This window comes from Triticum urartu, chromosome 2A (assembly GCF_056163025.1).
Source record: "Triticum urartu cultivar PI428250 chromosome 2A, HENAU_Tu73, whole genome shotgun sequence".
NCBI lineage: Eukaryota > Viridiplantae > Streptophyta > Magnoliopsida > Poales > Poaceae > Triticum > Triticum urartu.
The window spans coordinates 204,349,658-204,421,746 of record NC_141874.1 but is presented as its reverse complement, the minus strand read 5'-3'; the positions used below and the strand labels follow the sequence as shown (position 1 = coordinate 204,421,746).

The window sequence follows — 72,089 nt, the reverse complement described above, 5'->3', positions numbered from 1 at the left end:
TTGGGGACATGTCTATATCCAATGTGGTACTTAGTACTCACTCTACACGTCATCCCAGTCTTGGTACTCTTGTGGTTTCTTTTGTTTGCTCTGGCCAGTAGGTGTATCTGTGTTATCTGACCTTGTTTACGCAGGTTCATCCCATCCTAAGCCAACTCAAGACCACAAGGTAAGTATATGCATCATAGTCATGTGTATGAGAAATTCTTGCTGATGTACATACTGTTTGCAAGAAGGACTCATGAGCATGAAGGTACATTTCTCATATTCACATCATTTGCTCTGATGCATATAGCCAAGATACATGTAACACATTGCTTACTCTGTCATGTTTATGCATTCACATGCTTCTATATTCCATATTCACATGATTGCATACATGTAGGGGGAGCCTATGCATGTTACATGTCTTTCCAAAGCTTTACTTACTATTCTCTATATCTTTATCTAAAGCTTTGATGTATGTTGTCATCAATTACCAAAAAGGGGGAGATTCAAAGCACAAGTGCTCCCTGGGTGGTTTTGGCAATTAATGTCAACATATCTCTTGTTGGACTAACACTTTTATCTAGTATGTTTCACATAAGTTCAACAATGAAGTGGCATGGACTAGAGGATGTGGAACCCCTTCAAGATGCTAAGGACAAAGGATTGGCTCAAGCTCCAAGCTCAAGACTCTACATTTTCTATTTTAGTGATCCAAGATCACATTGAGTCTATAGGAAAAGCCAATACTATCAAGGAGGGATGAGGTGTTGCTTAATGAGGCTCTTGCTCAAAGTGCTTAGTAATATGCTCCATGTAAGTGCATCTAGTGCCCCTTAGTGATTTTGGTGTATTGAAGACTTATAGGTTAAGGGACTAATGCATTTGTGAGTATACACAGGTCCATAAGTCTATGAGGAGCTTGATATTTATAGAGAAAGTCGACCCCTAAAAATGAAGTTCTTCGACTGAAGACTTTGGTTTTCTGAAGACTTTCTGAAGACTTTGAAAGTGAAGAAATTGGTGTGACCTTGAAGACTTGGTATTCATTCGAGGAAGATGAAGCGTCAAGACTTTTGTTTTCGTAGTTTCATTTTCTCTTTCTTGAGTCATAGGAAACACCGTACTGTTAAAGGGGGTCGAGGAAATACTAAGGAAAAAATTACATGTGATGCTTAACTCAAATCCTACACCTACCAATCCCTTCGAGTGAAGCCATTGGAAATCTCATACAGTTCAGTCATATTCTTCGGTGACAGAGACGAAGTTCTTCTGGTCTCTGAGGAATTTGTTCTGACTGAGGAGTTAGGAATTCGCCAGTGCGGATTGCCTACACAGTGTGGAACATGATAGCCCTGAGGATTTCGCCACTCAAAATTCCGACCGTTGCTGTGCTATGCGCCAGCTGTCGCAAAATATCTATCCACCTAACGGTCTTATCATTGAAGGGCATTTATGTCTTATCATGTCGGGCTGCTCCCTAGGCTATAAATAGCCGCCCCCTACAACCACTAGCTGGTTGGCTGCTCTGAGAGAAACTGACACTTGTCATTTGAGAGCATCCCATCCTCCGAGGACTTTAAGCGAAAATCATCAAGTGAGGAAAACCCAAACCCAAACACCTACAAACCCCAAGTGATTGAGCATCACTGAAGAGATTGATCCTATGTGGATCCAACGCTTGTTACCTTTGAAGACTGTGCTTCTTCCAGACGATTAGGCGTCATGGTCTAGAGCATCCAAGAGGAATTGTGGATCGCCGGGTGACCAAATTTGTGAAGGTTCGGAAGTCACCTAAAGACTTACTACGAGTGATTGGGCGAGGTCTGTGTGACCTTAGCTCAAGGGGAATACGGTGAGGACTGAGTGTCCTAAGCTGCGTGTTCAGGACTGGGTGTCCTCAGGTTTAAATACCTAGCCGCCCTAACCAGACGTACAACTGAGATAGCAGTTGGAACTGATCTACCAAATCATTGTCTTCACCAAGCTTACTGGTTCTATTTCCTCAACTCTTTCATTTCCTCATAACTGTGTTGTGTGGTTGTTCATATCTATGCTTGAAGACTTTAACTGAAGATTTTCTCAATTTCCTCAGTTCAATTTCTTCAGTCTGTTTGTCTTCATCCTGTGTTATCTTGTGCTTACACTTTCTGTACTCTGTGCCTGTCTTCATTTCATCATGATGACTATGCTTGTGTTCTGTTATGTTATGTTTACTTTTGAGTACTTATTCCGCTGCTAGTAGTTCTTCACTAAGGAATTTCCTCACCTGCAAATTCCTTAGTGAAGAATTCATAAAAAACGCCTATTCACCCCCCTCTAGTCAATATAACGCACTTTCAATTGGTATCAGAGCAAGGTACTCCCTTGTTCTGTGTGATTTTGGTTTAACCGCCTGGAGTTTAATTATGTCGACCGCAGGTATGAAGAAAGTGACATGCCCCATCTTTGACGATCACGAGTATTCCAAGTGGAAGGCCATGATGAAGAAGCGCCTCATGGCGATGAACAGCGAGCTGTGGACCGTCACTGAGATTGGTCTGACCGATCTGTGCAAGATGGCGGAAGCAGATGACATTCGCAAGTACACTCTTCTCAACCTCACGGCGAAGGACGTCATCTGCTCCTGTCTGTCTCAAAATCAGTTTAGGAATATCATGCATCTCGATCATGCGAAGCTTATCTGGGCCCGTCTCTCTGAGGTCTATGAAGGTCATCGAACCTGTCATGATCCTTGGTTTGAGGACTTCAAGGAATCTCTCAAAGCGATGACATTCGAACCAGAATCATCATCTTCTGCATCATGCCTTATGGCAAAAGATGCCGAGGTAACTGAATGCTACCTATCCGAGTCTAGTGATGATGAATCTGGTGATGAATTTGGACCCAGCTATGTCAAACTTGCTTCCCTTGCCACTAAACAACAAAGAGCTTTGGAAAAAGTTCAATACATGCTAAATAAGAGCGATGATATGTTGGGTGAAGAAATGGATCAGTCAAAAGCTTTGGCTGAAAGTCTTTAGAGACTTCATACTAAGTATGACACCCTTCAAGATCATCATAACACTCTCTTATCTAATCATGAGAAGCTTTCTTATGAATTTCTTCAAAGAAAGCAAGACCTTGAGAAGCTAAGAGTGAGTTATGAAGATCTTCAAAAGGAGCGCAATTCATTACTTGCTCAACAAATCAGCGCTTCTCAGGAAGAATTTGTTCCTCCTTGTTTGAAATGCATTGAACGTGATCTGCTAATTCTTCACCTGAATGTTCAAATGCTTCTAATGCTACAAATTCTTCACCTGCCTCTGCTATCACTAATTCCTCATCTGAGGACACTGCTAGTATCACTGACGATGCAGAGCTGAAGGAATTGTACATGACAGGCATGTACAAAAGCCTCAAAGGGCATCAGACTCTTTGTGATGTGCTTAAAAAGCAAATCCTCAACAGGAACTCTAGGAAAGAGGGTATTTCCTTTGAGAGGAAACTCAATGCTGATGGTACGTATTGGAAGCCTGAGCAGTACCCCAAAACTACATGGGTTGCTGCAAAGGGACCTCCAGTTGATCCATCTAACTTATCTGGATTTGCATGTGAATCTCCTCGTTCTGATGATGAGTCATTTGACTCCAACTATAAACTGTTCAAAAATCAGAATGGTGAAGTGTTTGCTAGATATGTTGGCACTAACTACAGGAATGGTTCCCCTATGAAAAAAATCTGGGTTCCCAAAAGGTGCCTTGAAAGTCTTCAGGTGAATGTCCTCAGGACACCACCTGTGAAGAATATGAACCCCAGAGCAAATTCTTCATATGGACCAAATTCTTCATATGGATCCAAGTCCTCATATGAATATCATCGTGCTAACAACTCTGTTTTGCAGGGAAGAGCTAAGGGCTATGAATATGAGCATTATTCTTCTAATCATCATGTTCATAAGTCCTCGAAGAATTTCTCTGCTTATTCATATGCTTATCCTAACTCCTCTTATGTGAAACGAAATGGACTGGCTTCTATGCCACCTTTCTCGTATGGAGCTCGCAGAGTGATGAACTCTTTGCCACCCCTTCAGATGTGGGTGGTGAAGAAAAAGAACTAATCTCTTCTGCAGGGTCAGATCTCCAGACGTACGTAATCGTCTGAAGAATCTGCTGGAGACCTGAGTATGCCTGAAAGGACGCAGGCTAATCATGAAGAAATGAACTTTCATTTCTCATGTCCTCATACTGCTTTATCTGTTCTTTTGCTTGATGAAATTGATCTGATAAATTGATGTCATATTCTTCACTGATGAAGTATATGAGTTCGTAAGTTGCACTAATTCATCTGCAGGATGATCAACCCAAAGCCACTGAGTGGGTCCTTGATAGTGGATGTACAAATCACATGACTGGTGACAAGAATCTATTGATGGATGCTCCATTATCTACATCGCATCTGAAGCATATCATCTTTGCCAAGAAAGGCAAAAGTCAGGTATTGGGTCTAGGTAAGGTTGCGATCACAAAGGATCGACACATGGACAAAGTCATGCTTGTCGAGTCCTTAGGATACAACCTCATGTCTGTCTCAATGCTTTGCGATCTCGATATGGTTATTATCTTTGGCAAGTACCATTGTGTTGTGGTTATGGAAGCTGACAATTCCAAAGTCTTCGAAGGCTTTAGGAGAGGAGACTTGTATATTGTTGATTTCTCTACAGGACCACAACCAGCAATGTGCCTACTTACAAAAGCTTCAGAAGGCTGGCTATGGCATCGACAACTTGGTCATGCAGGCATGAGGAATCTGCACACGCTTGCGAAGAAGAAGCATGTCATCAGCATCGAGAATGTCAAATTCCTCAAGGATCACCTATGTGGAGCCTGTGAAGCTGGGAAGATGACAAAGGCTGAGCATCCAGCAAAGACTATCATGACCACCACTCGTCCATTTGAATTACTTCACATGGATCTCTTCTGTCCTAACCATTATTCTGCAGTTTCAAATGATGCATCTCAATATGGCTTTGTTATTGTTGATGATTACTCTCGATACACATGGGTACACATTGTTAATTACAAACATGAAGTGCAGGAAGTCTTCAAACGATTTTCCTTGAGGGCTTCAGCCAACTTTGGTGTGAAGATCAAGCACATCAAAAGTGACAATGGAACCGAGTTCAAGAATTCTGGTCTAGATGACTATCTTGATGAACTTGGTATTACTCATGAGTTATCTGCTCCTTATACTCCTTAGCAGAACGACATCGTGGAGCGCAAGAACAGGACTCTTGCTGAGATGGCTCGCACTATACTTGATGAATACAAAACGCCTCGTCATTTCTGGATTGAGGCAATTGATACTGCGTGCCACATCATCAACAGAGTATATCTTCACAAATTCTTCAAGAAGACTGCCTATGAACTCCTCACCGACAAGAAACCCAATGTAAGTTATTTCAAAGTCTTCGGTGCTAAATGTTGGATTAGAGATCCTCATCACAACTCAAAATTTGCACCGAAAGCACATGAAGGTTTTATGCTTGGTTACGGAAAGGACTCGCACACCTACAGAGTCTTCAACAACGTTCTTCACAAGGTTGTTGAAACTGTAGATGTGCGGTTCGATGAAACTAATGGATCACAAAGAGAGCACCTACCTACTGTGATAGATGAACCAGCACCTGAGGAAACTATCAAGTTCAAGGCTACTGAGGATGTTATTCCTACTGAAGAATCTGCTGAAGAATTCATTCCAGAACATGAAGAACGTCGAGCTAATGCACTTGAAGAAAATACTGAAGAAAATGGTGTTGATCAAATTCCTCAACGACAACCAGCTCATCCTCGCATTGCAAATGAAGTGCAAGTTGAAAAGATCATCAATGGCATCAAAGCGCCAGGTCCTCTCACACGCTCAAAAGCTTCACAATTATCTAATTTTTGTGGGCACTATGCTTTTGTCTCTATCACAGAGCCCACTAAGGTAGATGAAGCATTTCTGGAGCCTGAGTGGATTCAGGCCATGCAAGAAGAATTACATCAGTTCAAGCTCAACAATGTCTGGGAACTGGTCAAACGTCCAGATCCTCGCAAGCACAATATCATTGGCACAAAGTGGATCTACCGCAACAAGCAAGATGAAAATGGCCTTGTGGTGAGGAATAAGGCACGGCTCATAGCTCAAGGCTACACACAGGTTGAAGGAATTGATTTCGATGAAACTTTTGCACCTGTTGCTAGACTTGAGGCTATTCGCATATTACTTGCTTATGCTAACCATCATGATATCACTTTATATCAAATGGATGTGAAAACTGCATTCCTCAATGGTAAGCTTGAGGAAGAAGTATATGTTGCTCAACCCCCAGGTTTTGAAGATCCAAAGAATCCTGACAAAGTCTTCAGACTCAACAAGGCCCTCTATGGCCTCAAGCAGGCCCCACAGGCGTGGTATGATACCTTGAAGGAATTCTTCATGAAGAAAGGCTTCAAACCCGGTTCACTCGACCCTACTCTTTTCACTAAATCTGATGATGGTGAATTGTTTGTGTGCCAAGTATATGTTGATGATATTATCTTTGACTGTACTGACCAACGTTATAGTGATGAATTTGCCTACATGATGAGTGAAGAATATCAAATGTCTATGATGGGAGAATTAAAATTCTTCTTAGGTCTTCAAATTCGTCAACAACGCAATGGCATATTCATATCTCAGGAGAAATACCTCAAGGATGTAGTGAGGAAATTCGGCATGCAAGATTGCAAAGGCGTCAAAATTCCTATGCCCACAAATGGCCATTTATGCACTGATGAAAATGGTATTAACTTCGATCATAAGGTATACCGCTCCATGATTGGTTCTTTATTGTACTTATGTGCATCTAGGCCAGATATAATGTTTAGTGTTTGCATGTGTGCCCGATTTCAAGCTACACCGAAGGAATCACACCATAAGGCTGTGAAGCATATTCTTCGATATCTAGCTCACACATCAACACTTGGATTATGGTACCCCAAGGGCTCAGCTTTTGATCTCATTGGATATTCTGACTCTGACTATGCTGGTGATTGTGTGGACCGCAAGTCAACATCTGGTACATGTCATTTCCTCGGACGATCTTTGGTCTATTGGTCCTCGAAGAAACAGAACCACGTATCACTATCTACTGCTGAAGCTGAGTATATTGCCGCTAGTTCTTGCTGTGCTCAATTGCTATGGATGAAGCAAACTCACAAGGACTACGGCGTCAACATGAAGAATGTGCCTCTCTTCTGTGACAATGAGAGTGACATCAAGATTGCTCACAGCCCAGTTCAGCACTCAAAGACTAAGCACATTCAGATTCGTCATCATTTCATTTTCTTCGTGATCATGTGTTGAAGGGAAACATTTCTATTGAGCATGTGAAGACTGAAGAACAGCTAGACGATATCTTCACAAAGCCCTTGGATGAGAAGAGATTTAGCAAGTTGCGGTGTGAGCTAAATATCCTAGAATCTTCGAATGTTCTTTGAAAAGGACACTCATCCTAACACTTATGCAAAATTGATGACTTAGATGTGCAACACATGAAGAAACGTTTTTCTTCAATCAATGAAGAATAACACTCTAAGTGTGAAGAAATTAACGAAGAATTTGATTCTCAGAACCCTACGATAATTGTACGCGGTGTCTGAAATCATCATTCTTATACGGTGGGTCACGCCACCACCAAAAGTTGAAATTCCTCAGTTGTTCAAATTCTTCAACTTTGCATTGTTTTCACTGTTTTCGTTGTTTCTCTTCATTGGCTATATATATATATAGCCAATGAAGAAATATATATATATATATGAGTTTATGTCCTCTACAACATTTACTTATGGCTACTTCTTCAAGTTAGTTTTTCTGCTAAGTGAAAGTGATCGGACCCTTCCCCCTCTATGCTATACTCAACCCAATCTGTTCACAAATTCTTCATGTGCGTTCTATTTGAAACTCGTTCAAAATCTTCACTGTGTCCTTGTCAGCTGAAGAAATTATGAACGGAACTTTTAACTTATCTTATCCAATTTTTGGGCGTTGCCGCTCAAACTGTTCCGCATCCCACAACATACTTATCCACTCACCCACGATCTAACACGATCTCCACTTCTCAGTACGTGGGTGACACATGTCATGCGAATGAGAAGGGCCAGGGGCACGTTCGTCCAAATTCTTCGGGCGAACGGTTTTCACCATGGCTATAAATACCCCTCTCCCCTTCCTCACTTCTTTTACTCCGCTCGACCTCTCTCCAGCTCGAGCTTCTCAAACCCTAGTGCCGCCGCTACTTCATCGTCGCCAGTGAGGAAGAGCTTCACTGCCTCGACCTCATCGCCGCCGTACTCGCGCCGGCCGCGGAAATCTTCACTCCACCGCCGCCATAGTTGTCTTCCCCTGCCAAGTTAGGGCATGGAAGATCCGCACTGACGAACTTCACATCTCCTCACTCCAGTTCGTCGTGTTCTTCGTTCAAGGTAATCAGAAGTTACTTTTACTGCCCTCATTGATTCGAATGATTATCTACAAAATCTTCAAAGGTGTTTTTCTTCATATCTTCACACACTAAAACACCTCTCATATCATTTGTTCTTGATTCATTTCTCTAAGCTGCGAATTTCTCTTCAAGATTCCTCAATTGTGTGGATTTCTGATGTGTACAACTCTGGAACCTAGGACTAAGAAAGCTTAGTGAAATTCTTCAAGACTTATCTAGTCAAATTCCTCAAACTTGTTCTTTATAAAACCTTCTGAGAACGCATATGACCTCTTCAAATTCCGCGCAACTATACTCTGTTCACATGTACTCATGTCAGCTGCTGAATCACTAGGCTCTCATCAACTTAACTCATTTGCAGCGTTCCTCGAAGAAAAGTTGCATACTTCTTCAGAGAATTCAATTGTTCAAATTCCTCAACTGAAGAAAATGGCTGACGGTAAGAAGCCACAGAAAGGAGGAAAGAGGGCTGAGGTCAACACAGCGTTTGAGATCCCTGATGATATATATGCTGGGTACTGCACACCTCCTGAGGAAGACAAAAATCAGCGCAAGGTGCGCATTCAGAAGATAGAGAGGACATGGGCTAGAGAGTGGAGGGAGTACAGATATGTCACTCCAAAATACATGAAGAAATTCGCACTCAATTCTCTATGCCCAAGACCTCCATTGGCACCTGGCCAAATAGCTGATCCCACCAGCCTCAAGCGTGGTGAGGATTATCCTGATGAATGGGCCAAGCGCCAAGCCAAGTTGGCTAAACAAGCCAAAGAAGCCGTGAGGAAATTCAACGAAGACTCTGCTGCTGCTGCTGCTGAGGCCTCTGTCAAGCCTAAGAAGGCCATGTCAAAGAAGTCTGCGCACAAGCCAAGTGCTTCACCTTCAGTGGTTTCAAGGCCAAGTTCCTCAGCAATGCCCTCACAGCCAGAATCGTCAAAGCCCTCAAGGCCAACTTCTCATGTTGCTCCTGTTCCTCCCAAATCCTCAGCTCCTCACAAGTCCTCAACTGCTCCGACAAAGTCCTCTGCACCTGTGCATCTCACCACGTGTCAAAGGACCACAGGCGTCTCAATTGCCTTAGGAGCTTCAGCTAGTTCCTTAGCTGCACCAAATTCTTCAATGGGACCCTCTCTACTGAAGACAAAGGCCACTGCCGGACGAGGTCCTCGCCCTAGTCCTCAGAAGAAGCAGGTCGCCTTCCAAGTGCCGTTTGAAGAAGACGAAGCTGATGATGATGAACTTGCTGAAATCATCAGAGATAGGCAAGTCAGGGCCGCTAGAGCCAAGGGAACAGATGTGCCACTACTTTTGGATCCAAAGTTGATCCTCGAATACATTGATGTTTGGCACAAGGACCCCAACACTCCCATGCCTGACTTCAAGCTGACTCCTGGCCAAAGTCACATGCTGACCCACTTCATACAAGAAGAAAAATGGAAATATGAGAAGGCCAGGCAGATCAAGAAAGCGCAGTACAAAAAGAAGCGCTATTTGAAGAAAAACGTTGTCTCTATGACAACTGAAGAACTTGTCGTTGTTCAAACTGAGATCAAGAAACTCAGTGATGAATTCGACGCATACCGCGCTGACTGGCTTGGAGCCAAGGTGCGCTTTGTGAAACTTGCGGATAACTTCACCTCAAATGTTGCAGCCCCAACGCAACAGGAAGTTCCTCAGGCTGAAGCATCTGCTCAGCCGACTAAAGAACATGCCAGCACCGCTGCTGAAAATCAGGCTGCTGAAGAAAATGTGAGTTCCAGGGCTGATGACTGTATACCAGCCGTTGAAGAAATTGCGAGGGCATCCACTAGTGGTGCGCCTGAAGAAAATGAAGAAGTCAGGGCAACTGTATCAGTTGTGCCTGAAGAAAATCAACCAAATTCCTCTGCTCCTCCTGCGCCAACACCAACTCCGACCCTTCCATCTGCATCAAATGTGAAGAAAACCAAGGCTGCAGAGCGTGCAGCAGTGAAGATAAGGAAAGCATCAGCTACTTCAGATTCTTCAGCTCCAAAGAAGATAAAGCCTTTGACTAGCTCATTTGAAAATCCCATTGATGTTGTTCCTCTCTCTACCATGCCATCAAAGGACCTTGTTCCTTTTTCGATGAAGAATATGTGATCCCCAGCGGATCTGATGAAGAAACTACTTCTGCTGTTTCGTCAGAGCAGTTGGATGAAGAAATTGAAGTGGATGAGATCCCTTCAACACCTGTCATTTCCTCGCCTCTGCCTCAGTTCACTGCTGAAGAGGCTGGCGTTGAAGAAATGGAAGATGAATATGTGGACGTTGGCTGCTCCACACCAATGATGAGTGATAAATTCTGGGAAAGTCAGCATCCAAACTCTCCAATGTTCACACCATTGCAGCAAATACCTCAGCCCCTGCACAAACTGTTCAAATGGGCTCTGAAGAAACTCACCCCACTTCATCTGTACGTGAAGAAATTCCAGCCACTAGTGCTGAAGAAACTGCTGCTGCTGAACATCTGAAGACGCAGACTGCCACTGAAGAGGAACCAGAAATTGCTCAGCCTAAAGAACCTGTGATTGAGATTTCTGAGGTCGTGATGCAACTCATTGACACTCCTCTACCCAAGCCAAATGATCCATTCTCCAGGAAGCAAAAATTCAAGGCTGATGATTTCTTCGGCGAGCACGTATTCTTCACAGACTACAACCCTTATGACTCTGCTCGCATTAGGAAGAGGCGTTTTTGGACAGCCAGCCAAGCCAATTTCTATTCCTCGGTGTTGTTCAACAAAAACAAAATCTTCTACCATGAGCACATTCCTCACGTGGATATGGAATCTCTACCGTGCTTCATGCCAGTCCTCAGTGTTCTTCACGACGCTGGACTGTTAAATTTCTGCTCTGACATCTGTGATTGAAATGAAGAACTGATTCTTCAATTTTATTCGACGCTGCACATCATAGGAGATTCTGAAGATGTCAATTCATGGGTGTTGGACTGGATGTCTGAGAACACTCACTACACAGCACCAGCTACTGAATTGCTTCATGCCTTACCACTCAGTCCTCCCCTTGAAGAAGCTCGTTGCATTTACGGTGAACCTGAGCTTACAAATCACTACATGCAAGTTCCGATGAAACCTTTGAAGCCAGGTCATGCCCCATGAACCAAATTCCTCGTGAAGGAATTACTATTGTGCCCAGAACTGTCTATCACATTCTAACGAGGACAATGAGTCCCATCAAAGGCCACGACTCATCTGATGAGGAAATTGTTGGCATCATGAAGAATCTGGTATTCAATATCGTTCATGGCATTCCTATCAATTATCACAATTTCTCCATGAGGACTCTGGCAAATGTTGCACTTTCTCCGTTTGAGCTGAAGCCTTATGCACCTTGGATTATGAGATTCCTCAGGACAAGGTCTTCACTCAACTACAAAGCTGATTTTCAGAATCACCTCAGCTACTTGCCCCCGATTGAAATCCTCAAGCGGACCTATTCCTCAATTGATGAAAAGGGCAAGGCACCAGCTGTTATAGATGAAGGCATTCGTCCATTGGATGGATAGTTTCGCAAAGCTGCATCTTATTCCACCAATGATGACTCTGCCACACATGACTCTGCCAATGCACCCAAGTCTACTCCTCAAGCCACTGCTCCTCGTGTGATGACTGATCATGAGCTTCTGCTTAGTCTTCACCAGAAGGTGGATCGAAATCATAAATGGGTTAAGCGTCAGTTTGGTTCATTTCTTCACAACATGACTGCTACGCACAATGCAGTAAAGAAAAACCATTACTACCTCCATGAAGTTTTCGGTCGCACCTGGGCCATTCTATCACATCTGTATGGTGAAGAAGATCTCAAGAAAATGGGTCTCAAGGAAGATTTTGACTGGTCTGCACCTCCACCGAAGAAATTCAAGAAGGTCAAGGTTCCTTCTTTGGTGTCCAGCTCATATTCTTCATCACGCGATACCGACGAGTACGAAGACTTGGACGACACTGCGGCAGGCCCTTCCACGACAAACGACCCCAACAACGCTAGCGCTCCTTCATCAACTTGATATTCTTCAGGGGCGTTAGTCCTCATATTCGATCCTTTTGGTCATTTGATGACAAAGGGGGAGACTTTTGAGTTAGTCTTCAAGCAGGTCTTTCTATATGGGTGTTTTTTTGTTAAGTTACAACTCTCGTTCTTCTGAGACTTTATTGGATCAAGTTGTAAACTTAAACCTGATGGTGCTCTGATACTTTTGATATGTTTTTCTGCATGCTTATTCCTCATATATGCTAATGCACACATGCTGAATTACATCAGTCACCATATTTCATCATGCATTTCAAATTCTTCATTATGATATGTCAAATGCGTGTATGAATTACAAGATATAGGGGGAGATCTCCATGATTCTACTCTTCAAGTGTGCAATGCTTCAAAAAGCAAATACCTCACCATGCACATATTCAAGGGGGGTTCTTCTATATCTTGCAATCAAATTCCTCAATATCAGCCTTTTACACTTCACATGTTTATCCCCGTTGAAAACTTAACCTATATTGTCATCAATCACCAAAAAGGGGGAGATTGTAAGTGCATCTAGTGCCCCTTAGTGATTTTGGTGTATTGAAGACTTATAGGTTAAGGGACTAATGCATTTGTGAGTATACACAGGTCTATAAGTCTATGGGGAGTTTGATATTTACAGAGAAAGTCGACCCCTAAAAATGAAGTTCTTCGATTGAAGACTTTGAAAGTGAAGAAATTGGTGTGACATTGAAGACTTGGTATTCATTCGAGGAACATGAAGCGTGAATACTTTTGTTTCCGTAGTTTCATTTTCTCTTTCTTGAGTCATAGGAAACACCGTACTGTTAAAGGGGGTCGAGGAAATACTAAGGAAAAATTTCCATGTGATGCTCAACTCAAATCCTACACCTACCAATCCCTTCGAGTGAAGCCATTGGAAATCTCATACAGTTCAATCATATTCTTCGATGACAGGGACGAAGTTCTTCTGGTCTCTGAGGAATTTGTTCTGACTGAGGAGTTAGGAATTCGCCAGTGCGGATTGCCTACACAGTGTGGAACATGATAGCCCTAAGGATTTCGCCACTCAAAATTTCGACCGTTGCTGTGCTATGCGCCAGCTGTCCCAAAATATATATCCACCTAACAGTCTTATCATTGAAGGGCATTTATGTCTTATCATGTCGGGCTGCTCCCTAGGCTATAAATAGCCGCCCCCTACAACCACTAGCTGGTTGGCTGCTCTGAGAGAAACTGACACTTGTCATTTGAGAGCATCCCATCCTCCGAGGACTTTAAGCGAAAATCATCAAGTGAGGAAAACCCAAACCCAAACACCTACAAACCCCAAGTGATTGAGCATCACTGAAGAGATTGATCCTACGTGGATCCAACGCTTGTTACCTTTGAAGACTGTGCTTCTTCCAGACGATTAGGCGTCATGGTCTAGAGCATCCAAGAGGAATTGTGGATCGCCGGGTGACCAAATTTGTGAAGGTTCGGAAGTCACCTAAAGACTTACCACGAGTGATTGGGCGAGGTCTGTGTGACCTTAGCTCAAGGGGAATATGGTGAGGACTGAGTGTCCTAAGCTGCGTGTTCAGGACTGGGTGTCCTCAGGTTTAAATACCTAGCCGCCCTAACCAGACGTACAACTGAGATAGCAGTTGGAACTGATCTACCAAATCATTGTCTTCACCAAGCTTACTGGTTCTATTTCCTCAACTCTTTCATTTCCTTATAACTTTATTGTGTGATTGTTCATATCTGTGCTTGAAGACTTTGACTGAAGATTTTCTCAATTTCCTCAGTTCATTTTCTTCAGTCTGTTTGTCTTCATCCTGTGTTATCCTGTGCTTACACTTTCTGTACTCTGTGCCTGTCTTCATTTCATCATGATGACTATGCTTGTGTTCTGTTATGTTTACTTTTGAGTACTTATTCCGCTGCTAGTAGTTCTTCGCTAAGGAATTTCCTCACCTGCAAATTCCTCAGTGAAGAATTCATAAAAATCGCCTATTCACCCCCCCTCTAGTCGATATAACGCACTTTCACTCCAAAGCCCTCAACTACTTTCTCACATCCACATATGACCTAAACCAAAAGTCAAACTCGGCCCCACCGATTCTTTCTATCCGGCGCCACCGAGTTCAGATGTCATAGCCACTGCCACAAACCCTAGGCAAATCGGTCTCACCGATAGGGATCTCGGTCTCACCGAGATGGGATTGCAATCTCTCTGTATGGATCTATTACCAAAATCGCTCTCATCGAGTTTGCATAGTCGGTCCTACCGACATTGCAATGTAAACTCTCTGTTTCCTTTTCGTAACATTTCGGTCCCACCGAAATTAGCGAATCGATCCCATCGAGTTTACCTGACCAACTCTCTGGTTAGCTTATTACCAAAATCGGTCTCACCGAGTTTGTGTAATCGGTCTCACCGAGATTACGTTATGCCCTAACCCTAACCATATCGGTCCTACGGAGTTGCATGTCGGTCCCACCAAAAATCCTAACGGTCACTAGATTTGCTGAATCGGTCCGACCGAGTTTATCAATTCGGTCCCACCGAGATTGGCAAGTTGTGTGTAACAGTTAGATTTTGTGTGGAGGCTATATATACCCCTCCACCTCCTCTTCATTCATGGAGAGAGCCATCAGAACGAACCTACACTTCCAACTTACTTTTTCTGAGAGAGAACCACCTACACTTGTGTTGAGGCCAAGATATTCCATTCTTACCATATGAATCTTGATCTCTAGCCTCCCCCAAGCTACTTTCCACTCAAATCTTCTTTCCACCAAATCCATATCCTGTGAGAGAGAGTTGAGTGTTGGGGAGACTATCATTTGAAGCACAAGAGCAATGAGTTCATCATCAACACACCATTTGTTACTTCTTGGAGAGTGGTGTCTCCTAGATTGGCTAGGTGTCACTTGGGAGCCTCCAACAAAATTGTGGAGTTGAACCAAGGAGTTTGTAAGGGCAAGGAGGTCGCCTACTTCGTGAAGATCTACCGCTAGTGAGGCAAGTCCTTCGTGGGCGACGACCATGGTGGGATAGACAAGGTTGCTTCTTCGTGGACCCTTCGTGGGTGGAGCCCTCCGTGGACTCGTGCAGCCGTTACCCTTCGTGGGTTGAAGTATCCATCAACGTGGATGTACGATAGCACCACCTATCGGAACCACGACAAAAACATCCGAGTCTCCTATTGCGTTTGAATCCTCCAAACCCTTCCATTTACATTCTTGCAAGTTGCATGCTTTACTTTCCGCTGCTCATATACTCTTTGCATGCTTGCTTGATATGTATTGTGTTTGTTAAACTTGTGCCAAAACTCCACTTAAACTTAAAAAATTAAAAACTGCAACTTTTTGTACTTAGTGTCTAATCACCCCCCTCTAGACACCTCTTCTCGATCCTTTCAATTTGCATTCAAAGGCAAAATAATTATATGCATATATTCAGGGGAAGCCTCTTTCAACTTATGAAGCCAATGACTGCGTTCTTTAACTTACACATATTTTTATCCTTGTTGAAAACTTCAACCAGTTTGTCATCAATCACCAAAAAGGGGGAGATTGTAAGTCCATCTAGTGCCACCCCTAGTTGGTTTTGGAGTATTGATGACAAATGTGGTTGCGGGACTAATGTATTTGTAAGGATTACATGATAACACGTGTAGAAGTCCCTCATTGATTCGGTTTACCTACCAGAGATGACCCCTAAAATGTATGAAGACAATGGTGGTTCGTGAAGACATTCACATTGAAGACAATGACGTGTGAAGACATTCACTCGAAGACTATGGAGTGCGAAGACATAGTTTCTTTCGTAGTTTCATTTTCTTCTTTCTTGAATCATAGGAACCACCATACTATTAAGTAGGGTCAAAGTGAACAAAGTCAGAAGACTGACGTGATGCTCAACCCAAAATCATATGTCTTCGAGTGAAGACGATGAGAGCAAATCTTATCCAGAGTTGGATGAGTTAGCTTTGCTTGTAGCCCAAGCCAAGTTGTTGCGTGTGTTTGAAATCCGACCATTGGGTACGTGTCAGTTCCTTAGTGACCCAGGGTCATTTCGGACATATCAGGTCGGGTTGCCTCCTGGCTATAAATAGCCCACCCCCTACACCATAAATTGGTGTCTGCTCAGAGCTAGTGCACGGCTTTTGTCGTTTAAGAGAAACCCACCTCCGAAGCCTTTGAGAGAGAGAGAGATCCTTGCGAGGACAAAGCCCAAAACACCCAGAGACAAAGCGTGTTAGGAATCACTGAAGTCTTTCTATCCGCGTGACTTGAAGACTTGTTACACTTGAGGACTATGTATCCTCTAGCCGGTTAGGCGTCACGTTCTGAGGATCCAAGAGTCACTGTGGATCGCCGGTGAATGGAGTCTGAAGGTTTGGAAGTCTACCTTGAAGACTTACCAGAGTGATTGGGCGAGGACTGGGTGTCCTTAGCTCAAGGGGAATAAGGTGAAGATGTGGTCTTTTGAGTTCAATCTCAGCTTGCCTAACCAGACATACAGTTGTCAGAGAAACTGGATCTGGTCTACCAAATCCTTGTCTTCACCAAGCTACTGGTTCTATCCCCCACCTCCTTTACATCTTCGTGAAGTCATTGCTTGTTTGCCTGATCAGTTTGACTTCATTGTGCGAAGACTATTACCTGTTTGGCTTCATACTGTCTTCCATTCTGATCTGTACTACCTAGCTACTATTAGTCTTCGTACTTTCATTTTATTGCTTACTTGCCTATGGCATGTCTAGTGTAGTTTATCTTCCGCTGCATATCATTTATGTTCCATTTGATTATTTGTCTTCAAAGACCTCATGTTTTGAAGACTTCCATAAAAATCGCCTATTCACCCCCTCTAGTCGATAACTAGCACTTCCAACACCAAATACAATGGTAATTGTATAGGTGTACTAATTCGACGAAAAGATAGTGATACAAGTGTAGTAATGATAGTAGATATTGATTTTTGTAATAGTAACAATAAAAAAACATCAAGGTAGCAAGTAACAAAAGCGAGTACAAATGATATTGCAATTCTTGAAAACAAGGCCTAGGGTCCGTACTTCCGCTAGTGCATTCTCTCAACATTGCTAATATAATTGGATCATATAACCATCCCTCAACGTGCGATGAAGAATCACTCCAAAGTTCTTATTTAGCGGAGAACATAAGAAGAAATTGTTTGTAGGGTACGAAACCACCTCAAAGCTATTCTTTCTGATCAATCTATCCTAGAGTTCGTACTAAAATAGCACACAGCTATTCTTTCCGATCGATCTATCCAAGAGTTCGTACTAAAATAACACCATATGATACACATCAACCAACTCTAATGTCACCTAGATACTCCAATGTCACTGCGAATATCCATGAGTTGATTATACGATATGCATCAAACAATTTTAGATTCATAATACTCAATCCAACACAAAGAACCTCAAAGAGTGCCTCAAGATTTCTACCGGAGAAACAAAGACGAGAACGTGCATCAACCCCTATGCATAGATTACCCCAATGTCACCTCGGGAATCCGCGAGTTGAGTGCCAAAACACATATCAAGTGAACCAATATGATACCCCATTGTCACCAAGGGTATTCATAGCAAGACATACATCAAGTGCTCTCAAATCCATAAAAGTACTCAATCCAATAAAACAAAATCTCAAAAGGAAAACTCAATTCACAACAAGATAGGGAGGGGAAAACACCATATGATCCAACTATATTAACAAAGCCCGCGATACATCAAAATTGTGACATCTCAAGAGCACGAGAGAGAGAGGCAGATTAAACACATAGCTACTGGTACAAACCCTCAGCCCCGAGGGTGGACTACTCCCTCCTCATCATGGTGGCCGCCGGGATGATAAAGATGGCCACCAGTGATGATTTCCCCCTTCGGCAGGGTGCCGGAACATGGTCTAGATTGGTTTTTCGTGGCTATAGAGGCTTGCGGCGGTGGAACTTTTGATCTAGGATTATTTCTGATGGTTTCTCTATTTATAGGATTTTTTGGCGTCGGTTTCACGTGAAGATGGGTCTCGAGGTGAGCACAACCCACCGGGGCAAGCCAGGCCCCTCTGGTGCGCCGTGGTGGGTTGTGCCCTCCTAGTGGCTCTTCTAGCCCTCCCACGAAGCTTCGGGGGTCTCTTTTGTTTCAAAAAAAATCGTAAAAAAGTTTCAGCTCATTTGGAGAACTTTCATTTCCGCACAAAAAACAACACCATGGTAGTTGTGCTGAAAACAATGTCAGTCTGTGTTAGTTCCATGCAAATCATACCAAAACCATATAAAATTGTTGTAAACATGACATGAATACTTCATAAATTATAGATACGTTGGAGACGTATCACACCACTACCGTCACATGTTTTATTATAGCGTCAAAATGTGCATGGTTGATTTGGTAGGCCAATTTGAATTTGAGTTAGAGAAAATTTGAAATTTAAATTGCCATCACAACTTTTATTATATTAACAATGAGACTTCACATTCTCACAGTAGTGATCCATATATTAAAATGAGCATCGAAATGACATGTTATCAAGCATTAGAAATAATACATTAGAGAAGGCATCATGACGAACAGTAGTGCACCATCAGTGATTCATGGGTTGTGACACAGTCTCCTGTGAAGACAGCGATGACTTTCTTAAGAGATGACTAAGAATTCTCTCAATTTCTTGTTGCTTCTTTTCAAAGCCCTTGGGTTTTCTCTCCTGGCCCATCTTGATAACTTCTATTTCTAGTTGTTGTTTTATTTTGAGCTCTTCGATTTCCAACATCTGTGCAATAAGTAGGACATTCAGATTTCTGCAAATGTGGCAATTGCTTGTTTTGTGTCTGTCGCTTGTGCTTTAATCTTTGCTTCTAGCTCACAGATGCATTGTTTAGAGGATGAATCATGTGATGAGATGCCAAAAGCTTAAAAGTAACGTGACGATCGATGTATGCCACAGAATCGTTTTATTAATACTGCGTTGGAACTTAAGACTTCTTGGCTCAGATACCATATTGAATTCATGTTGCATCCAACTCATTCAAAAGTCCGAACTGTTAGAGGAAGGTGGGCAATATCTTTCAACACAAGAGAGTTGCTCTTACCTAGTCGTTTTACAAAACAACCCTCAGTTATCTTTCTGCCTGGATACATACGATGCGAGTTACCCAAAGTATGGAGCGCCAAAGTGCAAAATTCCCAACCCAGCCTATCAAACACTTCCCTCCCACAGGAAGCGCTACACAAACTTGGACCTGGAAAGCTTGAGGCGCCAGGCCCCGATCGATCAAGCGCACCTCCCTTCGGAGAGAGGCAGCAGCCGTCCATCTCCGGCGCCGGCTGGCTCGACCTCGGCCGCAGTCATGTCGAAGAAGAAGGCGGTGACGACGATGACGCTCAAGGACTTCCACGGCGGCTCCATCCCCTCCGAGCTCCCTCTCCCCTCCGCCCCTGGCGTGTAAGTTCCCCAAACCCTAACCCCACCGACGATCCCTCACCGTGCTGTAGCTGACGGACTGCTCCCGTTTTCGCAGCTCTGCACGACCGCCCGACCGCCCCACGGCCCCTCCGTCCGCCTCTTCGACTGCATCCGCGCGCCCGCGCACTCCCGCTGCTTCCTCCGCAGCGGCGGCGGCTGCCGCTGTCCCTTCCTTCCTCACCAACCCCTCCCGCATCGGCCGCCACTTCGATGAGGACGAGCGCACGCCCTTCGAGCTGGCCGCGCCTCGCCGACCTGCGCCGTCGCCCCCGTCGTTCCCCTCCGTGCCGGCGGTGGCCCCCGCTAGATCTGGACCGGGTAATGCCTGGGGTGCGAAGAGGGAGGTCGCTCCAGCCGCGCCGCCGGTTGTTCCTGCCGCCAGCAGCGGTCAGATCTGGTCGGCGACGCGCATCGCGCAGGCGAGCGCTGTGGAGAAGGTAATCTCCGGTAGGTGGCATTTGTCCAAGCCCTCCTCCCCGCCCGCCTCTGTGTCGGCACCAGTGCTGGAGACTCAGGTGGTCCCGCCTGAGATGGAGAGGTCAGGGTTGGTTGGAACGAGAGGGTTTGACACTGCCATCGAGAGGCCAAGGGCGTTGGCTGTGAGAGAGCTGGACGGTGCCATGGAGAGGCCAAGGTCAGTTGGATTAAGAGGGCTGGACGTTGCCATGGACAAGGGGGTGGAACCAGTGAGGCCTGCATCACATGAAGGCAGGGTTGGGGAAGGGAAAATCGGAGAGGTGCCAGAAAGGCCCAAGCTGAAGCTGCTTCCTCGTTCCAAGCCAATCGAATCCCCTGCACCATCACCTACCTATATGGAAGAGAAGCAGGTGACTATATCTGTTCTTTTTCTGAGTTTTATGCTGATCTTATTTCTCTACAAGATGGCCCTTTAACCTTGCTTGGTGACACCTTTCTTCCTAGCTGATCTGATTGCAAATTGAAATTGCATGCGTTGCATCAAGTAACATTATAGCAATATTAATAATTGATCAACATTGATTATTCAAGCGGAGTTTGCAAAAGCATATAGGAGATATCTTCATGCGAAGCTACAGATGATTGCATTATGTAGTTTTTCTTCTTATTAGCTATTTTGATATCATTGGATTCACTATGGTGGAAATTTAATCTTTTTCCGTGGTGGTTTAACAATTGTGTAGGTCCTTCCGGTCCCTGTGATAGCGAGTGTCATGCAGGTTGAGGTTGTTCATGAAGCGCGCCAGAATGTGATGGTAGCCAAAACGGGAGTGGCAGGGGCAGATGCTGAAAGCAGGGCAACAGTGGAGCGACCACGGCTGAATCTGAAACCTCGCTCTAATGGAGTGGGTCAGTCTGGTGAAAGTGCTGCAAAGGAGAGGTACACAGTGTTTAGCTTCTCATTTTGCTCTTGTGACTTCTCTATTTGCTTTGCAAGATATTCTTACATTTTTAACTTGATTGTTTGTTGCTTGCTGTAAATTGGCTCATATCTATTACATGTTATGTCATTGTTATATCATAAATACCATACACTTTATAACCTGCTCAAGTTTGTATTATATTCCATCTTGTACCAACACCATATTTACTATTCCTGTTAATTGATCTACAATTAAGTTCCAATATGCGCAACTTTGATGCAGAATTCGTCTGCTCTGTTTGTTTGCACTATGTGTATTCTAACTACAAATGGCTGGTAGGCAGATCAAAATAACACCCAATATACTGTAGGCCATGTCTCTCTTTTTACAGTTGGCATGTAGTTCATGCTTACCCAAAGAGCACAAGGCAGACACACCTGTCTTGCATTTCACAGAGAGTTAATATCATCAGCTAGTGCCGATCACCTTGGTGTCACTGTTTTTCTGTTTGACAACTACTACCTCTAGTTCCTTATTTCATCTGGAATGAGTGATCTTTAAACATTTTAATACCATGCAGAGGAGTTTATGTACAAAATCTTCAATTTATTGTAATGGTACATAGGAGTATCATAGTTCTGATTTGGATAGTAGGAACCACAAGGCCACCTGCTATGGAGAAGTATTTAATTTTTATGTTTGATGTATGGGTGTCTGTAATAGTAGAATGGTACCTTGGTGCTGTTTTCTGTTATTTGTTTACAACATCCCCATCCCTCATTTCTGAGAATGTTTAGAATAATTGTTTTGGCCCTATATACTGGTGCTGAATTTCTCAGCAACTCAATAAGTGAGCAATATGCATTTAACTGGTTTGATAAGAATCGTCTTCAATGCCTAGTTCATTTACCGGTAGAGAAGTATTTTGTCACTACCTTGCCGTAGTTTTGCAATCACTGTTACTGTTACTATCCTTGTTGTTTTTGTTGTATATAACTTATCTTGTTGTCCAATCTATTAGGCCATCCCTCTTTGGTGGTGCTCGCCCCCGGGAACAAGTATGTGCATCTGCTTTCTTACATCCACTCATGTGGTTTTAGTGGTGTGTTATTTTATGTTTATTTTTTCATTCTAACTGATTGTTCTTGTATGAAACCAGGTTCTCAGAGATCGTGGTGTGGATGCTTTGGCAAGTGACCTCGAGATCACCTCTCCAGTTGGCAGGTAGTTACATGTAGACACGGACCAATTTATATCTGTAGTATATTGGGTTGACATTATTACTAGCATTTTGCAGTCAAGGCATGTTTATTATTGTTGTTCATCTTGAATGTGTTATCTAGATTCTTCCTACTACCTTGCTATGATATATATTGTGTAATTTTGATTTGTTTTCTGGAAGCTGCCAATTTAGCTGTTGCCTGTACCTAGTTAACCTTGTGCTGCCACATCCAGACAATCATACTTGTCGGATTCCAGTGTATTATGCCAGTAAAACTTGTATAGTTGTGTTAAATTTAGGTTGGAAATTACATGTGGACTGTAGTATATGTTCCCACCATAGGGACAGTGCAGAAGTGCTGGAACAGCTATCTGCAATAGAGCGAAGAGGCATGGTTGTCTTGGTAGCCTACAGTTACAGAAATTCGTGAGGACTGCTAGACGGGCCTTCGCTCTTAAGATGGTAAAAGTTACAAATCGTATGCTGTTGACAACACTTCTCTTGACGCTGTTTCTATCAGGCCTGGATGTGCAACTTGCTTAGGCCTGGAAAGCTAGATTCGTTTTCTTTGAATGCATTTGAAGCTAGAAATCAGATTCTGTCGTATTCTTATACTGCTGTAATAAGTCATAAGGTTTATTTTGGAGTGTCAAGGAAAGATATTGATTATGTTTTTTTTTAGTTTTTACCCGGCTTATATGTTAATTTTCACTTTTCAGTAGCAACTTTACTTGTTATGCTTCTTTTTCCTAAGTAGTGGGGAATGTTCTTTTCTGTGGAGTTTAATTTTCTGCAAATATTAATATAGATATATGTCAAGTTGAAGATGTCACATTTACTAATAACCGGTGTGTCATCTAGGTCCAAAAATGAATTTGCAAAGGTCGAGCAGAAGGTTGAAGCTATGACCATTAACCCTTCAGGCGAAAAGGCTGAGAGTTTTGCAGTTGGTCACAGAGGCCCAAGGAATGCTGATAGGAAAGATTACAGGCGGGATACAGACAGGGCTGATGCATACAGGCCTACACGACGCGATGAGAGCAGGAAGGTTGCTAGAGATGTGGAAAAGCAGCCTGAACAACAACGCCCAGAGCCTGAAACCTGGCGTAAACCAGTGGAGCCACCAAAGCCTGAGGTTACTGCACCTCGGTTTGGGAAAGCAGCGACTGCCTTGGAGCTCGCCCAAGCCTTCTCCAAGTCCATGTCTGATACTGTGCCGCAGTCTCGCTTGACCAGTGTTCCTAGTCCAAGAGTTCCTCCGAGCCCAGGGGCTAGGGATCAGGTTGGCTTTTCAAGGCTCACTGACAACGGGGCATTGCACTCTGGATCTTCACAGCGAAAGATTAACGGTTACTGATCCTGTGGCGAACATACACTATGATCCCTAGATGACACGGTTCAAATGTCATGGCCATCCTGAAGCACACTCACTGCTTTACATTACAGCCTTGTTCAGTTGTTCCAGCATGGGGAAGTCGAATTGTGCGGTGCAGGAGGGGCGCTAGTCTCATTTTTTAGCAAACAAATGTTCCTCTTGTAAGTTGGTGGCCCATTTCGTCTCTTGATAACAGGAGATGAGAATTTATAAACTTTCTATTTGTCAGCCTGCTACCCGCCTGTGATATAAGCTGGGGAATAATTGCTACCCTTGTATTGGCATAGTTGGGCTTGCCGTGTATTGATTCTGGCGTGCTTGTTTTATGGTGTTGCCAGATTAGGGTGTTTACACCCTCTTACCAAAATGATTTCATTGCGATTTCATCAGCAAAGTTAATTATGAGTGAAGATTGTACGATTCTTTCATGATTTGCTTCTTTTATTTGCCCACTGTATCTTGCTGATCACAGGGATGAATGACCTGAATGTTGCAGAGTAGAGTTGGATTTCTCCGTCGTTTTCCGAAACTGGCTCGAAGTATTGCTTTTGTCGAACCCGGCCGACCAAATCATGCGGGATGACAAGAATTGTGAAGAAACGATCTAAACAGAGGCGCAACGCAAGTTGGATGGAAGCCGAAACAATAGACATAGATATTCACATGAGAAGCCAGCACTAGAAGGAATCACAGAAGCATCAGCTTTGGGAGCTCATATTGGGCACACAAACAGAGAGAGGGTTCATGGTCAGACCACCACGTTGCCACTTGCCGCTCCCATCACGGCACACCACCACAGCGAGGTCGCCTGAGCTCGCTCAGAAGAGGAACGCCGTGGGCGCGAACGCCGGCAGCACCGTGGGCGCCCCGAAGCGCCTGCAGGTAGAGAGACAATCATCTGGGTCAGTTTTAGTGACACAAGGATACCGAAATGCAGCACAGTCGTAACTTTACATGAAGCATTCAATTTCCGTGATTTTTGTACCGCTAAACTAGACCCCTCCCCTTGTGGAGGGCAAGTAGTGCTAGCAGCACGCATCAGGGTCACATGCTCACTTGACTGGCCAGTGCAGCTCGTGCTTTGACTAACGATAAAGCAAGACCACGTCTCCGTCCCACACATGCACCAACAATAGGGGTGGTGACTGCTGAGCTTGTCTACAGATCGATGGAGATTCCACTGGCACGGCAGGACACACGGTGGTCCATGCAGTTCCAGGTGTTCACAATTTTTTTTTCTGGTTGGATATAGCACTGCTCTTCTGCTGATGTATACCAGATAACAGTTTCAATCGAATCCTGACATAATTCCCGCTAGTATAACTTCTGATTCTTGACTTTGTTAGTGCAATTTTCTTCGAACAGATAAGATTTCGGACTGACAATATGTTTCGAACTAGATGCCGTGACGTGGAAGTGTGTGTGCCCGTACCGTACGTTCTGCACAGCCAGAAGAATAGCATGGCTTAATTCTGCACTCTCAAATCAACTGCTTGTGTAGGCTAGTTGACGATCGAAAAGCTGGACACAAGCTGCGGCGCCTGTGAACCCATTAACCATCCATCCCGAGTCAACTTTGTGCGAGTTGCAACAGAAATTAGGTGCCAAACAGCTGACCCACCAACTAACCCTTATCTCTACGTCCTGCTTCCAAGCAAGTAGATCATCAAGATCACGCTTTACAGCAAACCAAGCTCTTGACAAAACTGCTTACGATATGGACTATCGCCACACACGCTTATATATATAATTAGCAAAACTGATATAGTTATTACCTGTTAGAAGCAGCCATGGCCGACATAGGTTTCTGGTTGTTCATAAAATTTCACCAAAAATTTAGGATTTTTTTTTTATCATTTCAGTAAGTACTAGGATATTTACATTTTGGTCAAAATATCTCAGCAATGCATGGGTTCGATTGAGCCAAAGCCAAAATATAATTCATTCTTTATCAATTTTGTTCAAATGATTGGTTAAGAAGGATTGTAGTCGTTGCTAGGTGGTCTACGGATATGAATGTAGTAATATCTATTATTTTTTGTGTTCTTTGTACCGACACACTGTTTTGGTGAGTAGATTGGACGATTTTCTCAAAACAAGAAAATTTCTCAACGTTTGAAGTAAATTTAAAGCAAAAATTATACCATCTTGGTTAAACTGAAATCAGGAGCCTCGAAAAAAGAGCCCAAAGAACTGAAATGTTGGAAACTTACTCACGGCTAAAACAACTTTGAAATGTTTTGGAACCACGCCTTCAGGGCTTACCGACGGGTCCACCTGCAGCCGACCATGCAACGTCTGGTCTATCCAACGGCGTTCCAGCCTCGCTGGAGGAGCCTGGCCGCGCACGCAGAGGCTAACCCAAGGTCAACGCACCGCATCCGTCAGATGGTCACCCCCCTGCCTACCCAGCCGGATCCAACGGCTGTCGCCTACTACCGGCACGCGCGCAAACCCGACGCCTCACACACGTACGCACGCGGACACGGCACGGAACTGAACTCACCGGAAGTCGTCGTAGTCAGGCCGGAGCGCGCGAGGCGACGCCCTCGCCTTGGCCTTGGCCGCCGCCGGCTTCCCTTTCGCCTTGCCCTTGGCCTTTCCGGCGTCGGCCTTGGCGGCGGCCACCGCAGCGTCCTCGGAGATGGCGACCAGCGTCGGCTTCCACGACGACGATCCCGACGAGGGCCTCCGCCGCCGCTTCTCCGCAGCGGACACAGGCGCCGTCGCGTTCTCCAGCGCCACCGGAACCGGCTCCGGTGTCATCGCCGCTGACGATGTTCGGCGAGCGCGCCTCACGAACGCGAACAGCTTCATCGATCGATCTCTCCTATGCTGGCGCTATGAACGTGAGCTATTTCTTGCACCAGCTGCCACCACGGAGGCTTTCTCATGAGGCTCCGGCCGATGAGGCTTATTATATCCGTGTTGCAGGCTTGCACCACTTGTACTAGTTGCTAGTAACAGAAAAGACCAAACTAACCTTGTTCCTCGCGCGATTTATTCATATATTGTCTACTTTCGCCCGAGGAAAAAAGTTATATAAAAATAACAAACTACACTAGTTTTCCTTCTTAAAATAGCTAACCCCTTATGCCAAACTACACTAGTTGCAAACAAATTATAAGGGCAAGGGCACTTTGGTATTTTCTCTTAGCAACAAATACCAAAAAAGAAAAAACGCTAGTAGGTCGTTGTGCCGAATTTATCTAACTCAAGTGCGTTCCACATGCGCATCATACCAGCAGTTTGAATATTTTTATAATTAGTTCGAGACTATGGGTGGTACTGTGTGTTATATCTGATAAAGCCAACATAATGTAAAAGTGACAATATCTATCTATTAATTTGCTATTTCTTCACCCGGCATTTTTTAATAATTTACCATTTCCTTCTGAATTTTTCAAATGCGGTAAGTAAATATAGTTAGCTTGCGCTACTGGTCTATTCCAAATCGAGAAACAGCTAATTAAGTTCCCAACGAGGCCTTTAGTTCACCCGAAAAAAAAGAGAGGCCTTTAGTTCATAACGTGGTAACTTTGCACAAATTCATAACAAAATTAGATAGCTAGGAAAGAAATTCGGAGAAGTTATGATTATTATTTTCACTTTAGAAAGATTGACCTTGTGTGCTAACAATTCTGGTATGGAGCAGAAAATCCATAATTATATGAAAAATTAAGAGTTTTCACTTCAGATCGCAGCAATATATAAGCATCGTCTGGGCAAACAAATCAACATGTATGCATACCAGAAAGAAAGAAAAGGCCTCTACCTTTGTGTTTCACAGTTTCTCCACGGTCCTACTAAAGGTTAAAACTGATGGCTCACACTGATCACCAGACAGTGAGACACTAACCACCATGTCACCGCCTTGACTACTGGTTAGTGCCACAGCCGTTGGATCATGATCGATCTCGATCCGATTGCTGGCCATTCCAAGACTGTTTCTTCCCTGGCTAACGCTTTAATTAATAATGATTTCGCCGCGAGTTGGAAATGGGTGGTGTCATGACGTGCATCTCTTCAGCAAATTTTTCTTAATTATTGGAGTAGGTGATTTGGTGGCCCTGTTAGTCTTCCATTAGTCCGGTTCGTGTTGATAAGGGCATGAAAATGATCAGACCTGCACGTCACCTTGTGTATCGATCGACCTATCCATGCATGGTACTAGTAATTTCCATGGTTATCCTTTAATCTAGGTGCTACTACTATGTATACCATGATGTGACGCAAATTAAATGGATTCTTACGACGAGGTTTTGTACTTTCACATGGGCGGCTAAAAGCTCAGCCTGCTAATGTCGTTAAGTTGGAGTGGTGCCGGTGCGGCAGGGTCGTGTTCACATGATCCGAGCAAATCTTAGGCGTCTCTAATTGAACTTCTAACTTTTAATAGTTCCTCAATCACCTTCTCAAATCTGGGCTCCTTAAATTTGAAGAGTTGAGAAAACATGAATCTAACCAAACTCCTATACCTAAGGGGATGCAGGTGTGGATGCCTCCTATTGCGGAGACGCATACCCAGATGCTAGGCTAGGAGTAGATGAAGTGCCGTCATTCTTCCTGCCGTCGAAGGGGCATTGGGAGGCGACGCATGTGGGCCTATTGTAGCTAGCTTATTGTCACCCTATGTTACCTCTACTACATGATATTGTAGCTAGCTTATTTAAATTATGTGAATTAGAGGACAAATATTTTTTTAAATGTTTAGAAGAGTAGACACGTTTGTCGTTTGAGATGTATCATATATACAAATGATGATTGTAAGATACAAGTACTTCATTTAAAATAAGTACTTGTGGATGGGGTGGGGTGGGGTGGGGGAGGGGGGTTGCGGAGACAGCTCTTTTATTGGATTCATTTGTAGTGAACCTATACTATCATCCTTATATATGTCATTATTTTAAAATTGCTAGTGACTGGTTAATTTTTTTTGCTAGCCGTACCTACTGCATGCTAATTCTAGTTGACTCCACATAAACTCCTACGAGGACAATTCTAAATTTGTTCCTAACTCTACCACCATCGGACTGAAGCCTTGGAGTCGTGCCTCCTCCCGAGGAAGTAAGTCAAGTCCCCGAGATCGGTCATGGAGAACTCACGGTGAAGCTGGTCGGTGATGTGTTGGAGAAGCCCGGCGCTTGACGCGGTGAGGATGTCATCGACGTAGAGGAGCAAGTAGGCCATCTCAGAACCGCGCCGAAGCACGAACAGAGAAACATCACTCTGGGAAGCCATGAATCCTAGCCAATGAGCGTGATGAGCGAACCGCTGGTACCACGCGCAGGGCGCCTGCTTAAGTCCATAGAGGGACTTGTGGAGCAGGCAGACGTGGTGAGGACGCGTAGGGTCGATGAAGCCGGGTGGCTGCTCACAATGGACCACCTCGTCAAGATCGCCATGGAGGAAGACGTTCTTGATGTCCAGCTGATGAACCGGCCAAGCATGGGAGACGGCGATGCTGAGCACAACGCGGATCGTGGCCGGCTTGACGACGGGACTAAAAGTCCCATTGTAGTCAATACCAGGCTGCTACGAGAATCCATGGACCACCCACCTGGCCTTGTACCGAGCAGGAGCACCATCAACACCAAACTTGTGCTAGAAGATTGTAACGCCCTCGATGCGGCTATATCTCCTACGTGTCGAAGCACGACTTAGAGGCATAACCGCATTGAAAGCAATGTCGCAAGTAAGGTAATCTTCACAACAACCCATGTAAATAGATAATAGGGGAAAATGTACATAGTTGGCTTACACTCGCCACGTCACACAAATACATGAATAACATTACAATCATCCAATACACTCATGGTCCGACTACGGTACCAAAATAAAGATCAACCCCCACATGCGACAAAGTCCCCGATTGCCCCAACTGGGCACCACTACTGATCATATGGGAAAGACACATAGTAACGATGAGAGTCTTCATCGAACTCCCACTTGAGCTCAAGCGCATCGTCTGGAGCGGTATCATCGGTCCCTGCATCTGGTTTTGGAAGTAATCTGTGAGTCACGGGGACTCAGCAATCTCGCACCCTCGCGATCAAGACTATTTAAGCTTATAGGTAAAGGCAAGGTAATATGTGGAGCTGCAGCAAGCGACTAGCATATATGGTGGCTAACCTGTTCGCAAAAGAGAGCGAGAAGAGAAGGCAAAGCACGAACAAAGAACTATGATCAAGAAGTGATCCTAGAACAACCTACGTCAAGCATTACTCCAACACCGTGTTCACTTCCCAGACTCCACCGAGAAGAGACCATCATGGTAATACACGCGGTTGATTCATTTTAATTAAGTTAAGTTTCATGTTATCTACAACCGGACATTAACAAATTCCCATCTGCCCATAACCGCGAGCACGACTTTCGAAAGTTCAAATCCCTGTAGGGGAGTCCCAACTTAGCCAATCACAAGCTCTCACGGTCAACGAAGGATATTCCTTCTAGCGGGAAGACCCGATCAGGCTCGGAATCCCGGTTACAAGACATCCTCGACAATGGTAAAACTAAACCAGCAACACCGCCCGAATGTGCCGACAAATCCCGATAGGAGCTGCACATATCTCGTTCTCAGGGCACACCGGATTGTCCAAGGTTCCGGTAGGCCAGCCCAGAGTTGCCCCTGGTGGCCACCGACAGCTGACAGGTTGGACCAACACTCAGAGGAGCACTGGCCCGGGGGTTTAAATAAAGATGACCCTTGAGTCCGCAGAACCCAAGGGAAAAAGAGGCTAGGTGGAGAATGGTAAAACCAAAGTTGGGCATTGCTGGAAGAGTTTTATTCAAGGCGAACTGTCAAGGGGTTCCCATTATAACCCAACCGCGTAAGGAACGCAAAATCCGGGAACATAACACCGATATGACGGAAACTAGGGCGGCAAGAGTGTAACAAAACACTAGGCAAAAGGCCGAGCCTTCCACCCTTTACCAAGTATATAGGTGCATTAATATAACAAGATAATATAGTGATATCCCAACCATAAACAATGTTCCAACAAGGAACGATCTCCAATCTTCACCTGCAACTAGCAACGCTATAAGAGGGGCTGAGCAAAGCGGTAACATAGCCAATCAACGGTTTGCTAGGACATGGTGGGTTAGAGGTTTGACATGGCAATTTGGGAGGCATGATAAGAAAGTGGTAGGCATCGTATTATAGGCATAGCAAAAGAGCGAGCATCTAGCAAGCAAAGATAGAAGTGATTTCGAGGGTATGATCATCTTGCCTGCAAAGTTGTCAGAGTTGACTTGATCCTCGTAAGCAAACTCAACGGGCTCCTCGTTCACGAAATCATCTCCTGGCTCTACCCAAACAAGAACAACAAGCAAACGGAACACAATCAACCACATGCAATGCTCAAACAACATGATGCAAGTATGGTATGATATGCGGGATGCGGTATGTGATGCATATGCAAGATTTGACAAGGAATGATTGAACCTGGCCTCAACATGAAAATCCAAGAGTTCCACTGGAAAGGTGAGGTGATTTCGGTTGAAATCAATATAAAGATCACCGGAATCGGATGCACGGTTTGAAAATGGCAAGCAAAACAAATATGGCACCGGTCTGCGATAATCAGCAAGTAGCCATCTAAATGCATCAAGATAAATATGCTACAACACTCAAATATGACAACAAAATACATGGCAGGGATCCACTCATGATGCTTGACAAAATATGAACACTGAGCTACGGCTAATTCATCCATTAACAGGTTCAAACAAGCATGGCAAAAGTGCAAACGATAACAGGTTTCAAACTTAGTGAAAATTAACACAAGTCTGGAATTTAACATGAGGAAGCACACTTTAGAGCATGAAAAGTACATGCTACAGGAACTTAACATGGTAAAGCAAGGCATGGCATGAAGCTACTCAAAGCACTTAACAAAAGTCCCTTAGTGACCTTGAGCCAAAAGGGATCAGAAAATACAATTACAAGCATGTAAACATGGCAAAAACATAAACAGATTTCAGACTTAGTGAAAAACTGGAGCATGCAAATCAGGTTACGAGTAGGCATGTTTACAAGCTCGATGCACTCACTACAGAGCATGGCATGACAAACTAAGCATACACCCATCAAGAATACATGGCATAGAATCTAAGCATGGCAAGAACAACAACATAGCATGCACGGATCAATAGCAACATCCTCGGCAAAATTGCTAACAAGTCAACAATCTGCCAGGATTCACGATATAGCAAAAATAGAGCTCGATTGACTCAAGCTAGGGTGCTCCATAAATGCAAACAAAGACATGGATGGATAGAGCACCACAAGGTTAACAAACCATCCTTACTGATCATCCTCAAAAGAGGTACGGATCACTAGGAAACAACATGAACATATGGCATAACGACAAAATCAGGACAAGAACTTGGTGAAATTCTAAGTCCCTGAAATCAGCATTACCGATTACACTACTTTGCAAGCTTGTGCTAGTCACTACACATATCACAAAAATACATGGTAAGCACCTCTGCAAAAATGGCATGGCATATAACAAAACACATGTAGAGCTCAGGATCATATCATGCACACATTAATCATGGCAAAAATGACAAATAGCTATTTGATGAAACAGATCTACCAAATTTATCACATAGCCCTCTTCCAACAGCATTTCGGGCATCAAGATGTGCTCGAATGAAAATGATGCAATGAGATGAAATGATGTACTCGTTGAGATGAACATTTTGATATGATACACGCACAAATCGGAGCTACGGATGCAGAGATACAACATGATGAATATTGCAAAAAAATAAGGGGAGAGGGGGAAAGTCAACCCTAGTGGAATAGATCTCAGATCCGGCCTGATCTACTGTAGCAGCACTGTAGCTTGCGACCTCACCGGAGACAATGGACGCGGCGGCCGGAGGAGGAGGACGCCGGGGTGCGCCGGGGACGGAGAGGAGGACGGCGGCGTCGGGCGCCGGTGGCCGGGGCGGCGACCCGGGCGGCGGAGCGGCGGACGAGGCGCGGCGACTCCGGGCGACGATGGCGAGGCAGCGGAGCCAGCCGGCGAAGGGCGCCGGAGCTCGGCCGGACGAGGCGGCGGTGGTGGTCGTCACGGTGGCGGCGGCAGTCGGCTGCGAGCCGCGAGGAGGCGGGGAGGCGAGGTAGGTGGCGGCGGAGGCGCGGGCCTCGGGGGCTCTCCCCGGGCCGGAGTGGGCGCGGGTGGCGGCGCGCCACGTGGAGGGCGGCGATTGGCGGCGGCGGTATGTCCGACGGCCTGCAGACGTGTCCGCCCGCGCGGAGAGGAGCGGGGCTAGGGTTAGGGGGGTTTTGGATCCGGAATTTTCGGGGAAGACCTAGTTTTATAGGTAGGAGGAGCTAGGAGGCTCCAAATTGAGCACGGTTTGCGGCCACACGATCGTGATCGAACGCTCTAGATGATAGAAAGGTTTTTGGCCAAAATGGAAGGGTGTTGGGCTGCAACACGAACGAGGCCTTCTCGGTCCCTCGGTTAACCGTTGGAGTATCAAGCGAAGTCCAAATGGCACGAAACTTGACAGGCGGTCTACCAGTCGTAAACCAAGGCCGCCTGGCAAGTCTCATTCCAATCCGGAAATGTTTAATCCCCACACACGAATAGAGGTAGAAAGGACCACCGGAGGAGACAAGAGCGCCGGAATGCAAAACGGACAACGGGGAAAATGCTCGGATGCATGAAATGAACACATATGCAAATGCAATGCACATGATGACATGATATGAGATGCATGACAAAGACAAAAATGCACACGAGACAGAAACCCGAACCCGAGGAAAATAAAATAACTTAGGCTAGAAACGGCAAGAGTTGGGATACATATAAGGTAAATTACATCTAGGGTGTTACAAAGATCCACTTCCCTGAAACAATATTAGCATAAACCGGACGAGGAACAAGAGTCCAAGTGCGGTTCTGAATGATAGCATCGTACTCCTCGGACATGGTGGCACGCCAAAGAGGATCCCGGAGAGCAGATCAATAGGTTTTGGGAATAGGGGATATGGAAGAGTGTTCAGCCAAGAGGTTGAGTTTGTCAATCGGCTGAAAGATGCCCCGCTTGGCGCGAATGAGCATGGTGTGGGTGTTGGTGGTAGAAGCGGTGCTGCCGCGAGAGTGATGAGGAGGGGGAGGGGTGGCGGTGGTGGTGGAGAAGGTGACCGCCCGGGAGACGTAGACCGGGATGACATAGGTGAGGCGGGCGCAGTGGTGATCGACGTCGGGGCTGCAGGATCCGAGCCGTGCAAAGTGGGCTGGGCCGAGGAGGCCGACGCCATGCTGGGCTGGCCCGCCAGGGGTGCGACGACCGTGGGAGCCGGCTGCATGGCGGCCAGGTCTAGGAGAAAATCTAGATCGTCCAGAGACTGAGCGGTGCGAGTGGTGGCAAAGGGAAAGGTGTGTTCGTCAAAAATGACATGGAGGGAGATGATGATGCGGCGCAAAGATAAGTCTAGATACCTATATCCGCGATGCGAGGCAGGATAGCCAAGGAAAACGCATGTTGTGGAGCGAGGGGCGAGTTTATCAGGTGCTGTGGCGGACTGGTTTGGATAGCATAGACACCCGAAGACACGAAGGTCAGAGAAGGAGGGTGGCTATTGGTATAGGAGTGTATATGGGATCCGGAAATCTAAGGCTTGGCTGGGACGGCGGTTAAGCAAGAAGGTCGCAACGGCGAGAGCCTCGACCCAGTACGCGGGAGGCATGTAGGCCTGGAGCAGGAGGGTGCGGGTGATGTCATTTAGAGTGCGAAGAGCACGTTCGGCCTTGCCGTTTTGGGAGGAGGTGTACGACAGGACATGCAGAGGTGTATACCGTGGTGGGCAAGAAACTCGACGAAGGTGGAGTGAACAAACTCAGTACCATTGTCGGTTTGGAAGGACATGACAGGGAGGTTGAATTGTGTGCGTGCGTAATCTACAAAGTTGACGAGAGTATCGCATGTGTCGGATTTCCGGTGAAGTGGAAACCTCCACATAAAATGATAAAAATCATCAACAATGGCAAGATAATATTTGAAACCAGAATTACTAGCAACTGGTGATGTCCATAAATCACAATGAAGTAGTTGGAATGGAGTGACACAAACTGTGGATGATCTAGAAAATGGTAGACGCATGTGCTTGCCAAGTTGGCATTCATGACACACTTGAGTACTTTTATTACATGGAATAAGAAATTCTGAAGATAAATGTGACATAGAGTCACGACCTGGATGTCCTAAGCGACGATGCCATTGCTCCGATGCGGTGGTGGTGGTGATGAGTCCAAACGACAAGGTGGTGGTGTTGGTGTTGGTGAAGAACTCGTAGAGTGGTCCGGGGCTACTGCAGCGTATGATCTTGCGCCGAGTGTGCAGATCCTTAATAGAAAAACCACACGGGTCATATTCGACAGAAACATAATTATCGATGGTAAACTGACGAGTAGAAAGAAGATTTTTGATAATATCTGGAACAACGAGAACATTGTTGAGGTAGAAAGTGTGACTAGGTGTGCGGAGAGTGACGTGGCCGGTGACGGTGATGGGGAGAGGGACGCCATTACCAACGGTAACACGGAGAGAGGCAGGAGGATGGGAGGAAGTGGAGAGTATACCAGGGTCGGAGACCATGTGCGGGGTGGCTCCTGAATCCATGACCCATGCGGTCGGCACGGAGGAGCCGACGGCAGAGGGGCCGGCGGTGGCATTCAAGGCAGCGACAAGGGCGGAGCAGTCCCATGCAAGAGCCTGGACGGAGCCGGTGGGGTTGTAGGGCGCCGCGGGTGGAGGCGGATTGGTGCCCCAGGCCTGGTCGTGCAGGGGCGCCAGCTGGGTCGTGTAGGCGACTTGGCCTGGGGGCACCAGGTGGACTAGCGAGGCGACGACGCTGGAGTGGTGGACCGCGGGGCTGGCTCGAGGAGGCCAGCACCCCCGACAGGAGCAGCCGGGGCGCCGTAGGGACGCCAGGCGGGCTGCATGTGCTAAGCCTGGCCAGTGTAGGGGTTGAAGCAGATCCACGGGCTGGGCGCCGCGGCGGGGTAGGTGGTGTTGGAGTTGGTAGCGCCCCCGCCGACGTTCTTCTTCTTCTTATTCGACCAGCGGTCGCTGTTGCCGCCCGAGTTGCCGCCGGTGGAGGATCCGATGGTGTTGCCGTAGAGGGCGACTTGGGACGGCCCGGGGCCGCCTGGGGCGGTGTTGGCGAGATGGTTCTCACGCAGAAGCAAGATGGAGCGCGTCTGCAGGAAGGTGGGTCCCGGGACCTGCATCGTGACAAGAGTGGTGATGTTGGAGAAGTGGGGGTTGAGCCCCCGGAGGCAGGTGAGCACCAGGGTCTGGTTGGTCACGGGCTTCCCTACGTCCGTGAGCGCGTCGGAGAGGGCCTTCAGGCGGTGGCAGTAGGCGGTGATGGTGAGGTCACCTTGGACGATGGCTCGGAACTGCGCCTCGAGGTAGACGACGCGGGTGAGCTGATTGCCGAGGAAGAGGTCCTTGATTAGCGTGTAGGCCTCGTACGCGGTCTGATCTTGAGCCATGATGGTGTCGAGGATGTCCTCGCTGATGGAGCCGTAGATCTACGAGTGGACGACGTAGTCCTGGCGCTGCCACTCGGCTATGCGGGGGTCCGGCGGCGTGACGGCGGAGATGTGGTCGTTGAGTTTGTACTTGCCGAGGAGGACGGTGATGAGCATACGCCACTTGGCATAGTTGGACTTCTGCAGGTCGAGGACGACGGGGACATGCGTCTTCACGCTGGCGACGTGAACGGCCTGGGAGGCCGGCGACACAATGGATGGAACAAGGGTGCCGGAGGTCTGCGCCCCGAGCGCCGATGAGGTGGAGGCGAAGGTCGACATGGCGGTGGCCTGGGAAGGGAGGAGGAGCCGCGGCGGCGCCTAGGGTTTTTGGGTGGCGGCGGAAGCTAGGGTTGAGGAACGAACGCTGATACCATATAAACGTGAAACGGTTTGAGGGAAGACGCCTCTCAAGGGGTGATTGGCTCATATATTTATAGCAGGATTACAAGTCTTGGAGACCAAGTAAGAAACCCTATACGCGTATATGTACAACCGTATGCAAACGGAATACGCGAGGTTAGCTATACAAAGTTATACTTTAACAACGAGCATCACCGAGCCGCCACAGAACATCTGAACAAGCTTGATGTTGAAGCCTCCAGGTCGTGCGCTCGCGCCGCCGCACCGCCAGCTCGAGTGCCAAACGAATAGGGCGGCCACCGCCTCCAGCAGCATGCCATGTTTCCGCGCACTGTGCACCCGCACCAGCGTAGCCCTCTCGCGAGTGCCGAAGTGTTGGGGAGCGCAGTAATTTCAATAATTTTCCTACGCACACGCAAGATCATGGTGATGCATAGCAACAAGAAGAGAGTGTTGTCCATGTACCCTCGTAGACCGTAAGCGGAAACGTTATGACAACGCGGTTGATGTAGTTGTACATCTTCACGATCGACCGATCCTAGCACCGAAAGTACGACACCTCCGCGATCTGCACACGTTCGTCTTGGTGACGTCCCACGGACTCACGATCCAGCAGAGTGTCGAGGGAGAGCTTCGTCCGCACAATAGCGTGATGACGGTGATGATGATGCTACTAAAACAGGGCTTCGCCTAAGCACCACTACGATATGACCGAGGTGGATTGTGGTGGGGGGGGGCATCGCACACGGCTGGAAACAATCAACTTGTGTCCTAGGGTGCCCCCTGCCCCCGTATATAAAGGATCAAGGGGGCAGGCCGACCGGCCTTGGGGCGCGCCAAGGAGAGGGAGGAGTCCTCCTCCTACTAGGAGTAGGACTCCCCTTTTCCTAGTCCAACTAGGAAGAAGGAGAGGGAAGGAAAGAGAGGGAGAGAGGGAGGGAAAGAGGGGGCGCCGCCCCCTCCTTGTCCAATTCGGACTCCCAAGGGGGGGGGCGGCCAGCCCTATGGCCCCTCCTCTTGAGGGAGTCCTGGATTAGGGGGTCCTCGGACAGCCGGACTATATACTTTAGCCGGACTGTTGGACTATGAAGATACAAGATTGAAGACTTCGTCCCATGTCCGGGTGGGACTCTCCTTTGCGTGGAAGGCAAGCTTGGCAATTCGGATATGTAGATCTCCTCCCTTGTAACCGACTCTGTGTAACCCTAGCCCCCTCCGGTGTCTATATAAACTGGAGGGTTTAGTCCGTAGGACAACAACAATCATAATCATAGGCTAGCTTCTAGGGTTTAGCCTCTACGATCTCGTGGTAGATCAACTCTTGTAATACTCATATCATCAAGATCAATCAAGCAGCAAGTAGGGTGTTACATCCATCGAGAGGGCCCGAACATGGGTAAACATTGTGTCCCCCGCCTCCTGTTACCATCCGCCTTAGACGCACAGTTCGGGACCCCCTACCCGAGATCCGCTGGTTTTGACACCGACATTGGTGCTTTCATTGAGATTTCCAATGTGTTGTCACCATAAGGCTTGATGGCTCCTTCGATCATCGGCAACGATGCGATCCAGGGTGAGGTTTTTCTCCCCGGATAGATCTTCGTATTCGGCGGCTTCATACTACGGGCCAACTCGCTTGGCCATCTGGAGCAGATCGAGAGCTACGCCCCTGGCCATCAGGTCAGGTTTGGAAACTTGAACTATACTATCGACATCCGCGGAGACTTGATCTTCGACGGATTCGAGCCCATGCCAGGTGCACCGCACAGTAACGACGAGCATGACTTAGCTCTGCCGCCGAACGGTGTTCGGGAGATCACACCTGTGGCTACTCCGGCCCTCAATCTGGAGCAGATCGTGCCGTCCGAGGACGGGTGGATGGACCCCGCCACCGAGGCCGCACACCCAGCGGCGATAGAGCCGAATACGGACTTCACCCCTATGAGACCTGTGTTGCTGGACCCTTGGATTCGTCCCCGGCCATAGGCTCCGAACCGCCTGCGTCCGTGCCTATCGAATCTGATTGGGCACCGATCATGGAGTTTACCTCCGCGGATATCTTTCAGCACTCGCCCTTGGGCGACGTGCTAAATTTATTGAGGTCTCTCTCCTTGTCAGGAGACCCTTGGACGAACTATGTCCGGCTTGAGTGGGAAGCGGACGACAAATAAATTCATTCCCCACCCACCACCCACTTAATAGCCACTGCCGACGACTTAACCGACATGCTTGGTTTTGGCTCCGAAGACATCTACAGTATGGATGATGATGCAGGAGAAGAACAGGAACCACCGCCCACAGGGAGCTGGACAGCCACCTCATCATATGATATATACATGGTGGACACCCACAAAGAAAGCGATGGCAATAAGGCAATGGAGGATATTCCCCTCGAGAATCAACCTAAGCACCGGCGTCATCGTCGCCGCTCTAAGCCCCACCATAGCAAAAGCAGCGATACCGGCACAAGAGACAATAACGCTGCGGACAGTGCCGAAGACGAAGACAATCCCCTCCAGCCAGGCTTTGAGCGGGAGGATGGGCAAGCTAGCCCTAAGGAACAGGCGCTAGACGGAGAATCAAAGGATGAAAATTACATGCCCCTCTCCGATGACGAGGTGAGCCTCGGCGACGAAGAATTTATCGCGCCTGAGGATCCTGTCGAGCAGGAGCGCTTCAAGCACCGGCTTATAGCCACAACAAAAAGCCTGAAGAAAAAGCAACAATAGCTTAAAGCTGATCAATATCTGCTAGCGGATAGATGGACCGAGGTGCCGGCAGCCAAGGAATACGAACTCGAGCGCCCAACCAAAAGTTACCCAAAGCGTAGGTTGCTACCCCAACTCGAGGAGGAAGTATTAAAGCCTACACTACCAGCGTATGATGCGGCTGACCGACCACCTCGTGGCCGAGACAAAGCGGCATATCAGCCCGAAGTCCAGCCCGCACCCCGTCGCCAGTCAAACAAAAATACCAAGGCCCGGGGTAACACTAGGACCTGCGAGAAGTATTGGAAAACAAATCAGGACATAAAAGATCGGTCTACGGATCACGGGGGCGCGCCCCAACGCGTGACGACTACCGTCACACCGGACATACTAAAAGAAAATCCGGCCGGGCCAAACACAGCACACAAGACTTGTTTCCTAATTAAAAAGAACCAAATTGTCGACTATCCGGATGCCGAAGCCCTAACGGCCTTTAAACATAACATCCGTGACGAGTGGGTCGCCCGACATCTCGGCCAAGAGAAGCCAAAATCCATGGCAGCCCTCACGACACTCATGACCCGCTTTTGCGCGGGAGAAGATAGCTGGTTGGCCCGTAGCAATAACACAGCAAGCAACCCTGGCACATCAGAAGCCAGAGATAGCAACGCCAAACCCCGACGCCACAAACACAAGCGCCGCAGAAATGGTGGAAACACCGAAGATACGGCAGTCAATGCCGGATTTAGGGGCTGTAAGTCCAGTCAGTGGAATGGGCCACTCAAAAATGACAATTCGGGTCCGTCCAGTCCGGACCGCATACTCGACCGCCCATGCAAAATTCATGGCACCCCAGGAACACCAGCCAATCATACCAACAGAGAATGCTGGGTCTTCAAACAAGCCTGCGGGTCAGGTGCCAAAAACAAAGATAAGGGATCTCAAAGCGACGATGGCGACGAGGAGCCCAGATCAGCGAGTACAGGAGGGCAAAAGAAATTTCCCCCGCAAATCCAAACGGTGAACGTGGTAAACGGCACCTACACTCCCAACCCGGACCAGACGCACACCCTTAGGGATGTCGACTTAACGGAACCAGTCGTCCCACAATATAAACTAGGGCCGATCACCTTCAACCGCACGGATTGTATGGTTAACACCAATCAGGGCAATCCAGCCGCACTAGTCCTCGACCCAATAATTGACGGGTTCCACCTCACACGAGTCCTTATGGACAGAGGGAGCAGTCTAAACCTGCTTTACCAGGACACAGTGCGCAAGATGGGCATCGATCATTCGATGATCAAGCCCACTAAAACCACCTTCAGAGGTATTATACTAGGTATGGAGGCCAGTTGTACAGGATCCATCGCCCTTGAGGTAGTCTTCGGATCACCAGACAATTACCGTGCCGAAGAGTTAATCTTCGACAATGTCCCCATTCGCAGTGATTATCAAGCACTGCTCGGACGAACCGCGTTCGCTCGATTCAACGCGGTACCACATTATGCCTACCGTAAGCTCAAGATGCCCAGTCCGTGCGGCCTCATCATGGTTAATGGCAAGGCCGAACTTCCCCTCGGCACCAAGGAGTATACCGCTACTTCAACAGCAGAAGCTACAAGTGGCACCTTCCAACCGAACCTCGAGTCGACGGCCCGATTCTCGGACACCACCAAAGGACTTCGAACTACTTCGCAGTAGGATAGCCCGGCTCGTCCAGAGCTCAATTAAACACTTCGGCGAAGGCCAGGACAGGCCACATACTACGGCTCAACCGCTCTGCGGCACACAAGCATTTCTTACATTTTGTTTGCAAGTTCAACTTTGTGCAGACCAGGACTGGCGATATGGAAGCAGCTCGAACGCGCAAGGGAATCCTTAGATATTCCCCGCGATGACCATCCGACTACACTCCGGATCCGCACACAGCTTCTTCCCCTGGTCTCAGCAGGTTCCACAGTCATATTTCTTTTTTACCACATTACCTGTACTCACACGCATCGACATACTATTCAAATACAACATGTGGATTTATATAATGCTTATATGCTGTTATTTCTTATTGAAACTCTTTTATCAACTGGCATCCGTACACTACGATATGCCTTAAATATGCCAGGGGCTTCGTTTTACCCATAATACGGGAATAAAGTCCGAACACCTTCATGGAAGTTCGGCACCCCGAACTTATAGCATTATATGCATCAGCTCCGAATCATGTCTTTGGTCAAATGTTGGGTTTGTCCAGCTCCCATGTTTTGCTGCCTTACGTTCCGCTATATCGGCTAAGGCGGCACAGGGAGAACTACTGCGATTGTGTCCCGGTTCTTCCGGACGAGCACCTCAGTAGAGAAAGCCGAAAACTGACTGTCATGATACGGCGAGAGCTGGTCAGCTGTTCGAGAGGTTGTAAAATCTTTAAGGATTCCTCCCGCATAATGCCATAACCAATGCAGCGTGCGATGAATCGGCTTTTCTTCTGATCAGGTGCTTATATAGCCCCTCGTGCGGTCTTCCGAACACCAGGGGCTGCGCCTATCTTCCTTTTGTAAAGCTCCTATGGCTAAGTGAGAGTGATAAAGCCCTATAGTTCGATTGCCTGGTTCATTGTGCTGAACACCTCCTTTGAAGGACCCAAAACTGGGATAAAGAGTGATCAGGTTTATCCTGAACACCCCCGTACTTCCTACGTGGGGGTAGAAGCCAACGACTGGCCAACTCTTAGGATTAATATATAAAATGGCCGCGCAGGAGGATAAACTTTTATATAACAGGCAATAAATAATAGAAATGACCTTGTTCAAACATTACAAAGGACAACATGATTGTATTCATGGAAATATAATGTCCTTGGTGCATTGCTCCGCCGCAAGGCAGGATCCTTTCAGGACACTTTCATAATATAATTCGGGCTTGCGGTGCTCCTTCCCCTCGGGTGGTCCCTCGGTCATCAGCTCTTCAGCATCCATCTTTCCCCAGTGCACCTTTGCACGGGCGAAGGCCATTCGCGCACCCTCTATATAGACCGACCGCTTGATGATGTCAAGTCGAGGGCAGGCACTCACAAGCCGCTTCACGAGCCCGAAGTAGCTGCCTGGAATCGGCTCGGCGGGCCATAGCCGGATAATCAAATCTTTCATGGCTAGCTTAGCTGCCCTATGCAGTTCGATCAGCTGTTTCAGTTGCTCGGCAAAAGGCACCGGATAATTCGGTGCCAGATACTGCGACCAGAAGAGCTTATCCGCAGTGTTCCCTTCTTCGGCTTGGTAGAATTGGGCGGCATCCGATATGCTGCGGGGCAGTTCCGCAAATACCCCTGGAGAAATCCGAACTCAAGGTTAGAAACATGATTTTCTCCTCAAATACTTGCTTTACATGGAAAAAAGCCTTACCCGCCGCGATCGTCCTCGCCTCTTGGATCTCCTGTTGGGCGCCTCGGGTTTCCCCCTAGGCATCACGCGCGGCCTGATGAGCCCTGGCGAGTTCGGATTCTTTCTCCGTTAAATCTGCTCCAAGGTCTCGCATTTCTTCACGGACTCTTGAAGCTCCTGCTCAGCTTCAATAACCCTGGCCTCGTGCTTCTCACGATGAGCCTGCTCTGCGGCTGCATTTTCCTCGGCCTCGGCAATAGCCTTCCTCAGAGCCTCGACTTCAGTCATCGCCCCTGGTGCAAATAATGAAACATATTTTATCATACTGGAAATTTGTTCGCACTGAACGCGAACAAGGCTTGCACATACCTTGTTTATCTTCCAACTGCCTTTTCAACTGGCCAAGTTCTTCTTTGGCCTGCTCGAGACTTTGATTCAGTCCGGAGATCTCCGCAGTATGAGAGGTAGCAGCCGCTGCAGACGCCTGCTTATAAAAGAAGAGAGATAGATGTCATCAAGTGAGTCTTCCTGCGAACATAAAATTGATCCTCTGTTCGGTCCTTTATTGCACTGAACAGTGTATCAGGGGCTACTATATATACTATGACACTCTTCGAAACCTCATAAAACATACCTCAAAGCCTTTTATAAGGCTGATACAGGCTTCATTCAGTCCACTCTCAGCAGACTGAATCTCCTTAATCACCGCACCCATCAGGGCACGGTGCTCATCAACGATGGAGGCGCTCTTCAGCGCCGCCAACAAAACATCCGGCACCTCTGGTTGGACAGAGATTGCCGGTGGAACAAGCACGCCCTGTCCAGCCGAGGGAGGCCGCCTGCTTGATTCTGGAGCCGCATTGGTCCCGGAATTGCGTCCGGCTGGGAGCCGAATTCAAGATGGCTCCCGCCGTCGACCCCCATGGGAATCTTTTCCCCCATGTCTCCGGCCCCCGAAGTTTGACCTCCAGGCGCCGTTTTCACAATCTCTTCCCCCCTCCTTGGCCGGGGTCCTTCTGGGACGAAGCCTCGGTGTTATTCACATATTTGGGGGAAGGGGCATTTGGGGGCGTCCCGCTCTCCATAGCATCCGAGCTCAGCAAATCCTCGGATGAGGATCGTTCGGTGCGGGACCTCGCCGGACTACAAAAAATATAGCTCAGGTTAAAATATTATTCCATGATGAGTCTGGATGCATAAACGTGTTCGGATTTTATACTCATGAGTTCACCAGGGGCTGGGTCCTGGGATCCCACGCCGGGCTGCTGTCGGCGGCGGCAGTGGACTCTTCCGGAAGAGGAGCTTTTGCCCTTTTAGGCGACTCGGCCTCCAAGTGTATGGAGGCCGCCCTCTTCTTTCTTCCCCCCGTTGGGGATTCGTCTTCCTCCTCCTCCTCGTCCTCTTCAGAGGCAGAACAGACGTTGGAGCCTTCGGATATTGTATCCGAAGTGCTGCAGCGATGAAGGCCGCCCCGGGTCTTTTTGGCCTCCGTCTTGGCCTTCTTCTTCGGCGCCTTATACGTCGTCGGGACCAGCATCTTCATCAAAAGTGGGCCGGCCGGTTCTTCGGGTAATGGGGCCGGACGGTGGATCCGCCCTGCCTTCTTGGTCCAGCCCTAGGGGAGTCGAGGAAAACACATTAAGCATTTCCCTTGGGTTATGCGGATAAAACACGTAAAAACTTACTAAGCTTGCAGGGCGGGACAGTTGGTACCCGCGGTCCTCGGCCGAGTCCGGCCATGATTTGTCGGACTTGAAAAGCACCTTCCAAATGTCTTTGTGCAAGGAGCCAAAGAGCTCTCACAGGGTCTGGTGCTTGGCCGGATCGAATTCCCATAGATTGCAAGTCCGGTGCTGACAAGGCAGGATCCGGCGAACTAACATCACCTGGACTACATTGACAAGTTCGATGTTCTTGTCTTCCATATCTTTAACGCGCGTCTGGAGCACAGGTAGTTCGTCGGACGAAGACCAGTTCAGGCCCTTCTTGGGCCAGGACGTAAGCCGCAGAGGGGCTCTGGGTCGGAACTCTGGAGCAGCGGCCCATTCCGTGCCGCGCGGCTCAGTGATGTAAAACCACTGCTATTGCCACTCTTTGACGGAATCATTAAAAGTACTTGTTGGCCATGTGACGTTGGGCATCTTGCTCACCATAGCGCCCCCGCACTCGGCGTGCTCGCCGCTCACCACCTTGGGCTTCACATTAAAGATCTTCAGCCACAAGCCGAAGTGTGGCGAGATGCGGAGAAAAGCCTCGCACACGATGATGAATGTCGAGATGTTGAGGAAGGAATTGGGGGATAGATCATGAAAATCGATCCCGTAATAATACATGATGCCGCAAGCGAACGGGTGGAGGGGAAACCCTAGCTCGCGGACAAAATGAGGGAGGAATACAATCCTCTCTTGGGGTTCCGGAGTAGGAACGATCTGTCCCGCTGTCGGGAGATGACGGACGACTTTTTGGCCAGATACCCGGCCTCCCGAAGCTTTTTGATATGCTTCTCCTGGACGGTAGAGGCCATCCACTTGCCTCCTGCTCTGGATCCGGACATTTTCGGAAGGCCTTTGTGGGCGGAGAAGACGAACGCTCGGGCGCTGGAGCTCGGGTGAAGGGGAATGGATCGGGAAGAAGAAAGCGTGGGTGCGAAAGGGAGTCCTTATCCCCTTATAAAGGCAGCATGGATTCTGCGCCTCCCCACTTGCCTGGTAAACTCGCTTATTCCCCAAGCGCCGTGATTGATGGCGCGGTTGGGTTACCCACACCTGTATTGATGAGAGTCCCGTGATAAGGGGACACGATCTCTGCTTCGACAAGACGTGCCAAGAAAGCCGCCTCGCAATATGTGCAGTAGCTGGTTGAGGAAAACGGTTTGAATAATGACCGGGCCATGGCGTGATGTCACGTTATGAAAAGTTGTCAGCAGATTAGATTTGTGGAGATATTATACAATGGTATGTGGAATTTGTTTTGCAGAGCCGTACACGATCCTTGTGTTCAAAATCTCCTATGGAGTATTTGGAGAAGGAACCCGCCTTGCAATGTCGAAGACAATCTGCGGGTTGGACTCATCGTCATTGAAGCCTGGTTTAGGGGCTACTGAGGGAGTCCTGGATTAGGGGGTCCTCGGACAGCCGGACTATATACTTAGGCCAGACTGTTGGACTATGAAGATACAAGATTGAAGACTTCGTCCCGTGTCCGGGTGGGACTCTCCTTTGCGTGGAAGGTAAGCTTGGCAATTCGGATATGTAGATCTCCTCCCTTATAACCGACTCTGTGTAACCCTAGCCCCCCCGGTATCTATATAAACCGGAGGGTTTAGTCCGTAGGACAACAACAATCATGATCATAGGCTAGCTTCTAGGGTTTAGCCTCTACGATCTCGTGGTAGATCAACTCTTGTAATACTCATATCATCAAGATCAATCAAGCAGGAAGTAGGGTGTTACCTCCATCGAGAGGGCCCGAACCTGGGTAAACATTGTGTCCCCCGCCTCCTGTTACCATCCGCCTTAGACGCACAGTTCGGGACCCCCTACCCGAGATCCGCCAGTTCTGACACCGACACCTCTCTCTCTCACAAGGCCCATGTTGGCCCATTAGTTCCCTTAGGGGTTCCGATAACCCCCCGACACTCCGATAATTATCCGATGACCCCCGGAACTCATCCGGTGTCCGAATATAGTCATCCAATATATCAATCTTTATGTCTCGACCATTCCGAGACTTCTCGTCATGTCCGTGATCACATCTGGGACTCTGAACTACCTTCGGTACATCAAAACACATGAACTCATAATACCGATCGTCACCGAACATTAAGCGTGCGGACCCTACAGGCTCGAGAACTATGTAGACATGACCGAGACACGTCTCCGGTCAATAACCAATAGCGGTACCTGGATGTTCATATTGGCTCCCACATATTCTACGAAGATCTTTATCGATCAAACCGCATAACGATATACGTTGTTCCCTTTGTCATCGGTATGTTACTTGCCCGAGATTCGATCGTTGGTATCTCAATACCTAGTTCAATCTCGTTACCGGCAAGTCCATTTATTCGTTCCGTAATGCATCATCCCGTAACTAACTCATTAGTCACATTGCTTGCAAGGCTTATAGTGATGTGCATTACCGAGAGGGCCCACAGATACCTCTCCGATACTTGGAGTGACAAATCCTAATCTTGATCTATGCCAACTCAACAAACACCATCAGAGACACCTATAGAGCATCTTTATAGTCACCCAGTTACGTTGTGACGTTTGATAGCACACAAAGTGTTCCTCTAGTTTTCGGGAGTTGTATGATCTCATAGTCATAGGAACATGTATAAGTTATGGAGAAAGCAATAGCAGCAAACTAAACGATCATCGTGCTAAGCTAACGGAAGGGTCAAGTCAATCACATCATTCTCTAATGATGTGATCCCATTAATCAAATGACAACTCATGTCTATGGTCAGGAAACATAACCATCATTGATTCAACGAGCTAGTCAAGTAGAGGCATACTAGTGACACTCTTTTTTTCTATGTATTTACACATGTACTAAGTTTCCAGTTAATACAATTATAGCATGAATAATAAACATTTATCATGATATAAGGAAATATAAATAGCAACTTTATTATTGCCTCTAGGGCATATTTCATTCAGTCTCCCACTTGCACTAGAGTCAATAATCTAGATTACATTGTAATGATTCTAACACCCATGGAGTCTTGGTGTTGATCATGTTTTGCTCGTGAGAGAGGCTTAGTCAACGGGTCTGCAACATTCATATCCATATGTATCTTGGAAATCTCTATGTCTCCTTCCTTGACTTGATCGTGGATGGAATTGAAGCGTCTCTTGATGTGGTTGGTTCTCTTGTGAAATCTGGATTCCTTTGCCAAGGCAATTGCACCAGTATTGTCACAAAAGATTTTCATTGTACCCGATGCACTAGGTATGACACCTAGATCGGATATGAACTCCTTCATCCAGACTCCTTCATTTGTTGCTTCCGAAGCAGCTATGTACTCCGCTTCACATGTAGATCCCGCCACGACGCTCTGCTTGGAACTGCACCAACTGACAGCTCCACCATTTAATAAAAACACGTATCCGGTTTATGACTTAGATGAAGGAAATATGCCCTAGAGGCAATAATAAAGTTATTATTTATTTCCTTATATCATGATAAATGTTTATTATTCATGCTAGAATTGTATTAACCGGAAACTTAGTACATGTGTGAATACATAGACAAACAGAGTGTCACTACTATGCCTCTACCTGACTAGCTCGTTGAATCAAAGATGATTAAGTTTCCTAACCATAGCATGAGTTGTCATTTGATTAACGGGATCACATCACTAGAGAATGATGTGATTGACTTGACCCATTCCGTTAGCTTAGCATTTGATCGTTTAGTATATTGCTATTGCTTTCTTCATGACTTATACATGTTCCTATGACTATGAGATTATGCAACTCCCGAATACCGGAGGAACACTTTGTGTTCTACCAAACGTCGCAACGTAACTGGGTGATTATAAAGGTGCTCTACATGTGTCTCCGATGGTACTTGTTGAATTGGCATAGATCGAGATTAGGATTTGTCACTCCGATTGTCGGAGAGGTATCTCTGGGCCCTCTCGGTAATGCACATCACTATAAGCCTTGCAAGCAATGTGACTAATGAGTTAGTTGCAGGATGATGCATTACGAAACGAGTAAAGATACTTGCCGGTAACGAGATTGAACTAGGTATTGAGATACCGACGATCGAATCTCGGGCAAGTAACATACCGATGACAAAGGGAACAGCGTATGTTGTTATGTGGTTTGACCGATAAAGATCTTCTTAGAATATGTAGGAAGCAACATGAGCATCCAGGTTCCGCTATTGGTTATTGACCGGAGATGAGTCTCAGTCATGTCTACATAGTTCTCGAACCTGTAGGGTCCGCATGCTTAATGTTCCGTGACGATTTGTATTATGAGTTATGTGATTTGATGACCGAAGTTTGTTCGGAGTCCCGGATGACATCGGGGACATGACGAGGAGTCTCGAAATGGCCGAGACGTAAAGATCGATATATTGGAAGGCTATATTCGGACATCGAAAAGGTTCCGAGTGATTTGGGTATTTTTTGGAGTACCAGAGAGTTACGGGAATTCGCCGGGAGAAGTATTTGGCCTTATTGGGCCATACGGGAATAGAGGAGGCAGGACAAAGGGAAGGAGGCGCGGACCCCCCATGGGTCCGAATTGGACTAGGGGAAAGGGGGCGGCGCCCTCTTGCCCTTTCCTACTCCCTCTCTGTGACGCCCCGAGACTGTTGCGCCAGGTGTCTTCTAGTTATTCGCCGGTGTTGCCATATCTTTGCTTGCGTGTTGCTTTTCATCATGTCATCATGTGCATTGCATCATCATGTTTTCGAAACTTGCATTCATCCCGGCCTCCTCGTTCTCTCCGTTGTCCGTTCTGAGCCCAGGTACACTTGCACGCGCCCGCGGCATGTCCGAAATATTATTTTATAAGTGGCCGAAAAATGTTCTCGGAATGGGTTGAAAGTTGGCATGCGGTGTTGTTATGTTGTTAGTAGGTCGCCTGCCAAGTTTCATCGCATTTGGAGTCTGTTTGACGCCCCAACGTTAAACTATAGCGACATTATAGCCGGGCACACGTCGGACGTTTTCGGTCTCCGAAAACTGCTGCCAGGCCCTCTCTCTTCTCTTCTCTCCTCTCAGCCCATGGCCTTCTACAGAGCCCACCTAGTCCATCCACCTATCCCCTCTTTGCGTCCGGAGCCTTCCGATGCGATCGCACGGTCCGAAAACCCCTCTCTGCTCAGTTCTCAGACCCCCTCGCGCGTCCGAAAACCTTCCCCGAATCCGAACCGTACTTTCGTCACCGTTGGCTCCGAAACATCCCCAAATGTCTACAAAACATCTCCGTTTTGTAAATTGGGGCCCCTAACCTATGTATCCGGGATCGTCCGATTACGATCGGATGGACCGATTAGCCCCTAACCTAACCAACCTACCTATATAAACAGTCAACCCTAATTTCTAGGGGAGTTGTCCCATCCATCCCTCTCGGCCGCCGCCACTAATCCTCTCGGGATCCCCTCACTCAATCTCCCTCGATCCCATCGCCCAGCCAACTAGAGCCGCACTCCTCCGGATCCAAATCCTCTCCGACCCCTCCCTGTTTCTCAGCGCTGCCCAAATCGTAGGAGCAGCAACCGAGGCCCCCCTACTCCCTGCCTCCTCCTCGTCGCCTTTGAGCCCGAGCGTGCCACTACCATAGGCCAACCCCGTCGCCGCACCTCCTCTGCTGCGAGGCCCGAGCCTCCTCTCGTCCAGGAGCATGAGCTCCTCCCTTGCGCACCTTCACCTGACCCCGTCGCCTCCATCTTCATCGGAGCACCACCGGACCAGCATGAGGATCCCCTCTGCCATGGATGGCTACCGCCACTAGCGACGCCAGGCACCTCCTCGTCTCGTGCTCCCGCGAGTCTCCGTCGTCATTTGAACACCATGGATGCCCCGCGAGCTTCAGTTCGCCTCGCTGTCGCCGGGAACCAGTGTCCCGCGGCCGGAGCCGGCCGTCCCCGACCGTGCTTGACCACACCGAGCAGCCAGAGCCCCACTTCAAGTCCCTGTCGGTCTTCCTCCACGATGATGCCGCCTTGAACCTCTCCCGCCGACCTCTGTTTTTTTCCCCGCAACGCCTCAGCCACATCGAGCAGCTCCTGCCGCGAACCTGCAGCCCATCCTCGGCGCCGCCTTGGCCGTGCCTCTCCTCCTCGAGCTTTCATTGGCGACCCTCGCCGAAGTCGAGAGTCACCAGCAGGACCCCGCCAAGCCCGCGACAAATCTCTGCCTCGTCGAGGTTTCCTCATCGCCTTCCGTTCCTCGTCACCTTGCCGGAGCTCTACGGCCACCCCGCGCCACGCCCGTGCACCGGCGTCCTCTGCATCAAAGCCATGCTTCGATTGCAGAGAAGAATGAGCGCCTCGACCCCCTGCAGATGAGCCTCTGCGCCGCCCGTTGTCATCGTTCATGGCAAGCGCCGCTGCTGCCTTGCGCGCCCGCTACAATACCTCGCCTCCGCCTAGATCCCACCTGGCGCCGCCGCCTTCGCTTGCCTTGCCGTCGCCACCCGCCCGTCGCGCCCGGCCTCCGTCATCCTCAACATCATCCCCGTCACCAAGTCCGGCCGTTGCCATCTTCCCTGCTTCGTCTGAAGTCGCCCTGCATCTCGCCCCTCTGTCTGCTTCCTGGAATCGAGCGAGACCAGCACCAGCGCACGGGTCAAGCCCGCGTTGACTCCCAGCGCCTCCCCCCTCGTCTCAATCCGGGCCTTGGCCCATGGTAAGGCCCCACTGCAGCGCCTCTTTTGTTTTTTTCTTTCTTTCTTTTCTGCTGGCCCAACATGCTTAGACTTGGCCTGTTTAGGTTTTCCCCTAGATATGTGAATTTAGTTATTTTTCCAGGATTTGCGGTTTTGCAGAAAAACCCTTGTACATCATGCATATAATAACTTTTCACCCGTGCATCGGAACCCAATAAACTTTATATGTAAAATGCTTAGAATTTTGTGTAGATCAATAATATGCAATTTTCAACCATGTTTAAAATGTTTAAAGTGTTGTTTGTTTAAATTTGCCCAAATGCCATGCTAAAATGATTTAATTCATAACTATTTAACCGTAACTCAGAATTTACTAAACTTTATATATAAATGGGGTGGAAAAATGCCTAGTTTAACATGGTGGCTTTACTTTGCATGTTTAACAACTCTAAAATATGGTTTAGGGTAGAACAGGGCCAAACCTAAAATATGCACATGAGGAGTTTCCAGATTTGCTGTTTGATGTTCCGACCTCATTTAAACTTGCCTAGATAGGTAGTTTTACTTTGCTTCACCCCTTGCCATGCTAAACAACATTTAATATTGTTGAGTTCATAAACGAGATGGAACTAAATAAGTCATGTGGTGTTCCATCAATATGCAACTCGTTGCATATTGAGCTCCACTTAATTTGTAGGGTTGTTTGTGCACTTTGCCATGCCATGCCTCATTAAACCGGACATGCATCATACTTGTTTGCGCACCGTGCCATGCTTATGTGGTGGTTGTTTACCATGATTGTTTGCTTATTTCCGGTGTTGTTTCTTCAGGTTGGTTCTAATAACGTCGTGTTGTGAGGATTCGTTCGACTATGTCCGTTTATCTTCTTCATGGACTCGTTCTTCTTCCTTGCGGGATCTCAGGCAAGATGACCATACCCTCGAAATCACTTCTATCTTTGCTAGCTAGCTGCTCGCTATTTTGCTATGCCTATGCTGTGATACCTACCACTTGCTTATCATGCCTCCCATATTGTTAACCAAGCCTCTAACCCACCTTGTCCTAGCAAACCGTTGTTTGGCTATGTTACCGCTTTGCTCAGCCCCTCTTATAGCGTTGTTAGTTGCAGGTGAAGATTGGAGTTTGTTCCATGTTTGGAACATGGATATTTTGTTGGGATATCACAATATCTCTTATTTAATTAATGGATCTATATACTCGGTAAAGGGTGGAAGGCTCGGCCTTATGCCTGGTGTTTTGTTCCACTCTTGCCGCCCTAGTTTCCGTCATATCGGTGTTATGTTCCAGGATTTTGCGTTCCTTACGCGGTTGGGTTATAATGGGAACCCCTTGACAGTTCGCCTTGAATAAAACTCCTCCAGCAAGGCCCAACATTGGTTTTACCATTTGCCACCTAGCCTTTTTCTTTCCCTTGGGTCGGCCAGCCCAAGGGTCATCTTATTTTAACCCCCCAAGCCAGTGCTTCTCTAAGTGTTGGTCCAACCCAGAGCACCGCGCGGGGCCGTCCCTTGGCAACTTGGGTTACGTTGGCTCCTGTACGCTTAGCTTATTCGGTGTGCCCTGAGAACGAGATATGTGCAGCTCCTATCGGGATTTATCAGCACAACGGGTGGTCTTGCTGGACTTGTTTTACCATTGTCGAGGATGTCTTGTAACCGGGATTCCGAGTCTGATCGGGTCTTCCCGCTAGAAGGAATATCCTTCGTTGACCGTGAGAGCTTGTGATGGGCTAAGTTGGGACACCCCTGCAGGGATTTGAACTTTCGAAAGCCGTGCCCGTGGTTATGGGCAGATGGGAATTTGTTAATGTTCAGTTGTAGAAAACCTGAAGTTGATTTTAATTAAAATACATCAACCGCGTGTGTAACCGTGATGGTCTCTTCTCGGCGGAGTCCGGGAAGTGAACACGGTGTTGGAGTTATGCTTGACGTCGGTTGTTCTAGGATCACTTCTTGATCATAGTTGTTCGACCATGCTTTTGCCTTCTCTTCTCGCTCTCTTTCGCGAATAGGTTAGCCACCATATATGCTAGTCGCTTGCTGCAGCTCCACCTCATACCTTTACCTTACCCTTAAGCTTAAATGGTCTTGATCGCGAGGGTGTGAGATTGCTGAGTCCCCGTGACTCACAGATACTTCCAAAACCAGTTTGCAGGTGCTGATTTACCGAGCAGGTGACGCAACCAAGCTCAAGGAGGAGCTCGATGAAGATCTTGCCCTTTGTGTTGTTTCGTTCTAGTCGATCAGTAGTGGAGCCCAGTCGGGACGATCGGGGATCTGTGTAGATTTTGGGGTAGTCTTCTTTTATTTTGGTTCCGTAGTCGGACCTTGATTGTATCTGGATGATGTAATGCTTTATTCATGTAATTGTGTGAAGTGGCGATTGTAAGCCAACTATGTATCCTTTTCCCTTATGTATTACATGGGTTGTGTGAAGATTACCTCACTTGCGACATTGCTTTCAATGCGGTTATGCCTCTAAGTCGTGCTTTGACACGTGGGAGATATAGCCGCATCAAGGGCGTTACACTCTCTCTTTCCTTCTTTCTTCTCTCCTACTCCGGAAAGGAAAATGGGAATCTTACTAGAACTTGGGAGTCCTAGTAGGACTCACCACACTTGGAGCGCCCCCTCTAGGCCCGGCCTTCTCCTCATCCCTCCTTTATATACAGGGGCAGGGGGGCACCCCATGGACACACAAGTTGATCAGTTGATCTTTTAGCCGTGTGTGGTGCCCCCCTCCACCATAATCCACGTCGGTCATATCGTAGCAGTGCTTAGGCGAAGCCCTGCATCGGTAGCATCATCATCATCGTCATCATGCCGTCGTGCTGATGGAACTCTCCCTCGAAGCTCTGCTGGATCGGAGTTCATGGGACGTCACCGAGCTGAATGTGTGCTGAACTCGGAGGTGTCGTGCATTCGGTACTTGGATCGGTCGGATCGTGAAGACGTACGACTACATCAACCGCGTTCTCATAACACTTCTTCTTACGGTCTACGAGGGTACATGGATGAAACTCTGCCCTCTCGTTGCTATGCATCACCATGATCTTCTGTGTGCGTAGGAATTTTTTTGAAATTACTACGTTCCCCAACAGTGGCATCCGAGCCAGGTTTATGCATAGATGTTATATGCACGAGTAGAACACAAAGGAGCTGTGGGCGTGGATATATACATATTGCTTGCCGTCACTAGTTGATTCTTGATTCAGTGTCATTGTTGGATGAAGCGGCCCAGACCGACATTACACATATGCTTACACGAGACTGGTTCTACCGACGTGCTTCGCACACAGGTGGCTAGTGGGTGTCTGTTTCTCCAGCTTTAGTTGAATCAGATTCAATGAACATGGTTCTTTCTGAAGATCAAAAAGCAATCACTATACCGTGTTGTGGTTTTTAATGCGTAGATAAGAAACGGTTCTTGCTCAGCCCGTAGCAGCCTTGTAAAACTTGCAACAACAAAGTAGAGGATGTCTAACTTGTTTTTGCAGGGCTTGTTGTGATGTGATGAGATATAAGTTGTTGTATGAGATGATCATGTTTTGTTGAAGTTATCGGCAGCTGGCAGAAGCCTTATGGTTGTCTCTTTATTACATAAGATGCAAGCGCCAAATAATTTCTTTACTTTATTGCTACGCGATTGCAATTGCAAGAGCAATAGTTGGCAAGACGACCATGTGATGACACGTTGATAGAGATCAAGATGATGGAGATCATGGTGTCATGCCGGTGACGATAGAGATCATGACGGTACTTTGGAGATGGAGATCAAAGGCGCAAGATGATCATGGCCATATCATGTCACATATTTTGATTGCATGTGATGCTTGTCCTTTATGCATCTTATTTTGCTCAGTTCGACGGTAGCATTATAAGATGATCTCTCACTAAATTTCAAGGTATAAGTGTTCTCCCTGAGTATGCACCATTGCGATAGTTCGTCGTGCCGAGACACCACGTGATGATCGGGTGTGATAAGCTCTACGTTGACACACAACGGGTGCAAGCCAGTTTTGCACACGCAGAATACTCGGGTTAAACTTGACGAGCCTAGTATATGCAGATATGGCCTCGGAACACTGGAGACCGAAAGGTCGAGCGTAAATCATATAGTAGATATGATCAACATAGTGATGTTCACCATTGAAAACTACTCCATCTCATGTGATGATCGGACATGGTTTAGTTGATTTGGATCACGTGATCATTTAGATGACTAGAGGGATGTCTATCTAAGTGGGAGTTCTTAAGTAATATGATTAATTGAACTTTAATTTATCATGAACTTAGTCATGATAGTATTTGCATAAGTATGTTGTCGATCAATAGCTCGCGATGTAGCTCCCCGTTTATTTTTGATATGTTCCTAGAGAAAAACTATGTTGAAAGATGATAGTAGCAATGATGCGGACTAGGTCCGTGATCTGAGGATTATCCTCATTTCTGCACAGAAGAATAACGTCCTTGATGCACCGCTATGTGACAGACCTATTGCAGGAGTAGATGCAGACGTTATGAATGTTTGAGAAGCTCGATATGATGACTACTTGATAGTTTAGTGCACCATGCTTTACGGCTTAGAACCGGGAATTAAAAATGTTTTGAACGCCATGGAGCATATAAGATGTTCCAAGAGTTGAAATTGGTATCTCATACTCATGGCCGTGTCAAGAGGTATGAGACCCCTGACAGTACTTTGCCTACAAGATGGAGGAGAATAGCTCAACAAATGAGCATGTGCTCAGAATGTCTGAGTACTACAATCACTTGAATCAAGTGGGAGTTAATCTTCCTGATAAGATAGTGATTGACATAGTTCTCTAGTCACTATCACCAAGTTACTAGAACTTCGTGATGAACTATAATATGCAAGGGATAATGGAAATGATTCCCAAAGCTCTTCGCGATGCTGAAATCAGCGAAGGTAGAAATCAAGAAAAAGCATCAAGTGTTGATGGTTGACAAGACCACTAGTTTCAAGTAAAAGGGCAAGGGAAAGAAAGGGAACTTCAAGAAGAATGGCAAGCAAGTTGCCTCTCCCATGAAGAAGCCCAAAGCTAGACCCAAGCCTAAAACTGAGTGCTTCTACTGCAAAGGAAATGGTCACTGGAAGTGGAACTGCCCTAGATACTTGACGGATAAGAAGGATGGCAAAGTGAACAAAGGTATATTTGATATACATGTTATTGATGTGTACTTTACTAGTGTTTATAGCAAACCCCTCGGTATTTGATACTAGTTCAGTTGCTAAGAGTAGTAACTCGAAATGGGAGTTGCAAAATAAACAAAGACTAGTTGAGGATGAGGTGACGATGTGTGTTGGAAATGATTCCAAGGTTGATAAGATCACCATCGCACACTCCCTTTACCTTCGGGATTAGTGTTGAACCTAAAATAAATGTTATTTGGTGTTTGCGTTGAGCATAATATGATTGGATCATGTTTATTGCAATACGGTTATTCATTTAAGTCAAAGAATAATTGTTATTCTGTTTACATGAATAAAACCTTCTGAGGTCATACACCCAAGGTGAATGGTTTATTGAATCTCGATCGTAGTGATACACATATTTATAATATTGAATCCAAAAGATGCAAAGTTAATAATGATAGTGCAACCTATTTGTGGCACTGTAGTTTAGGTCATATTGGTGTAAAGCACATGAAGAAACTCCATGCTGATGGACTTTTGGAATCACTTGATGCTTGCGAACCATGCCTCATGGGCAAGATGACTAAGACTCCGTTCTCCGGAACAATGGAGCGAGCAACTGACTTATTGGAAATAATACATACTGATGTATGCGATCCCATAAGTGTTGAGGTTCGCGGCGGGTATCTTTATTTTCCGACCTTCATAGATGATTTGAGAAGATATGGGTATATCTACTTAACGAAACATAAGTCTGAAACATTTGAAAAGTTCAAAGAATTCCAGAGTGAAGTGGAAAATCATCATAACAAGAAAATGAAGTTTCTACGCTCTGATCGTGGAGGCGAATATTTGAGTTACGAGTTTGGTCTTCATTTGAAACAATGTGGAATAGTTTCGCAACTCATGCCACTTGGAACACCACAGCATAATGGTGTGTCTGAATGTTGTAATCGTACTTTATTGGATATGGTTGGATCTATGATGTCTCTTACCGATTTACCACTATCGTTTTGGGGTTATGCATTAGAGACAGCTGCATTCACGTTAAATAGGGCACCATCTAAATCCGTTGAGACGACACCGTATGAACTATGGTTTGGCAAGAAACCTAAGCTGTCGTTTCTTAAAGTTTGGAGTTGCGATGCTTATGTGAAAGAGTTTCATCCTGATAAGCTCAAACCCAAATCGGAGAAATGTGTCTTCATATGATACCCAAAGGAGATGGTTGGGTACACCTTCTATCACAGATCCGTAGGCAAGACATTCGTTGCTAAGAATGGATCCTTTCTAGAGAAGGAGTTTCTCTCGAAAGAAGTTAGTGGGAGGAATGTAGAACTTGATGAGGTAATTGTACCTTCTCCCAAATTGGAAAGTAGTTCATCACAGAAATCAGTTCTAGTGATCTCTACACCAGTTAGTGAGGAAGCTAATGATGATGATCATGAAACTTCAGATCAAGTTACTACCGAACCTGGTAGGACAACCAGAGGAAGCTAATGATGATGATCATGAAACTTCGGATCAAGTTACTACCGAACCTGGTAGGACAACCAGAGTATGGTCTGCACCAGAGTGGTATGGTAATCCTTTCTCGAAGTCATGTTACTAGACCATAACGAACCTATGAACTATGAGGAAGCGATGATGAGCCCAGATTCCATGAAATGACTTGAGGCCATGAAATCTGAGATGGGATCCATGTATGAGAACATAGTATGGACTTTGATTGACTTGCCCGATGATCAGTGAGTCATTAAGAATAAATGGATCTTCAAGAGGAAGACGGACGCTGATAGTAATGTTACTATCTAAAAAGCTAGACTTGCCGAAAAGGGTTTTTGACAAAGTTCAAGGTGTTGACTATGATGAGATTTTCTCACTTGTAGCGATGCTTAAGTCTGTCCAAATCATGTTAGCAAATTGCCACATTTTATGAAATCTGGCAAATGGATGTCAAAACTACATTCCTTAATGGATTTCTTAAAGAAGAGTTGTATATGATGCAACCAGAAGGTTTTGTCGATCGTAAAGGTGCTAACAAAAATGTGCAAGCTCCAGCGATCCATCTATGGACTGGTGCAAGCATCTCAAAGTTGGCATATATGCTTTCATGAGTTGATCAAAGCATATGGTTCTATACAGACTTGAAGTGAAGCCTGTATTTACAAGAAAGTGAGTGGGAGCACTACAACATTTCTGATAAGTATATGTGAATGACATATTGTTGATCGGAAATAATGTAGAATTTTCTGGAAAGCATAAAGGAGTGTTTGAAAAGAGTTTTCCAAAGAAAGACCTTGACGAAGCTGCTTACACATTGAGCATCAAGATCTATAGAGATAGATCAAGACGCTTGATAAGTTTTTCAATGAGTACATACCTTGACAAGATTTTGAAGTAGTTCAAAATGGAACAGTCAAAGAAGGAGTTCTTGCCTATGTTGCAAGGTGTGAAGTTGATTAAAGACTCAAAACCCGACCATAGCCGAAAATAGGAAGAGAATGAAAAGTCATTCCCTATGCCTAAGTCATAGGTTCTATAAAGTATGCTATGATATTTACCAGTCCTATTGTATACCTTAGCATGATTCTGGCAAGGTATTACAATAGTGATCTTGGAGCAGATCACTGGATAGCGGTCAAAATTATCCTTAGAGGACTAAGGAAATATTTCTCGGTTATGGAGGTGATAAAAAGAGTTCGTTGTAAAGAGTTATGTCTATGCAAGCTTTTTACATTGATCTAGATGACTCTAAGTCTCGATCTGGATACATATTGAAAGTGGGAGCAATTAGCTAGAATAGCTATGTGCAGAGCATTGTAGACATAGAAATTTGCGAAATACATACGGATCTGAATGTTGCAGACCCATAGACTAAACTTCTCTCACAAGCAAAACATGATCACTCTTTGGGTGTTAATCACATAGCGATGTGAACTAGATTATTGACTCTAGTAAACCCTTTGGGTATTAGTCACATGGAGATGTGAACTAATCACATAAAGATGTGAACTAGATTATTGACTCTAGTGAAAGTGGGAGACTGAAGGAAATATGCCCTAGAGGCAATAATAAAGTTATTATTTATTTCCTTATATCATGATAAATGTTTATTAGTCATGCTAGAATTGTATTAACCGGAAACTTAGTACATGTGTGAATACATAGGCAAACAGAGTGTCACTAGTATGCATCTACTTGACTAGCTCGTTGAATCAAAGATGGTTAAGTTTCCTAACTATAGACATGAGTTGTCATTTGATTAATGAGATCACATCATTAGAGAATGATGTGATTGACTTGACCCATTCCGTTAGCTTAGCATTTGATCGTTTAGTATATTGCTATTGCTTTCTTCATGACTTATACATGTTCCTATGACTATGAGATTATGCAACTCCCGAATACCGGAGGAACAATTTGTGCGCTACCCAACGTCACAACATAACTGGGTGATTATAAAGGTTCTCTACAGGTGTCTCCGATGGTACTTGTTGAATTGGCATAGATCGAGATTAGGATTTGTCACTCCGATTGTCGGAGAGGTATCTCTGGGCCCTCTCGGCAATGCACATCACTATAAGCCTTGCAAGCAATGTGACTAATGAGTTAGTTGCGGGATGATGCATTACAGAACGAGTAAAGAGACTTGCCGGTAATGAGATTGAACTAGGTATTGAGATACCGACGATCGAATTTCGGGCAAGTAACATACCGATGACAAAGGGAACAACTTATGTTGTTATACGGTTTGACCGATAAAGATCTTCATAGAATATGTAGGAACCAATATGAGCATCCAGGTTCCGCTATTGGTTATTGACCGGAGATGAGTCTCGGTCATGTCTACATAGTTCTCGAACCCGTAGGGTCCGCACGCTTAACGTTCTGTGACGATTTGTATTATGAGTTATGTGATTTGATAACCGAAGTTTGTTCCGAGTTCCGGATGAGATCGGGGACATGACGAGGAGTCTCGAAATGGTCGAGATGTAAAGATCGATATATTGGAAGGCTATATTCGTACATCGGAAAGGTTCCGAGTGATTCGGGTATTTTTTGGAGTACCGGAGAGTTACGGGAATTCGTCGGGAGAAGTATTGGGCCTTATTGGGCCATACGGGAATAGAGGAGGTAGGACAAAGGGAAGGAGGCGCACCCCCCCATGGGTTTGAATCTGACTAGGGGAAAGGGGGCGGCGCCCCCTTGCCCTTTCCTACTCCCTCTCTCTTTCATTCTTTCTTCTCTCCTACTCCGGAAAGGAAAAGGGGAATCCTACTAGGACTTGGTAGTCCTAGTAGGACTCCCCACACTTGGTGCGCCCCCTCTAGGGCCGGCCTCCTCCTCTTCCCTCCTTTATATACGGGGACAGGGGGCACCTTATGGACACACAAGTTGACCAGTTGATCTTTTAGCCGTGTTGTGGCCTCCTCCACCATAATCCACCTCGGTCATATCGTAGCGGTGCTTAGGCGAAGCCCTGCATCGGTAGCATCATCATCACCGTCATCACGCCATCGTGTTGACATGTTGGGTTCTATGGTAGGTTGCGTCGACTGCAAATTAAAATTTTCCTACACGCAGAACAACCAAGAACATGCTACGGGAGATGGATCATAGTTTGTTACCACTAGACACGCAGTGCTGTGTAGTGGAAGAAGAGTTGGGGTAGCGCGTCCGCGTGGATTGTCTCCTCCTCGTCCGATCTCCCTCGTACAACCGATAGTCGGTTCCCACGTACAGGTTCGCCGGAGTGGCGCAAGTGCACCGCCTCTAATGGTATCCGTGCGTGCAAGAGGAACGTCGTGCGACGGACTGCTAGGTCCGATCACACAACCGGCAGCGAGTGGAGGTGCCTATTCGCGACACATGCAAACCCTAGTGACAGCGCCGAAGCGATCAAATCGCGTGAGTGTGCGGCACCTCCACTTTATATAGGCGTCCGTCGCGGGCTCAACACTTGGGCCTCGCACGGACCCTAAAGCCCATAAGTCTACTCGGCCACAATCCGAATACAGCTCGGATCACATCCGACCAGTGTCCTCGGATCCGACCTCGTAGGTTCCTTCCCTTAAGCGCGCGACCCCTTAGGTTCAAGCCGGCTTGGCCGCAGTTCGGATCACCTCCGAACTGCACAGTTGGTAGCGGCCTCTAGCAAGGCATGCCAAACAGAAAACAGACTATGAAGCTGGTTAGGCGAACCTGTACATCATACTTTCATTCCTTTTGCCACATGATATATGTTGTCGAGCTCAAGGCGAGTCTGTCATCCTTGTGCTAACCCGACCTCTTTCTCGTTCAAGTGATGCCGATCACAATCCGGATTATCTCATAGTCCCTGTCGCATGGCCATGCTTATCCTGGTCGGATCACACGAGGGGCCAAGAGTATATCTCCCCTTATCGGAGGGGCAAATCCCATCTTGCTCGACCATGTCTCACAACATGGATTTGGACAAGCCCGAAACCTACCTTTGTAACTACCCAGTCATGGAGTAGGGTTTGGTTAGCCCAAATCAAGTATGTTACCATCCTGAGTACATGCACCAGCTCAGGTCTTAGGACATAGAACGTATGTTGTACTAGAGACTCACAGATGACATATCTTTGCGTCTCATAGTTGGGTATGTCCGACTCGGACCTTGTCTCGACTCGGATCCAACTATGTCGAATCCGAATAGATCCTTCCAAGTCCATATTATCCGGTTAGCATCCAATGCTCCATGGCTAGTGAGACCAAGCCATCGACCGTGTCATATGCTAGTCTAGTTGGCTGCGCGTCCACACAACCCTTTTTACTAGGGACCTTTTAGGACAGTCATCATACAATGCATAGTCCCACAAACAAGTCACGTACTTGCTGATACACATCATTGATAATGTCCAAGGACTATATTTATTCATAAACACATAGGAAATATCATCATACACGATTGCCTCTAGGGCATATCTCCAACAGTCTCCCACTTGCACTAGAGTCAATCAAATAGACATCGAATGCCCATAGCTCTAATGTGCCCCTCATGCTTGGGTTGTGGAAGTGGCTTAGTCAACGGATCCGCAACATTTGCATCTGTGTGAATTTTGCATAACTCTACATCACCACTCTTTACGATCTTTCATATCAAGTGATATTTCCGATCTATGTGTCTAACCTTGTGGTGATTCCTCGGCTCCTTGGCTTGTGTGATGGCACCAGAATTATCACAATAAAGGTCCAACGGTTTTAGCGAGGCTGGGAAAATACCAAGATCATCCAGAAAGTTCCGGATCCCAACACCTTCATTTGCAGCTTCACAAGCCGCAATGTATCCGGCTTCTGTAGTAGAATCGGCCATCGTATCTTGCTTGGAACTCATCCTGCTCACTGCTCCTCCGTTCATGACGTACACGAATCCGGACTATGATCGACAATCATCTCTGTCGGTTTGGAAACTAGCATCAGCCTAACCCCTTACGACGAGCTCTTCCTCACTTCCATAAACTAGGAACATCTCTGTAGTCCTTTTCAGGTACATCAAAATAGTCTTTACCGCTGCCCAGTGACTCTCACCTGGGTTGGCCTGGTATCTACTTGTTAGGTTTGTTGCAAAAGCAACATCGGGCCGCGTACATATCATGGCATACATGATCGATCCGATTGCCGAGGCATATGGAATCTTACTCATCCTGCTTCGCTCATCAGATTTCGAAGGACTCTGAGTCTCGCTTAGCCTTATACCATGTGAGAGTGGTAAGAACCCTTTCTTTGCCTCACTCATGTTGAACCGCTTCAACACTTTATCTATGTATGTGCTCTGGCTTAAGCCGAGCAGCCTCCTTGATCTATCTCTATAGATCTTAATGCCTAAAATGTACATTGCCTCACCAAGGTCCTTCATCGAAAACTTGCCATTCAATGACTCCTTGACCGAGTTCAGCATCGAAATATCATTTCCGATCAGTAGTATTTCATCCACATACAAGATCAAAAACACTATCGAGCTCCCACTTAACTTCTTGTATAAACAAGAGTCCTCTTCACTTTTGATGAAGCCGAAACCAGTGATGACCTCATCAAAATGAATGTTCCAGCTCCGAGATGCTTGCCTCAACCCATAAATGGATCTCTTGAGCTTGCATACCTTACTAATGCTAGTCGGATCGACAAAACCCTCGGGCTGTATCATATACACGTCCTCGGTTAAATTTCCATGAAGGAAAGCCGTCTTGACATCCATCTGCCATATCTCGTAATTGAAATATGCAGCTATAGCTAGTACGATCCTCACCGACTTCAGCATCGCTACCGGCGAGTAAGTCTCATCGCAGTCAATTCCTTGAACTTGTCCATAACCTTTAGCGACAAGCCGGGCTTTGTGGATCTGAACATTTCCATCCACATCGGTTTTCTTCTTAAAGACCCATTTGCAACCAATGGCTGTTACACCAGGCGGCGGATCAACCAAGTCCCAGACTTGATTCTCATCCATGGACTTTAACTCGGAACTCATGGCCTCCAGCCATGCCTCGGAATCTGGGCTCACCATCGCTTCCGCATACCTGGCCGGCTCGTCACTTTCGAGCAACAATACATCACGCACTCTGCGCAATCTTTCCGACCTCCGTGGTTCTGGTGCCGCTTACACTACGGGTTCCCTGACCGACTCCGGTATGATCTCATCACCAGCCAAGCCATCCCCGAGTGGTCCTCGAATTTCTTCAAGTCGGACCTTCCTCCCACTGGCCTCCCGACCTAGAAACTCTTTATCAAGGAAAACCCCATTCTGAGCAACAAACACTTTGTTCTCTTCCCGGTTGTAGAAGCTATATCCCAAGGTTTCCCTTGGATATCCCATGTATATGCATTTATCCAACTTGGGTGTAAGCTTGTCTGACATAAGTTTCTTGACAAATGCTTCACAACCCCAAATCTTTAGAAAGACAAACTGGGACTCTTCCCGATCCACATCTCATGTGGTGTCTTGTCTACGGATTTTGACGGTACCCTGTTAAGTGTGAAAGCTGCAGTTTCTAGAGCGTATCCCCAGAATGACAAGGGTAAATCCGACTTGATCAACATAGATCTAACCATGTCCAACAAGGTACGATTCCTCCATTCGGATATACCATTTCTTTATGGCGTACCCAGAGGTGTGAGATGAGGTACTATACCTCTGCTTTTCAGATGATCATCAAACTCCTGGCTCATGTACTCACCTCCACGATTAGATCATAGAAGTTTTATAGTCTTGCTGAGCTGATTCTCAACCTCATTTTGAAACTCTTTGAACCTTTCAAAAGTCTCCGACTTGTGCCTCATCAAATAGATATATCCATATCTACTCAAGTCGTCGGTAAAAGTCACGAAGTATTGATAGCCAGCTCTGGCAGTTGTGCTCATTGGTCCACACACATCACTGTGTATCAGTTCCAACAGCTCGGATGCCCTCTCACAACTCTTTGCGAAAGGAGACTTAGTCATCTTGCCGAGCAAGCATGATTTGCATGTCTCGAACAACCCAAAGTCGGTCGAAGTTAGGAGTCCATCATCATGGAGCTTCTTCATGCGTTTCAGACTAATGTGTCCAAGCCGGCAATGCCAGAAGTATGCCGGATTTATCTCATTAGGCTTATGCCTCTTGACATTCATGTTATAGACTGGTTCCTGTTCTAGATTCAATATTAATAACCCATCAACAATGGGTGCATAGCCGTGGAACATACCATTCAAATAAATCTAACAACCATTGTCCTTTAAATTGAGTTCATAACCCTGACTCATCAAGCATGAGGCAGAAATAATGTTCCGACTAAGTGCAGGAATGTAATAACAATTATTCAATTCCAAAATAAATCCAGAAGGAAGCTGGAGCTGCATCGTGCCAACCTCCAACGCAACAACTCTTGCTTTTTTTGCCAACCCTAATGTCAATCTCCCCTTGCGCCACATGCCTAGTTCTTACCAGCCCCTGCATCGAGTTGCAAATGTGAACAACCGATCCGGTATCAAATACCACAGAGTTGCTAGGTATGTCAGTAAGGTAAATGTCTATAACATATGCAACAAATGTACCTTTGCCTGAAGCAGCATTCCCAGCCTTCTTGCCATGCTCTGCAAGCCACTTGCTACAGTTCCTCTTCCAGTGACCAGTTTCCTTGCAATGAAAGAAAATGGTCTTTGAGTCCGCTCTAGACTTCGGCGCAGCAGCGGAGGTTACCGTCTTCGTGCCCTTTGCCTTAGCCTTTTTCTTGGTGTCGGTGTCAAAACCGGCGGATCTCGGGTAGGGGGTCCCGAACTGTGCGTCTAGGCCGGATGGTAACAGGAGGCAAGGGAAACAAAGTTTTACCCAGGTTCGTGCCCTCTTGATGGAGGTAAAACCCTACGTCCTGCTTGATTAGTATTGATGATATGGGTACTACAAGAGTAGATCTACCACAAGATCGGAGAGGCTAAACCCTAGAAGCTAGCCTATGGTATGATTGTTTTTCTGTATATTGTCCTACGGACTAAAACCCTATGGTTTATATAGACACCGGAGAGGGTTAGGGTTACACAAAGTCGGTTACAATGGTAGGAGATCTACATATCCGTATCGCCAAGCTTGCCTTCCACGCCAAGGAAAGTCCCTTCCGGACACGGGACGAAGTCTTCAATCTTGTATCTTCATAGTCCAGGAGTCCGGCTGAAGGTATAGTCCGGCTATCCGGACACCCCCTAATCCAGGACTCCCTCAGTAGCCCCTGAACCAGGCTTCAATGACGACGAGTCCGGCGCAGATTTTCTTAGGCATTGCAAGGCGGGTTCCTCCTCCAAGTACTTCATAGAAGATTTTGAACACAAAGATAGTGTCGGCTCTGCAAGATAAGTTTCCACATATTACCATAGAGAGAATAATATTTACACAAATCTAATCTGCTGACGTATTCCGTAGTGTGACGCACCACGGCCAAGCCTTTATTCGAATCGTTTTATTATCCCATCTCAGCGTGTCATGCGAGGCAGTTTCCTTGGCACGTCTCGTCGAAGCAGAGATCGTGTCCCCTTATTCCAGGATTCTCATCAATACGGGCGTGGGTAACCCAACCGCGCCATTGATTACGACGCTTGGGGATAAGCGAGTTTTACCAGGCTGGTGGGGACACGTAGTTGCGTCCACCCATATAAGGGGATAAGGATCCACCTTTTCACCTATGCCTTCTTCCTCCTTTGCCTATCCATTCTTGCGCACTCGAGCTCCAGCGCCCAAGTCCGCACTCCCCACCTCAACCTTCTCCAGCCATGTCCGGAGCAGGAGGCAAGTGGATGGTCTCCTCCGTCATGGAGGGACACATCAAAAAACTGAGGAAGGCCGGATACTTGTCTAACGACATCACGTACCGGCTTCCCGAAGAGGGGCAGCTCCCCCACCCCAAGGCCCCATGAGAGGGTAGTGTTCCTTCCCCACTTCCTCCGCGGACTGGGCTTTCCTATCCACCCATTCGTCCGGGGACTCATGTTCTACTACGGCCTGGATTTCCATGATCTGGCCCCGAACTTCATCCTCAACATCTCGGCGTTTATCGTCATGTGTGAGGCTTTCCTCTGCATCCGCCCCCATTTCGGCCTATGGCTCAAGACTTTCAATGTCAAGTCGAAGGTGGTGCGCGGCAACCAGGCGGAGTGCGGAGGCGCCATGGTGGGCAAGATGCCCAACGTCTTATGGCTCGAGGGCTCCTTTGTGGAGACCCTGAAGGGGTGGCAATCGGGGTGGTTTCACATCACCGAGCCGCGCGACCCTGAGTGGTCGCAGCCCCTGAGTTCCGGTCTGGACCCCCAACGCGGCTCACGTCCTGGAAAGAGACGGGCCTGTCGTGGGGCAGCAAAGGAGAGGTGACTGGACTGCAAACATGCATCCAAACCCTGGTGGACAAGCAGCTCAAGCTTGTTAATGTAGTCCAGGTCATGCTCATCCGCCGGATCCTCCCGTGTCAACAATGGGCCTTCAATCTGTGGGAGTTCAACCCGGCGCAGCACCGAACTCTGAGCAGGCTCTTCAACACGACGTACGAAGATGTCTGGAAGGTGCTTTTCAAGGGCGCCGAGGCTCCCGCATCCGCTACCGAGGATCGCGGATTCAGCGCGCAGCGTCACGCTAGCGCGGTAAGTTGTTTGTGCCTTTTACAGGGTATTAGTTTTTCATAGTTTAACTCTATGCGGGATCTAAGCTCCCTTACCTTTGACAGGTTTGGCAGGCGAAGTCCAGACAGATCGACTATCCGGCTCCTTTGCCCGAAGACCCAGCCGATGCCCGCTTGGCGAAGTTGCTGGTTCCGGCACCCTATGTGGTGCCGGAGAAGAAGGCCACGAAGAAGGCCACGGGGAATCGAAAAAGTGCCCGACGCCGGGAGGTGTCGGGTTCATCATCCGACGGCTCCAAGGCGCATTCCTCCCGTGAAGACGAGGAGGAGGAAGAAGAGACCTCTCCCCTTCCAGCGGGGGGACAGAAGAAAAGGAAGGCCACCCTCCCTGGGGAGGCCGAAGGGTCCAAGAAGGGGAAAACCCTTCCTTCGGACTACTCCACCGACGCCAACAACGGCGAAGACGAGTGGCCGCTTAGGGCCAAGCCCCTAGCGAAATCGTAAGTATCCGGATACCAGAGTAATTCATAGTATTCCTTTATTGCACAGCTTTCCCTTATGTCGAATATGTTTATGCAGCCCACCCAAAGACCGGCTCGACGCGTCATCGAGCGGTTCACTGGACTCGTCAGATGTGAATTCGCTTCTGACGGCTTCCTCCCCCGCCCTACGGACGACGCCGAAGTGTTGTCCCAACAGGTTCCAAGCCAGGAGGAGGTGGTCCTGGAGGCGCCGCAAGGCGACCTCCCGGACTCCAGGAGTAAAGGAGATAGAACCCCCCCAGGGCTCCAAGTCCGGCTCTAGGCCGGACACCGCTCCGGAACCTTCAAAGGTTCCAGAGTCCGGCGGGTGACCTCCTTCCAAGAGGAGCAAGCCCACCGTGCCGGTGACCCCCGTCCAACCGGAGGCGCTGGACAATCTGTTGGAGGTGCTCAAAGGCGCCTCCATCGACGAGGAGCACCGCACCATTATGAGTGCGGTGGTCCAGAAGGTTTAGTCCGCCAAGAGCGGACTGACTAAAGCTTGTACTAGCCTTTTAACAGGCTTTGAGGTAAGTAAAGAATGTGTAAATAATATTACCGCATTGACAGTAGCCCCTGATGCTCTGTTTGGCGTTCGGTAAGAAAAGCCGAAGAGAGGATCAAATAAAATTCGCAGGAGTCTAACGAAAAGGAGTCAATATGAGTATGCAGGCTTCTCTGCTGGCATCCGCCGCACTGACTGCGGAAGTGGACACGCTAAAGCAGAACCTCGAGCAGTCCGAGCAAGAGCTCGGGCGTGCCAAGAAGCAGCTTGAGGACAAGGAAGGTAAGAAATACCTTGTTTAAATATATATAAAAAAGGTGCAATTGCAAAAAATGACAGGATTATCGTGGCTATTGTAGGGGCCACGTCGGAGGTGGCGACCCTTAAGCAAGCGCTGGTCGAGGCCGAGAAGAGGGCGGCCACGGAGCGCACCGAGCGGGAGAAGTATGAGGCACAACGAACAAGGCAATCAGACTATAATGCGTGAACACTCTCACTTAGCCATAGAATTCTATAATTTTAAATTTCGGCGAAGCCCCTGGTATTCGGAAGACCGAGTTCGGGGAGCTATCCACGCCTTGGCCGGACAGAGCCGACTCCTCGCTCTAAGCGGCATAAGTCTTTAGGGACTCGAAAAACCTCTCGAACAGCGACCAGCTCTCGCTTCATCATGACAGTCAGTTTTAGCTTTCTCTACTGAGGTGCTCGACCCAGCTCAACTGGGGCACAATCGCAGTAGTTCTCCTAGTGCTACCTTAGCCGATATAGCGGAACGTAAGGCACCAAAACATAGGAGCCGGGAAAACCCAACTATTGACCCAAGACATGATTCGGAGCCAATGCATATAATGCTATAAGTTCGGGGTGCCGCCCTTGTTAAAGTGTTCGGACTTCTCACACCATATTGAGGGGTACTAAAGCCCCTGGCGTATTTTGGCCGTACCAAAGTGTACGGGTGCAACATGTCGTTAAGGAACATATATTTGTAAAAAAAAGGTAATGCAAAGAGAGACAAAAGCTATGCATTGTTTATTAAAAAGGGCTGTGATCAAAGCAGAACGATACAAATAATGCGATAAGCAAAAGGTTGGACTATTTAACATGTCCGTTCCAGGGGCAGGCTGCGGAATGGTATGCGAAACAGGTATACTGCTCGTGATAGAGACCACCTGGGAGTTCCGTAATGCGGCATGGCTTGTCTGCTTCCCTGGTTCTTGCATCATTTGTGCGGCAATTGAACTGCCGAACAGGCCTTCCGAAGAGTGGAGTCCTGAAAGTAAGAGAAAATTAAAAGATCGGCAGCCCTTGGTGCGGTTTAAGCCGTGTTTCGGGCGTGCCGTGATGGTGCCCCTCCCCCTGTACCCATGGTATTTCTAGAGTGTAGTTATGTACGCGAAGTACTGGTGTCGCATTTTTGCGAGGGGTTGGGGCCGTATTGCTACGCCTGCTCGGAACGTGCCAGGCGGTCTTGTTGTAGGTTACTCCGGGCGTGCTTGACGGTGTTCGGACGTTTAATGGCCAGACTGGAGAACTGCCTGGAGAGGCTGCTTTGTACTTCCGCAGCAAGGGCCGCTGTGTGCTCCTCCGTTCGGAGAGAGTGTTCAGTGTTTCCATTGACCGTAATTACTCCTCGAGGGCCTGGCATCTTGAGCTTAAGGTATGCGTAGTGCGGTACCGCATTGAACTTGGCGAATGCGGTTCGCCCGAGCAGTGCGTGATAGCCACTGCGGAATGGGACTATGTCGAAGATTAACTCCTTGCTTTGGAAATTATCCAGAGATCCGAAGACCACTTCAAGTGTGAGCCTGTACAGTTGGCCTCTACACCTAGTATTACGCCTTTAAAGGTCATTTTGGTGGGCTTAATCCTCGAGGGATCTATGCCCATTTTCCGCACTGTATCCTGGTAAAGCAGGTTCAGGCTGCTGCCGCCGTCCATAAGGACTCTAGTGAGATGAAATCCGTCAATGATTGGGTCTAGAACCAATGCGGCGAATCCGCCATGACAGGTGCTAGTGGGATGGTCCCTTCGATCAAAGGTGATCGGGCAGGAGGACCATGGGTTGAACTTTGGGGCGACTGGCTCTACCGCGTATACGTCCCTTAACGCGCGCTTCCGCTCCCTCTTGGTGATGTGGGTTGCGTATATCATGTTCACCGTCCGCACTTGTGGGGGAAAACCCTTCTGTCCACTGTTGTTCGGCGGCCGGGGCTCTTCGTCGTCATCGCTATGCAGCCCCGTGTCTTTATTTTCGGCATTTAACTTGCCTGCCTGCTTGAACACCCAACAATCCCTGTTGGTGTGATTGGCCGGCTTTTCGGGGGTGCCATGTATCTGGCACAAGCGGTCGAGTATTCGGTCCAAACTGCATGGCCCCTAGGATTTCTTTTGAATGGCTTTTTCTGCTGACCAGATTTATAGCCTCTCAATCCGGCATTAACTGCCGTATCCACAGCATTGTCGCCGTTAGTGCGACGCTTCTGCTTGTTGCGACGCGACCTGCCACTACTATCCCTGGTATCCGAATTACCAGGGTTCTTGGTCATATTGTTGCTACGAGCAAGCTAGCTGTCTTCTCCCGCGCAAAAGCGGGTCATGAGTGTCGTGAGTGCTGCCATAGATTTCGGCTTTTCCTGTCCAAGGTGCCGGGCAAGCCACTCGTCACGGATATTGTGCTTGAAGGCTGCTAGGGCCTCTGCGTCTGGACAATCGACTATTTGATTTTTCTTTGTTAGGAACCGTGTCCAGAATTGCCTGGCCGATTCCTCTGGCTGCTGAATTACATGGCTTAGGTCATCGGCGTCTGGTGGTCGTACATAAGTGCCCTGGAAATTGTCGAGGAATGCGGCTTCCAGGTCCTCCCAACAACCGATTGATCCTGCTGGCAAGCTGTTAAGCCAATGCCAAGCTGGTCCTTTAAGCTTGAGTGGGAGGTATTTGATGGCGTGGAGATCATCGCCGCGGGCCATGTGGATATGAAGGAGATAATCCTTGATCCATACCGCAGGATCTGTTGTGTCTTCATATGATTCGATGTTTACGGGTTTGAAACCCTCGGGGATTTGATGATCCATTACTTCGTCTGTGAAGCATAGTGGGTGTGCGGCGCCTCTGTACTGGGCTATATCACGACGTAGCTCCAATGAGCTTTGTCTACTGTGTTCGGCCCTGCCGGATTTGTGTCCGGCATGACGGTTACCGTCTTGAGTCGTGGGGCGCCCACGCGATCCGTAGATCGATCTTGTTTGCCTTGCCTTGTCCTCCAACATATCTCGCAGGTCTGGTGCATTTTCCCGTGCCTTGGTACGGGGTGCGGGTTGAGTGGAGGGCCGAGAGGCCTCTCTGTCGCGGCCACGAGGTGGCCGGTCGGCCGGATCAAGTGCTGGTGATGTAGGTTTAAGTTCTTCCTCCTCTAATCGGGGTAGCAACCTGCGCTTTGGGTAGCTCTTGGAGGGGCGTTCGAGTTTATGCTCTTCG

The 72,089-nt window shown here is 47.2% G+C and overlaps 2 protein-coding genes and 1 pseudogene across 2 annotated transcripts; 1 reads left to right on the top strand and 2 right to left on the bottom strand.

Moving 5' to 3' along the window:
• The first annotated feature begins 19,756 nt into the window (after window positions 1-19,756).
• LOC147984553 (eukaryotic translation initiation factor-like protein) lies at window positions 19,757-24,369 on the top strand. Its single transcript, XM_087543633.1, has 6 exons — window positions 19,757-19,983; window positions 20,060-20,831; window positions 21,165-21,361; window positions 22,366-22,402; window positions 22,504-22,568; window positions 23,428-24,369. The coding sequence occupies exons 1-6, from the start codon at window positions 19,889-19,891 to the stop codon at window positions 23,921-23,923; spliced, it is 1,662 nt and encodes a 553-aa protein (XP_087399759.1). The 5' UTR covers window positions 19,757-19,888; the 3' UTR covers window positions 23,924-24,369.
• Window positions 24,370-24,574: 205 nt separating this feature from the next.
• Window positions 24,575-26,849, bottom strand: LOC147984552 (uncharacterized). The gene is made up of 2 exons (XM_087543634.1): window positions 26,448-26,849; window positions 24,575-24,817 (listed from the first exon to the last, which is right to left on the bottom strand). The coding sequence occupies exons 1-2, from the start codon at window positions 26,756-26,758 to the stop codon at window positions 24,760-24,762; spliced, it is 369 nt and encodes a 122-aa protein (XP_087399760.1). The 5' UTR covers window positions 26,759-26,849; the 3' UTR covers window positions 24,575-24,759.
• Window positions 26,850-35,276: 8,427 nt separating this feature from the next.
• LOC147984551 (uncharacterized) lies at window positions 35,277-36,789 on the bottom strand (annotated as a pseudogene).
• Window positions 36,790-72,089: the final 35,300 nt, after the last annotated feature.

Bases quoted from the DNA above. Each gene is read 5' to 3' on its own strand.
- LOC147984552 (XM_087543634.1), bottom strand. From the start codon at position 26,758: ATGAAGCTGTTCGCGTTCGTGAGGCGCGCTCGCCGAACATCGTCAGCG. The intron at 24,818-26,447 runs GTGAGTTCAGTT...CTCTACCTGCAG, and splicing joins CCTGACTACGACGACTTCCG to GCGCTTCGGGGCGCCCACGG.
- LOC147984553 (XM_087543633.1), top strand. From the start codon at position 19,889: ATGTCGAAGAAGAAGGCGGTGACGACGATGACGCTCAAGGACTTCCAC. The intron at 21,362-22,365 runs GTACACAGTGTT...CCAATCTATTAG, and splicing joins GAAAGTGCTGCAAAGGAGAG to GCCATCCCTCTTTGGTGGTG. The intron at 22,403-22,503 runs GTATGTGCATCT...GTATGAAACCAG, and splicing joins GTGCTCGCCCCCGGGAACAA to GTTCTCAGAGATCGTGGTGT.